General features: G+C 49.6%; 1 protein-coding gene across 2 annotated transcripts; it reads left to right on the top strand.

Annotated features, from left to right (window-relative positions):
* The first annotated feature begins 10,655 nt into the window (after nt 1-10,655).
* SLC6A1 (solute carrier family 6 member 1) lies at nt 10,656-51,759 on the top strand. Of its 2 annotated transcripts, XM_080826553.1 has the most exons (16): nt 10,656-10,810; nt 33,407-33,469; nt 34,893-35,222; nt 35,610-35,741; nt 36,335-36,435; nt 37,314-37,423; nt 39,078-39,210; nt 40,743-40,877; nt 41,101-41,204; nt 41,489-41,613; nt 42,929-43,041; nt 43,435-43,566; nt 44,977-45,079; nt 46,509-46,609; nt 47,427-47,594; nt 49,374-51,759. In XM_080826553.1, the coding sequence occupies exons 3-16, from the start codon at nt 34,985-34,987 to the stop codon at nt 49,476-49,478; spliced, it is 1,800 nt and encodes a 599-aa protein (XP_080682679.1). In that variant the 5' UTR covers nt 10,656-10,810; nt 33,407-33,469; nt 34,893-34,984; the 3' UTR covers nt 49,479-51,759. The 2 variants fall into 2 exon arrangements, with proteins under 2 accessions (XP_080682679.1, XP_080682680.1); XM_080826554.1 differs by lacking the exons at nt 10,656-10,810; nt 33,407-33,469 and having other exon boundaries at nt 34,883-35,222.
* Nucleotides 51,760-70,988: the final 19,229 nt, after the last annotated feature.

Genomic DNA, 70,988 nt, shown 5'->3' with positions numbered 1-70,988 from the left:
GAACCACATGGCTGGCCCCACGCCTGGCCCACTGATTGCAAATTGTTTCTGAAGGCGTGTTTAGCAATGGGTTTTCCCTCTCCCAGGACTATTCTAGGAATGTCAATAGCTTCCGTTTGGAATAAAAATGCTGAATCCATTTTTCTCATAAATACTGATATTGTGATTATCTGCCATTCTGATGGCAGATAATGAAAGTAGAGCATGCATTTGCTGCTTCTGGATCTCCTAAGATAGAGATGTGTGGGTGCCACAAGCCCTGATGGGGCATCGGCTCTGCGCCAGGCTTTGAGTCCATGCACTCCTTCCACCTCCTCTGGGTCGTCGTGGCTGTGTCTGCAGAGAGGAATAAACTATGGCCCAGTGACAACATCCACCCTCAAAGTCCTAGAATGAACTGAGGACTTCTCTCTCCAAGATCAGAATTCACATTGCTACACCCTAGCTGCCCATTACTCTTGGACAGCAGAAATTTCAGAAGATGAGTGAAATGAGTGGACTCAGAGTGGTGCTTCCTGGCTCACCCCAATTAGGCATTAGCCCACCCCGTCCCCAGTGGAGAAGACACAGTGTATTACCATAACCCTAGGCTTGACCTTTCTCAGGGACTCTGACCAACCTCCTACTCCTTCACCTGCATCTCTGCCTGGGGGCTTCCACACAACACCCATGAAAGCTACTCTGCCACATGCAGAGTCCAGAAGTGTCAGGAAATTAACACCGTTAGAACAGTCCTCAAACGATGGTTGTCAGGAGTGGGTGTGTGGATACCCCAGCTCCCTCTCCTTTCAGGTGGGGGTGATTCTGAGGTGCATGTGCTACACTCTTTCCTAGAGCTTCCCCCTGGAATTGAGTACCAGTTGCCCACCAGCCAGTGGGCTGGGTCATGCTCTCCATGCTGGCTGGCTTCCCTTCCCAATCCCACATCCCACTTCCTTACTGTATTCCCAGAGTTTCCCAAATAAACCACTTGCACTCAAGACCTTGTCTAGGGGCTGCCTCTGGGGGGACCCAAACAAAGAGCCCCTTGGAAGCCAAGATCCAGATACATGGTAACAAAAGCTTCAGTCACCCACAGCAGATCTCCTAGCAGGAACTTCCCAAGACTCAGATCTGATCACATCCTTCAAGTCTCTCTAGGTTAAGTTCAAGCTTTTTCGGTTTTGTTTTGTTTTGCTTTGTTTTGTTTTCGATTGAGGTACAATTGACGTATAGCATTATATTAATTTCAGGTACAACATAATGATTTGATATATGTATTTATTGTGAAATGATCACCACAATAGATCTAGTTACTGTTTGTCACTACACATAGTTATAAACGTTTTTCTTGTGATAAGAATGTTTAAGACGTACTTTCTTAGCAACTTTCAGATGTTCATTACAGTATTATTAACTATAGTTGCCATGATCTACATTTCACCCCCATTACTTAGCTACTGGAAGTTTGTACCTTCCCAATCCCTTCATCCATGCCCCACTTCCCCTTTTCTGGCAATTTCAGGTTCAAACTCCTTAAGGTAGTATTTGGACATTTAGAGGTTTTTCCCACTTGGCAACCCTTTTCCCTGGTCTGCTCACAACCTCTCAGTTTGGGGGTGGGGTTGGAGAATTAGTTCTCCAAACTCAGTCCAAAGAGAACATTGGATAGATAACATCCTTGACAAGACCTAATTTAGGAGTATATGGATTCGAATCCTGTCTGGCGACAGAGCGTCTGTTCTTTAAGTATTTTCTTCATATGTTGGGCAATAAGGAGAGGACCTTCCACATAGTCTTGTGTGGATTAGATGAGCTCATGCACACAAAGGGTTGAGTATAGTGCCTGGTCTGTGGTTCAGGTGGGCTGGTTCCGCTAAGACTCCATGAAGCTGGAGTGCACATGAATCAGGTTTAGCCAAAGAGAACATGAAATACCTCTGACCATAGTGACTGGTTTCAGAAATACACCCAAGTTAGTCCAATGAATGTCAACCCTGGGAATTTTCTAGGAATGCTGGGAATGAGATGGCTTTTCCTGATGAGAAAATAAAGATGTTTGTCTGGAGCTCTTGGTAGCCATGTTGTTAACACATGGGGGAGAGGCTGCCCAAGAAAGAAGCCAAACCTAAAGAAAGCAGAACTAGGAAAGGGAAAGGGGAGAGGGAGAGACAGAAAGACAGATATAGGCAGAAGAACAGAGAGACAGAGAGAGAGATGGAATAGATCCATCTATCCTTGACATCTTGATTATGCAAGCCAATGAATTCCATTTGGTTTTCAGGTGGTTTGAGTTCAGATTTCATCTCCTGCCACCAAAGGAATCTGGAGAGGAAACTCGCTCAAGAACTAAATTGAATGAGCCAGACAGTCCTTTAAGATACTAAAGCCAATGACTTCTAACTTTTATCTCTAGCTGCACATAAATTGTATCAAATAAAATCATAAGTAGAAGCCCAGATTATAAAAGTGGAACTGTTCTGGCTGAATCAGAGATGTGGATCCTTGAGTCTGCCTACCTCCACCCCCAACCACCACTCACATGTCACTGCCCCACAGAGGTACCTCCAAGATCTAGGGACCAGTGGGACCTCAAACCACTCTCCTATCCCAGCCCTAGAACTCTCCTGCTGAGGAGTCAGGAAATTCATAGGCACGTAAAAGCTTCCAAAGCACTAGACTGTGGCAGAATCTCCCTTTACCTCCCATGACTTCTCCCTCACCTCCTATGACTTGCCCAAGGTCACACATTCAGAGCAACAACTGGAATCTGGAGTCTCTGACTCCACCCTCAGCCCCCGCGTTTCTTAAGTTTCAGCCATTCACATGTCACCTTTATTTCTGTTTTCAACATTCACACTCTAATTCAGGAATTTTGCCATATCTGGGCAGTACTCAGATTTCTCTTTAAAGCAACTCTCTTTTAAATGACAGTAAATTTATTTAAAAGGAAACATTTCGCCCGCTGCAAATGGAAAGCCAATAATCCCTTGCCAAAATAGAAACCAATTTAAAACAATTACAATAACAATAATAAGCAAAGAGCAATGTTATTAAATTCTACGTTGCAGAAGGGAGGCTGAAGCCAGTTCTTTGTTAAAAAGGGAGATTAGCAAGCATTGGAGAGGTGTTACAGGCATGGTAGCACTAATCTGAGACTTTCTTTTTGATGTGACAGCCAGGAGCCGAGCTGAAGGAAGCCAAGAAGACAAACCCACCTGCCATCTTAGGCAGCTTAAGGCTGGAACCGAAAATTTTTTGTTTTTTAACAAATATAAATAAAAACCGTGATACAGAATGCAGCAGGGACAAGAATCACATCAAATGGGTGATCATTTCGATGGGGCGAGCAGCACAGCTGTCAGATGAGGGAATTAAATAACCCTTGAACCTTCTCAATCAAAGACACTGGTGCAGACCCTCCCTTTGGCACTGGTGGGGTGTGAAACCAGAGCCCTGCACACATCATCTTCAGCCTCCCCACGGCTCGGTGGGGACTTAGATAGGAGTCCATTTCAAGGGCTCCTTCTTCCCTGTCAAAAGAGGAGGGTCTGGGTTCTTACCACCAAGGATCCAGAGCTCTTGAACAGGCTGCTGACATACCCACCAAAGTTAAACACACACCCATGACCAACAATCCCATTCCAGGGTTGGGAAAGGCAAGTCTGCAAGTGACTCTTGGCTTAAAAATATGTGACACTTTATCAGCAAATCTGTAAGTGTGAAAGAAAACCACCAACCAGAAATGCATTCGTATGTGCACCAAAGGGCATATATGAAAATATTCCCAGCAGCACCATCTATAATTGCCCCAAGCAGAAAACAACATAAATGTTGTTAACAGGAAAAAATATATAAAGAAATTATACCACAGCCATATAATGGAATACCATATAGCCCTGATAAAGAATAAACTAATTCCTACACCCAACTGTGTGAGTGAACATCACAGTTGTGATACTGAGTGAAAGAAGCTCACATATAGAGTGTGAGTCTATTTATATGAAGTTCAAGATCACAACTTATTTCTGACACCAGAAGTCAGAAGAGTCATTACCTCTCGGGGTGATGTATAGAGTGGGAATCTCTGGAGAGTTCGAAATGCTCTATATCTTGCACATGGAAGTGTGCATGTGTAAAATTGCACTGAGCTGTGCACACAAGGTAAGTATTTTCTGTGCACTTTATTTGAAACATTTTTAATTACAGTATAGATACCTGTAATATTATACTATTTTCAGGTGTACAATATAGTGATTATCTACATTACAAAATGCTCACCATAAGTGTAGTTACCATCTGTCGCCATGCAAAGCCATATAATATTATTGACACTTTAACACATGTATATTACACCTCAGTTTGAAAACTGTATACCAGCTGCTAGCTGAGCCAGCAGGTAAAGTGAGTTGACTGCTATGGGTGAAGAAGTGAGGTTGGTATGATCTGGTTGCTGGTGGATTTTGTCACCCAGTTGTGGGCTAGGGTATGATCAAGGAGGCACCCAAGAGCATGGCAGGTGGGGAACTACTCTCCCTCCATTTTCTTAGAAGTGCCCATGTCTTCACTGATGCTGATCTCAAAAGCTGCCCCAAGATGCCATCAGTTTTAAAGCCACTGAAAGCTCTCTGTGAGGGGCCACCATTGTACAAACTGCTACCGTGGCTGGGCACAAGGCACTTGGTGGCCATCACCTTACTGAACTCAGACCACCAGCCCAAGGAGCAGAGACACGGCAGAAAGTTTGAACAGCTTGCCTGAGGTCACCCAGCTGGGAAAGGATGATGTGGTTTTTACCCCTTTCTTAATTAGCTCTAGGGAATCACACCTGCATCTGCTTCACGTATGAGAGCTCTATAGATAAAGCTCCCCCAAAATTCCTTACATAGTTGTGATGAGATGAAGTCAAGTGAATGACATAGGCATTGTGACACAATGTTAGGCTACCACTTGGCCATCGGACAATTCTTCAAAAGGAGGATCATCTGCTTCCCAGGTGCAGTTGACCGACCCTAGGTAGCTGAACCAGAGGGAAACAAAAGAAAAACCACTGTACAGAGGATGACTGTATGCAGACTGAATACACCAGGGAACTGGCCCACACCTGGAGGGCAAGAGGTGTCCCACTGGCATCCAAACTGAAACCTGCAGACTGAAGAAGTGTCCATCAGGAGAGAAGGATAAGGGAACACTGTCCCTGGCAGAGGGAACTGCATATGCAAAGGTCCAGAGGTTGGAACCTTTTGAGGGAGCACTAAAAGTAGCCTCATGGCTGGATGCAGGGAATGAATGGGGAAGGAATCCAAATTCTAGGCTCTCTGTACTGAGAGAGGATAGAAGCATCAGTGGATATTGAGCTGCTATTGTGTGCAGGGCTCCAAGGGACAACAGTCCCTGGATCCACCAAAAGGAGAGTGGTAAGTATCTGCAAGGAGGCAGGAACAAGATCTACATGGGGATTTCGGGAAGAAGTAATCACAACCAGTTGGGCAAAATTCCAGCAAGCTTCCCAGAGGTGGTAGCATTTAAGATTGTCTTCAACCCTCAATTAGGATCTTGTTGACTGTGAAGGGAGAAAAAGGAGATTCCTTGTGAATGGCGCCTGAATAATCAAAATATATTGAGCAGGCACCGTGCACCAGCGCACTAGCTTGCTTTCTCCTAGCGACGCTGTCAAGGTGGATGCTATTATGATTCTCATTTTATGGATGAGGACACTGAGGCCCGGGACGGTGAGGTCACTTGGCTAAGATCTGTCCAGCTGCAAAGTCTGCATGTTATCCAAAACGCTGCACGCTGTGGAGAAATGTTTATTGGGCTGTTTCCTCAGGGATAGACTCCGCCTCCACCCATCTTTTGGGGGGTTGCCTCTTTGGAAGTGGCCTTCTGTTGAAGCATGAAAGTATTGATCCCAGCATGGTATGACACACACAAATATTTGAACATTTGGCAGCGAAGCCACAGCCAGGGATCTGCCCCAGTGTGACTCACGGGCCGGGTAACAAAACGATCTTATGTCCTATTATCTCCCGTGAGGTTTATTGTGGTTTTTCAAGTGATTACACACATTAAAGCTGCAGCTCTTTTGCTAATGGGGGAATTTCTGGCATGGAGGGGGGTGTGGTTAAGATAACAGCATCCCTTCAGAAAACAAAACACGAAGCTCTGTTTCCCCACAGGGGAGATTTTCTCAGGTGGAAGGGATGCTTCTCGGTTTTACTATAATTTTGGAGAAATTCGAAGAGGGAATTCTATTGTCCACGGAGACAGTTCACTACAAGCAGCAGATGGGGGTGCAGGGTAGGAGCCTTGGGCATGGCCCTTCCCCCTAAGCCCCTCCCCCAGCAGCCTGGTGACTCGGCATGCCGTCTTTTTAATTTACAGGTGAGTAAACTGGGGCTCAGAGAGGGAAAAGAGTTTGCCCAAGGTGACCCAGAGGGTGGGTGACAGATCTCAGCATCCTGATCCCCAGATCAGGTCTCTTCCCACAGCATCACCTGTGGCCCAATGGGAGGCCACCAGAGATGGCAGAAAACCCCAATGGGGCAAGATTAATGAGCTGAATGGCTCAGTGGCTTTGAAATGGCCCAGGTGGAGCTGGGATTCTCAGCTCTGCTCCTCTCTTGCTGTGTAACTTTGGGCTAGTGACTCTCTGGGCCTCTATTTCCCTACATGTCAGTGATTAGCATGCTGCCAGGGCTCCAAAATGTAGCAGGAAGTCATCGACTTCCAACTCTTCCATCACACTGCAAGAGGCTCTCACTCAAGTCACTCCCTCTCTCTGAGCCTCGATTTACCCATTTCTAAAGCAAAAGGACTCGACTAGGTATTATCTAAGGGCCGGCTCCAGTCGGAAGCCCTGTAAATATGACTTCATGAACTACCTCAAGTCAGGGAAGGAGGAAGACTACAACAATAATAGTACCAGTAAGAATTCCAACCATTTATTGGGTGCCTCCTGTGGGAACTCTGCTAGGTGCTAGCCTACACCATGTCCCACCTACAATGCTACAGCAGCTCCCTGTTCATCTCCTGGCTTCTGGTCTTCCCCCCTTCAATCCACCTTGCACATCTGGCCAGCCTCAGCTCTCTTAGACCTTACTTTACACTTCTGGTTCAGCACAGTCAATGGCTCCCCAGTGCCCCCAAGGTCAAGTCCAATTCTTTAATGTGGTGGTTAAGCTTTCTATGCTCAGGCCATGCCCTCTCTAGTGGAATTTCCTATCAACTGTATTGTTTCTTTGGTCCTCTCCTGTGCCTGGTACTCGGAGGTGCTTAATAGACATTTGTTAAGTGAATGAACACGTGGGTGTAATGTTTCTCTAAATTAGGCTACTCAAACTTTAGTCATTTGCAAACCACTTATAAGAGTTTTGTGAAATCTGTGCATCATGTCTATTTTTATTTACCTAAATATTTTTCGTTTTTAGATTAAATAAATGTATCCCAAAAGGAAACTGTACATCATGCTATAACTAGAAGATCAGTATTGCTTGCCAGAAATAGGTCTCCATTAAAAGAAACGCAAGGACAAATGAGCCAAGCATTCAATTCTAACTAGATATTGTTGTCTACCAAGGCTGGCATCCTAGGGCTTATCTCTCTCTTAAATGGGATTGGTCAGTACTTTGGAGAAGTGTTAATGAAAAACTAGCACCAACCTGAGACTTACCCATGGACAGAAATCACAAGAATGTTACAAGGAGATGAACATAAAAGAGCTTTTCCCTTCCAAATTACTCCACTCCTCTGACAATAACCCTAGCTACCACCCCTGGTTGCCAGGCCACATTCTGGAAACGCTACTTAATGGAACCCACCACTCTAGTCCATGGGGAACACCTGTGAGTTCTCTGGAAGATTTTAACTGGGGATTTTAAGAAGGACATGAAGGTCCTCCATACACCGATGTCAGCTTCCTAGTACAGCGGCTCTTACCCAAACCCCACAGCACAGGAGACAGTTCTCAGAACTCCACTGAGATAAGAGTTTGTTATCTGAAACCATCTGCCTGATGGAATAAAGAGCTCCCATCATTGGAGATGTGCAGACAGATGCTAGACAGTCATGGGGGGAGAGGGGACCGAGAGCAGGGAATATTGTAAGATAATTCAAGCATCAGATGGCAGCCGATGAAACTGACCTGACAGCCAGGATTTGCTTTGGTATGTAGGCAAAACACATGTACTGCAATGAAAATAGCAGAGAATGAACTTCTGATCAGGAATCTAGAAAAAAAAAAGAGAGAGAGAGAGAGAGATAGAGAGAGAGAGAGAGAGACAATTGCAAACAAGGTGGTCCAGGATACCTAAAGCAGGATGGAAGTGCTTATGATTATTTCTTTATATAGGTGATGCTTCATGTTTCTCAATCCAGCCCTGGATTCATCAGGACAATTTTGATTTTAAGCACCGGAAACTGAACTCAAACTTGCATAATTGACGAAAAGGAACTTAATGGGTTTTTTAAAATAACTATACAGCCTTCAGGCATGTCTAGATTCAGAGACTCAAACGTTATTCATCAGAACTCGGTCCACTCTCCAACTCCCAGCTCTTCCATACTCTACGTTTGTTTCATTTTCAGGTAAGGTCTGCTCCAGGTGTGACAAAAATGGCTGCTAGCAGCTCCAGGCTTAAGAACTGTGGTAGAGATCAAGCTTCTGTTTGACAACAGTTTTAACAAAAGTCCCAGGGAGAGTTCTCACCGAGCCAGTCTATGTCATGTGTTCCGTCCCCCCTTCCCCACAGAGGTCAGGGTGACGTACTCTGGCCCTGCTTGGACCACATGTCCAACCCTGGAAGGAGGGAACTTCACCCAGCCACAGGAATGTGAGTGGAGGAGGGCAAGTTCTCCAAATCAAAACTGAGGTGCTATCACCTAAAGAAGTTGAAATGAATGTCAGGCAAGCAAAAACAGCTTCCATTTTAGCTAGCCTCTTATCCTCCCTCAAAGCTGTGCCCCACATCTCCATCCACACATCTCCTAATCATCCTTTGGCCCTCAGTTCAAATAGCATTTCTTTGAGGAAACCTTCCTGAACCACCCCAAGCTGGTCTGAGTTCCCCCCTAAAATGTATGCTCCTGGCAGAGCTAGTCACTCTGGGCTTATCTGGGTTTTGGACAGAAGCCGATCTCCCATTCTGGACCAAGACCATCCGGAGGTTTCTCTTGTCTACCACTGTGTTCCTGGAGCATAGGACGGTGCCTAGGAGGTAGAAGCGCAATATATATTTATTTGAAGTACCAGTGGAGGTTATAAGCATATAGAAGCTGACGACCTGTGAAGGGGGGAGGGATGGATGGAAGACATCAAGAAAGGTATCAGGATTCCGTGCTTGTGGGTGAGTGTGAGGAAAGACCCAGGAGAAGCCAGGGTAGCCTTGGGGAGCACTGTGTGTCATGGGATCTCAGGATGGATGACCGAAGCGAAGGGCAAGGTGGCGTAGAGGATAGCAAGTCAATCAGGAAATGCCAGCCCTAGGGGAAACGAGAGGAGGCAAAGAGTAGGTCAGGGCTGGAGAGAAGGAATCCTTTCTATGAGTCCTTGGGGAACGGAGAGGGAGGGCCGTCGTGGCCCCATTCCCAGGGGGCTTTGTGAAAATGGAGGTGGATGGAGGCGATGTCAGGACTTGGCAAAGGGGAGGGAAGGAGTCCTCAGGCACTGGATTGGGACCCACTAGAAGAGCGGCTTCTCTGGGACAATCCCTCAAACCTCAGAAACTGGAAGTAGGAAGATGTCTTGGGGGTTCTGAGTCCATCCCTTGGGTGTTGTTCCAGCCTCTTTTCCCTTTTTAGAAATCTGTTTATCCATCTGTCCATCCACGCACATAGCGACTTGTGTTTCTAAGACCAAGCCTTGGTAGCAAACTGCCCCTTCCTGCCACAGGCACACCCCTAGCCTGGCACCAAGAGCCAGTTAGTTAGCTTCAGTTCAGAAGTTGTGTTCCCCTCCTAACACGCAGCAGGAGGCTGACCTGCCAGGAGAGGAGAGGGGGCCAGGAGCCCACTGCCACCCCCACCTCCACTGAGGGGACCTTGTGACCTACAGAGAGAAAAGGGTGCCAGAAAGAGAAACAAAAAGGACAGACCAACAGAAGTGGTCTGCGAGGATGGAAAGAAAAAAGCCAAGAGGTAAATCCGTGTTGAAAGGGAATGGGAAGCAGAGACCAAGACAGGCGGGCTGAGGACCCTAGGCCAAGGCAGGGAAGAGGCCAATTGACAGAAGAAGGAATAGGGGAATGGGAGGAGGAGGGGGAGAGGGGAGCAGGCGAAACGGATGGGGGTGCGCTGGCAGAGGGGAGAGAGAGGAGGGAGAGGGGAGGGAAAGAAGAAAAGAAAATAGGAGGAGGGGAAGAGGGGAGAACTGGAGGGCGGGATGGAGAGAGAAGGGGGCGGAGGAGGGGAACGCAGAGAGAGCAGCGGCGACCGCAAGGAGAAGGAAGGGGGAAAGCTGCCGGCGAGGAGGCTGCGGGGTGGGGAGAGTGCGGCGCGGGCCCGGGGGGAGCGCGGGCGGGGGGCGGGCGGCCCGCGACGCCCCTCCCCGGGCTGGGCGGGCTCCCGGAGCAGTGCCCCGCCCCCCGCCCGCGCGCGCTCCCGCCCTCCGTCCCTGGCTCCCCCGCCCGGCCCCTTCCCGGTGTCCCTCTGCCCGCCCTCGGAAGACCGAGCGAGCGGCGAGGTTGCGGGCGAGCCGTGCCGCGCGGAGCCGAGGAGCCGAGGAGCCGACAGCTCAGCGCGGCCAGGGCCCGGAGCGGCCCCGCGCCCGGAGCGCACCGGTGCGGCCGAGCTGCCCGCGCAGCGCCCGCTGCGGGCAGCGCAGCCAGGGCCGCAGGTAGGAAGGGGCGGCCGGCGTCGGGGCGCGGGGCGCAGGGCGCAGAGCCCCGGGCAGCTCGGGCAGATTGGTCCGGGCGGGGTGGGGGCAGGCACCCGGATTCCAACCCCCGCGCCTCGCCTCGCCTCGGCTAGTCTCAGGGCCGCACGAAGGAGCCCGGGACGCGGCTCCCACTGCCGACGTGAGCCCGGGCCGTTCCCCCGGGGTGCGCGGGGGGCATGGGGACTCGCGCGAGGGTCGCGAGAGTCCTCCTGCCCCTTCCCTGGCGCGGAGCCCCCTTGCACCTCCTAGCTGGCGCTGGATTTTCCTAGTTGGAGCCGTCGAAGCGCCGCGTTCATTTATTTCTCAGGGGATGGCGGGGACCCCGGGAGTGAATAATTCGAAGAGCGTTTGCGGGGGACGGGCCACTGTTCCGTCTCGGGGTCAGATGCGCCGAGGTAGAGCCCGTGCGCCTCATTTATTCTCTAAGGGCTCTGGGGCGAGCGACTTGGGAGTGGGTCACCCGCTTCCCATCCTGGGGCAGCTCAAGCTCTCAGGAGACGTTGGCTAAAAAGCATTTACCTCAGCCTGGGCTGAGCGCACACTAGCTTGCGCCGCGCTCTCCACTCCTTTCCCTGAGGAATGTGGGGTGAGGGGAATCCCTCCGAGGGTTTGAGGATAGTGTCCCCTTGTCGCCGCAGAAACTGTTTTCACCTTCTTGTGTCCCGCATTTTCTCACTGGGGATGGGGAAAGGGAAACTGCCTGCCAGGGTTACTTGCCTCAGGGCAATGACCCTTAGGTCTCCGTGTCTGGTCCCTTTGTGCCCACCATCCCTATGGGGGGCACCCAGAGATGCCCTGTTCCAGCTTGACTTAGTCTTCAGACAAGGAACTTAGACCGGGCAGTCCCCCACTGAGGCTCTTAGCTAATCTCTTCCCAAAATAGACATGGACCCCAAGGAGAAAATTGGATTTTAAAAAGTCAAATGATAAAGCCCTGTTTCTTCCTGATATGGGGCTGGAGCACTCTCTGCGTCTCCTAGAAACCCCAGCCCATGATGAGCTGGGGTGGAGGGGGAAACACTGAGTAAAATGGCTCCTGAGCTTTGGTGACACCCTCAAATCAGAGGCTGTCAGGTTATGTGAGTGGCCTTTGGGGTCGACCTTCATTTTTCTGTGACACACAAAGTGGGTGTTTGGTGAGAGGGGGTGTTGGGTGTTGGGTATTGCTTAGATTTTTCTCTTTCTTTGGGAACTTTGGGAAAAATGTATTCATAAGGGAGTCTGAAAAGACTGCCCCAACTCTCAAATTCCAGAACAAAGGAGATCAGTGGGAACTACAGGCAACTTGTACCCTCTGTCTCTCTCTCTCTCTCTTTCTCTCTCTCTCTCTCTCTCTCTCTCTGTTTGGAGCACTCTCTCTGGGAAGGGTTGACCCAGCCTCTGCTCTGGTCAGGGTCTGAGCAGTCACAGGCCCTCCCCCAGGCAGAGGAGGAAGAGGAGACTTATTAGCCCTTAGAGGTACAAGTCCCAGGAGGAGTGGGAGGGACTTTTCCCCAGAGCATCCAGGGCAAAATGGCTGAGCCTCTCTTGAGTCTCGGAAATAAATTGTCAGGCAACCAGCAAACAAAGAAAATGCTCTCTCTCTTTCCAGCCAAGCGCTGGCTCGGTGGCCAGGGCTTGGAGGACAAACAGTGAGTCCCAGGCCGGGGCACACAGCCGGGCTTGTCTGGCAGAGCCTCTGGAGAGTGGGGCGATTCCTGAGAACCACACGGGAGAGAGGCAGCTGCTGTGGGAGAGGAAGCAGGGACCATCTCTCTTGTGTGCATCCCTTCATTCTGGGGCTGGAGGTGTGGAAGGTGGGGCCCCAGAAGCTTGGGATGGAGCTGAGAGGGGCATCAAGAGGCCCAGAAGGAAGCAACTCAGGGCAAAGAGGAAAGAGCAAGTCCATCAAAGCCAAAAGAAGCACAATGGCTCTGTCTCTGAGGGATTTCTCATGCCTGGCCATCAGGAACTCCAAATGCCATTTGTTTATGCATGGCCCAGCCCAGAGCAGGCACTTACAAAGTGTCTTACAATAAAGCCTGCATGGATGGAAGGTGCTGGCATGGACTGACCTGCAATATCTTTCTATGTCACTGAGCCAGGGAGGCTCTGAAAAGTAGGCACTGAGACAGGAACCGGCCCTGGCTGGGTTGGCTTTGAGCTGGGGTGCTGCCATTTTCTGGCCCGGTGGTGACCTTGGATAAGTTCTCATCCCCACTGGAAGGAAAGACTGGAGTGCTGAAAGCTTCCAGTGTGGCCAGCTCATTATTCCTATCATAACCTAATCCCCACTTCAGAAGGGAGGAAACTGCAGTATAGAGAGGGGAAGTGATTTGCCCAAGGTCACCCAGCTAGGAAGAGGCAGGGCAGGGATTTTAATCCCGCACTTCTGATTTTTTGGCCAACACTCAGCCCCACTGTTGGGTCTCTAGGCCTCGGTTTTCACCTTGACAGAATGAGGTAGAAGGACTGAACGGTTGACAGTGAGGCCTTGGGGTCTGCTGTCTGACCAGTGGCTATTTCTCTACCTCCTGGCATATGCTAAGAGCTTGAATAAAGCACCAATGTCAGATGGCTTCTTGCCATCATGTAAAGACATTGTTCCTAGGCTTGGCTGTGAGCTCAGCAGCTGAGACAGAGCTGTTTCAAGACACTTGGAATTCAGAGATGGCTTTCTCCTTCCTCTCTTAGCGCATATGTGCATCACAGGCCAGGTGCCAGCCATTAAGCTTTGTCCACCACCTCTAGCCCCTGCATCTGAAGTCCATCCCCAAGTCTGCCGCCTTCGTCCTTGGGAGCCCCTCTCTGTCACCTGGCCTCAGGCGTGCCCAGCTTCCTTGCCTTTGATCACTGAAGCCACACCACCCTAGCAGCCCTGTCTCTCCGTCCCTCCGCTGTAACTACAGGACAAAACCCAGTTAGAGCCCCTTAATCGCCTTATTCCCCGGAAGGAAATGGAGATGTGAGTGTCAGCAGGCCTGATTTTGCCCGTGTCAGACTGCCCCTTCAATTTCCCAGTTGCGCAGTCGCCTGAGCTTCTCTTCCTGAGCTTCTCTGTGCCCAGAGAACAGTGGACAGAGCCCAGCCCCTGCTGGGATGAAAACAACCTCGAATTGACTCCAATTGCAAAGAGCAGCGGGGCCCCTCTCAGTGAGGAGATTGGCTTCTCCGTGGCATTCCTCTGCACTCCCTCCTCAAAGGGACCGGGTGCGTGTGTTTCTTTGTGTCACCTTTTTGCCCCTTTCCCTGAAGGTGGCTGGGAGATGGAGGGAAAGAGTGTGTGGTATCTAAGAGTGGGAAATGGCTGGGAGGCCAGATATGGACCCCGAAATAGGGCTTCCCAGGAAATGTGCCTCCAGGAGCTTTGTGAACATCTAACATCTTCACTTGGAGCTCATCTGCAGACCTCAGAGCCAGGGGGAAGGTCGGCGTAAGGGCTGCCTGGCATAGATGGTAGGTGTGAATACAAGCTGTGATATTTCAGCACAGACTTGGATTCAGTCACAAACAGCAAAAAGAAAAAAAAACCACTAAATATTACTCCAGTGATAATATCATCAATAATAATAATAATAGCTAACAGTTATTGCACATTGATGATCTGCCAGGGAATGTGCTGTGTGCTTTACTTACATCATTGCATTTAATTTGCACAAAACCCCGTGGGGTACATAGGATTGTCCCTGTGCAGGTAAGGAAACCAAGAGGAAAAGAGGTGAGGGTGCTTGCTGCAGGATTGCTAGGCTAGTAAGTGGCCCCTGGAGCCCCAGCTCAGTGGCCCTGTGTTGACATCCCAGCCCCGGAAGAGCTCCCCCCCCCCACCCCCAGTGCTGCTCACTTGGCAAGGACCACACGCCCCATTTATGGAGCTGCACGGTTGGAAAGTACTCCCCCCCCCCCTTTTCCAACAATTGAGCTTTGCCACAGCTCTGGGAGGCCGGTGGTGTTCCGTAGGGGAAGCGGAGGCAGGGAGAGATGAGTTTGTGCCCGAGGTCCCTCAGCTGCTAGGGTGTGAACTGGGATCTGCACTCAAGTGCCCTGTATCTTACAGAATATTTGTGAGCTAGACTTCCAAGTTCATTGAAAGCTGGTTTCAATATTGTGCACCCAGCCACCTTTCCCTAACTCTTAGGTGTCCCCCAGTTTGTCTCCTACCCTCTCACTGCTCTGGAAGCCATTGAGAGCGGCCGACTAAGTCATCAGCTCCGTTTACCGTGATCTGACATGACACGAAAAGCGGCATCCAATTTGATGCGAGCCGCCTGCATCGAATGGCCTTCTATTTTTACATTTGTCACAAATTGGAAATTACAAGGAGGCCAGGTCTTGCTGAGTGATTGGCCGTGGCTCTTTGAAAGCAGGGGGTATGCAGCTAGGTGGAACGGGCCACATTAGGGTGCTGGGGGCCCTCTTGGCTCCAAGAGAGGCCCCCAGCTTCCAGGACTAGAAGGAATCCTGGCATACAGACCCGGCTGGAGGATGCAGGAGTTGGTGGCTGTCTCAGATGGTGACCTGCAGCTCTACCCACCTGTCAGTGCATGGAGTCGGCAGGATCAATGTTGCATGCCAGCTCCTGACACAACTGAGCCCTGACCGGAGGGATATTCAAGGTCAAAGACACCCTGAAAAACGTTGACAGCAGGCTGTTTTGGTACCTTATTGTTTGGTAAGGAGGTTCTGTCCAGGGAGAGGGCAGCAGCCACGGGAGGTGAGCAACAACATTTGGTATCAGAACTGCAGTTTGCCGGAGCTTGGTGCTGAGAAAACTCCGGATCAGCAGAAAAGTACTTTGTAGTTTGCGGAAAAATTTTCCTGAAGCTGGTCTGTCTTTTGATCCTATAAGTATTCCAGGGGAAGAAAATAGGGTCCTTGATATCCTGGAGAAGAATCCTCTATCAAACAAAAAGAGGCATTTTTTTAAAGCTAGTTTTCTCGTAAAGCCCAGGTCAGAATGACCTTGATTCAGATGAGGTCTCTGTGTACACACATGAGTTCATGCACACTTAACACTTAGGTAGAATTTTATAGTTGAAATTTGCAATAGCCCCGGGGGTTCCAAGTGAAACTGTTATTATTATTATTATTATTGCCATTATTATCTCCATCCTTTGGATGGGGAAACTGAGGCTCAACAAGCCCTGAACACACTTATTCCTGACCTCTGGATTCCCCAGCTGATGGGATTCACTTTGATGAAACCCAAGTCCGAATTCAGCAGGTTGCCCCTTGAGAAGGAGCCCGATGAGCCTGATCTGTGGCAGGCAGCACCCCAGCCACACAGGGACTGATGGCAGGATCGTGTGGGAAGGCACAGCCATGCAGTGTGGGAGAGAAGGCCCCCGGCATCGTTTTAGTCTTCCCTGTCGTTTGAGCTCCGGCCAGAGGCTAACATCTTAGTTATGCCCAGAGTTTGTGGAGTCTGACGTGTGCTCATTTGGCCAGGGGGCCCCCAGCGGTAGCCAGATTTGGGAGGAAAGGAAGGGATGATTGCTCTCAGACGGTGCTTGAACATCTAGGTGGTTTGGGATGAAAACAAATATACCAGGGGCCCTGTGAGGTTGTCTAGAAGGATCTCAGGGCCCTGGCAACCAGGAAGCGTGTGGGGCAGTATTCCTAGGTGAGCCTTGGGTTGTTTGGGACCTGTTGGAGGAGCAGGCTGATTAGTTCTGAGTCCTTCTCAGCCAAGAGGGTAGGAAAGGGGAGGGGGTCAGTCAGTTCTTCTGGCCATTACCCCCAGTTCTCCTCTGCCCTTGCTGGAGATAATGAAAAATCGTTAAGTCCTGGGAGCTTCCTACTGGGGTGCTGGGGGGCAGGGATCCCTGAGAGTTTGACTCTTCCCCTCCCTACCCAGCCAGCTTGTCCCCCGCCACTGATTTGGTGCACCCCCTGGGCACCAGTCCTGGGCCTCCTGAGGCAGGTGAGAAGGATGCTAGGGGTAGGGGGTCTAGGTGCTACAGTCCCCTTGGCCAGAGGAAGATCTGGAGGCTGAGGGAGATGGAGTCACTTACCCTGGCTTGCACAGCAGAGTTTGAAAGTTTGAACCCAAGCCTTGCTGATGCCAGCCCCCACATGCCTTTTCATGCTTCCCACTGCCTCTGGAAAGCACCTGAGTAGAGGTTACAGTGGAGGAGACAGGGGCTTTGACTCACTGAGGCAGAATGTCAGCTATGCAAAATAAAAGTGACCAAAGCCAAAGGCTCCCAAGCCCTTGATCCTGGGTCCAGCTCCCCTGCTGCCCGAGTCCCTTTGCCCCTTTGCTCTCATGTCAGATGTTCTAAGAACTTGAGATCACCTAGGATTTAAAAAAAAAAAAAAAGTGAGCTTGGGAACAGGGAAGAAGTTGTCATACCGAGAGTATCATGTGAAGATGGAATTTAACTGCATGCATTTTTAACAGGTTGGTAGCAAATGATCAGATAGCTACAAGCCCTTTCTGGCCTTTGAGCTCTGGCTGTGATCCATGATCCAGGCACTGAGCTGAGGACTTGACAAGCACTGTTCTAGGATCCTCCATAAGGAAACTGAGGCCCGGAGCTCACATGGTTGCCCAGGGGTGCCCCACTGATGTGCCGCAGAATTGCAACTCAGATCTAGGTCTGCGGGACCCTGAGGCCTGTGTTTGCACTCCGGGCAGGCCTTGAACTTGCAGGGAATAAAGGGCAGGGTCCTTCCCCCTCTCTGGACTTTGCTTTCTCAGTCCATAAAACCAAGGGATTTGGACTGGACTGGACGATGGGGCTGCTCCCTAGCCAGGCGCCGGCTCTCCAGGCAGGGGAAGGGTGGCTGCACGCCCCGTTTCCTCCTCCATTTCCCCCATAATAGCCTCCCAAGACTAATGACTGGGGAAGATAAGAGCCCTTTCTCCAAATGGCAGTGAATGCCACTAATGACAGAGCAGATGCAGCACTGTTAATTATGCCGCGGGTATTAAATGAAAATGCCAACCCGGGATGAGTTTAATAGCGCCGCTGGGCTGGCCGTGGCCATGCTGAAAAGTGGTGCTGTGGACCCAGGCTGAGGCAGAACCACCCCCTCCCCAACTGCGGGACCAAGACAGGAGCCACAAAGCCTGTCCACACTGGTCCCCTGCCTGGCATGGGGTCCACAGTGGCTCTTTGTGGCTAGGGATGTTGGTGGCCACTCTGGAACATTTTCATAGAGGCCTCTGGGGGCCTAGACAGGTTACCTTCAGGGGCAGCAGCGGACAAAAACTGGGCCCGGTAAAATTTTGAGCACCTTCTGTATGCCACGTCCGACCGTAGGTTGTGGAGACAAAGCAGGCATTGTTTCCGGCCTTTGATGAGCTGCTCACAGTCAAAACTGTACATAACCCTACCAGCAGGAATGCAGTGTCTTCTGGCGTCTCTGGTGCCCAGCATAGTGGGACACATCGTAGGTACTTACCTCTTGCTTTTTATGATCTGTAAGTCTTTCTCAGCGTGAGCAAGAGGCCACAAGCTGGGGACCAGAGCACATTCAGCCACGGGCTGACGGGGAGGCACGACAGGCAGGTGGACCGGCTCTCTTTCCCTGGCAAACCAACCTGGCCTTCCTGGACAGCTGGACTTTCCACTTGCTGGGTGACCATGGACAACCCTTTTGCCCTCTGAGCCTCAGTTTACACATCTGCAAAATGGGGAGAATAGGGGCTGTGATGGCTGCAGGCAAAACTGTGTCTCTTAACCAACCCCAGCTCCGAACTCAGAGATTGCATAAACACCTGAAAAGTGACATTCTGGTGGGCAATTCAGTAGAAGGAGAGTGTTTGGTCACTAAAGTAGCTTCTGGTTCTTCTCATAGATATAGGATATTACTTAAACCTCCACCCACTCTCTAGTGGCTCCAGTTCCCTGCCTTCTGCTTCCTGGACCTGGAGAACTGTTTCTTAGGTTTTTCTAGGCCAGAGAAAGTCACAAAATCCACTCCTTTCAGACCCCTCTGTGTTATAGATGAGTAAACTGAGGCCCAGAGGGGAGGAGTCCTAGGGCCACAGGCACTAGGACCCAAAGCTTCTAACCCCTAACCCAGTGCTCTTTCCCCTGCCCCAAGCCAGCCCAGCTTCACTGTTGAGAAATTATTAAATAGAGTTGGTGGAAGGACTCTGGTTGCCGTGACAACGGAGCCTGTGTCCTCGGGAGATAATGGCGTTGTACAGGCAGAGTGATGTGTGTTGAATGCTGATTCGGGACCTGCTGGAGGAAGTGAGCAAGAGTGCAGAGGGGACTGGGTCTGGGGTTTGAGCTTCCCCAAGGAGACTCAAGCTGGGTGGGTGGGGACAGCTGTGGGGGACACTCGTCTCGCCTAGTTCCATCCTTCCCACAGCCTTGGCAGAAAGGGATAATTACCAGCTCTTCATGGAGGTATGAAGTAAGGCAAAGAGAGGTGGCCTGACTCTTCTTCACCCAGGTCACACAGCCAGGCGAGAGGTGGAGCTGGGATCTAAACTTCAGACTGGTTTTGGAAGTCTAGGCCCCAGGGAGGTCCTGGAGGGACACCTGGAGCATACGAGCAGTTGGTGGGATAGGGAACCTGAAGGGAGCCGGCTCGGAGCTCTGCACTCAGGGCACCTCAACCCCTCTAAAGACTGCTGAAGAGAGTGCTCATGGGGATTCTGATGGGCCAGGGATGACAGTTCCAGCCCACGAGGAGTAGGGAAATAGTATGGCAACACAGCTAGCTACCCATATCAACTTTGGAGCCAAAGTCCAATCCTGCCCTGCCACTTCCTAGCTGCATGACCCTGGACAAGTCACTTTAGCTATCTGAACCTCCGCGTCCTCATCTGCACAGCGGGGACAATGACAGACTTCCCTCATAGGATTGTTCTAAGATCAAATAAGGTAAGGTAGAGAGCGCGTCAAACCCGGCTCCTAAGCACAGTGCAGTCAACAGTAGCTAGGATTATTAACCAAAGAGGAGAAGCTAGGAGAAGGAGCCACTCCCAGCTGGGTAGCAGCTTGGAATTTGTGGTGTTGGAGGGGTGGAACTGGCTAAGATGGGGATGAGAATGATGAATAGCAGAGCTCTTCATTTCAGACTAGTGAATATCAGTGGAACAAATGAACAGTCCCCATCACCAAAAATATACATCAATATTTTGCATTGGGAAAGCATGATTGATGTACCTCACTGCAATGTGCTCTCCCAAAAAGCCCATGTGCACACCACGCTGGGGAAAATTGCCTTTTCTCTCTGCCAGCTATCTAAATGACCCCATGCTGTGAACCCTTTTGGAAAATAAATACTCGCACCCACGCTCTTTCATTTCTCCATCCTGCGCAGCTGGTGCAAAATATTTACTCCCCTCATCGGGGATTGGAGAACATGGGGTTAACACCCTGAGAAACCCCAAAGTGTATCATTTGCATGCTGGCAAAGATGTGATGGAGCTGGCAGACAAGCCCACTCCTTTTGGGAAGCAGAAAGAGGGTGCGGGACTCCGGCATTGGGCTGCTTTAAAAGCAATGGTGAGAGCTGGGATCCTGAAGCCTCGGAGGCAAGCAACCATTTTGTTTGTTTCCGCAAACCTGTCTGAGCAAATCCACCCCAGAGATAGCAACCTGTTTCTGGATTCCCAGAGAGAGAGGGTCATTTGTTTGCTGCTGATCCTGAGACTGGATGACAGGGTGTGAAGCAAGGAGCTTGAAGACCTCTGATTCCCACACCTCCAACTCAGGCGGCGGGAGAGGGGTCAGGGGGACTCATCCAATGGACACATGAAGATGGCTGACATTTAACTGAGATTTGAACAGATGTGCTAATTGCAGAAAAGGTACACACATCCACTTTGGGAATCGTGTTTAAAAAAGTATTTGCTCTGAGATTTTGATTTGATCAGCGTTTCCCGACGGCTGGCGCCGTTCCCTTCTATTGATTGCCTATAGGTTAAGATAACTGTGGCATTCTGCTCAGGACTTTCTCCCATAACTATCGAAAACAAAACAAATAATATTAGCCCTAATCAAGTGATTTATGATAATACCTGCCAGGTAGCAAGCATTTTTCTCTGTACCAGGTTCTGTGTTAATCACTTCACGTATTATCTCAGTTAATCCTCATAGTAGCTAAACATAGGTATCGTCACCTCTGTCTCAGAGAGGATGGGGAACTAACCTATATTCACACAGCATCTGAGGGTTTTCTTTCCCTCGGGGCCAATGCCCTTAACCACTTCCCTGTTCTGCTTGTCCCTGTCCTCACAGCCAGATCAACCTCCAAATACCCTTTGACATGCCCAGCGGAAGGTGTTCATGAATTTGTTCATAGACCATGGACTTAAAATGTGCTCAGTAAAAAATCCCATTTTCCCAAATGGGTAGGTTTTTTTTTGCTGCATGTGGTTTTTCACTTTACAAAGAAGGAGAGATTCATACTCTAAAGATTCCTTTAGAAAGCTAAGTGAAATGAATCAAGAACAGATGCATTGGCTAAAGTGAGCATTCATTTGAGTCTCTTAAAAATAAAATCAGCTTTCTCTTATGGGAAATATTCGAGACCCTGGAATCTGACCCACAATCAACTCTGAAAATACACACCCTCCTCATTCTTGCAAAATATTCTCAAGCAGTGTCTCTCAACGTTGTTTTAAAATCCAGCTGAGCTTTTATTGAGAACAATAGGATTTGTTGTTTCTCAGATATAAAATTACAATTACAATATGGATTTTTTTTTTTTTATCCCTACCATCCCCAATAGTTTTGCCCATCTCCTAGAGGAGAAAGAGTAACTTTGTCCTTCTACCACTTAGAGGAAGAGCTTTCTGCAGTGACTAGATTGCAAACTAGAGAGCAGAGAGCCAGGCAGTTCAAAGAAATGAATCAAGAGATCAGGGACAAGATATCACAGTGGCAGGACTTACAGTAAATTGGAAAACACATGCCTATTCCCCCCCGTGCCCCCCCCCCACCAAAACCTGCAAATGCAAGTTTTACAATTCTGATACCACTCAACCAGACACATATAGGGGACCCACTCGGCCCCCGCAGGCCATCAGTTTGAGATCCCTGCGGGTTCTTACTGTGAGTTTGTGTGATCTTGATGCACACAGTTTATCTCTGGGGCTTCAGTGTGTTCATCCATAGAATGGAGCCCATAAAGCCCACAGAGTTGGAAATGGAGCCCCAGGTATGGACGCTTGATAGGGAACTAAAGAAATGGCCTGCGCCCCCGCCGCGGAAGTGCTATTCCGTGACGCCAAGTGGGCTCTCCGTGTAGGCGGCGTGTCTGCATGTGACTTATTACAGATCATCATTTCATTCAGCCCGTCTCTGCGGTAATGTGTTTTCCTCCCCCCACCCCCCATCTGAGTTTCTAAAGGCCGTTTATCCTAACGCCCTTCAGAGTCCTTCAAGCACATCTCCCAACAGGAGAGAGCGGTGATTTAACCCCCTGGCTTTCTTACAAGTGTGTCTTAAAAGGCAAAGATGAAGAGTGGTGTACAAGAATGCCAGGTGGTCAGCATGTCACGCTCATTTCCTGACCGCAGTGAATCCTTTCTGACTTGGTGAGCCGGGGCCTTTGCTGAGGCAGCCCCTGGAGCGCAGAGCTGCAAAATTGCACGCAGCCAGCCAAGGAAGGGAGGGGGAAAGGCGTAGCCTGGAACAGGACAGGACGGGCAGGGCCCCGTGCAGGGTACCTCGCAATAGGGGCCTCCAGCCTTCCAAGCTGTTAGGAAGGCACAGAGGGATGGGCTGGCCCCCAGTTACACCAAAGGGAGGAAGGCAGCGGGGCAGACACTGTAGCCTGCGTCCCAGGTCACAGCTCCTCAACCACTTGAGACTGGGCTCTGCCACTATGTTTCTTCCTGCTCAAATGCAGGCCCCCTCCTTCATTGGTTCTCCAGAGGCTACCGTGAAATCACAGAGTAGAGCCTGGCACAGCCCACAGGAAAGGGACAGCACCCTGTCTCCCTTCCCTCCACTGTCATTTTTTTCTTTTTCCTTCTGTCTTCCTCCTGTGCCCCTGTTCTCACCTCTCTGCTACTCCCCTCCCTCCAGTTTTCTTTGCTCTCCTTTCTTCTCCTCCTGCCTGCCCTCCTCACTACGTCCCTTCCCTCTCCTCAGCACCCACAGAGGGCTGGACTGGGGCTCCACGCACCTGCGGGAGCAGTGGTGTCCACTCCAGTGACAGCGGAGGAGGTGAAGTCCGGGCTGTCCCTACAGGAAGCACACAAGAGCCCGCTCCCAGAGTGTGCTCATCTCCTCCCAGTCCTGTGACCTCATGGTGGCCCCCTGAACCCGCTGCAGTGGGAGCATTTACACCCCAGAATCAGCCTTCCGTTTGCTTTCCTGAGGGCCTGCTGGTAAACACAGCACACCGCTGCTTTGGAGACCAATGCCACCTTCTCCAAGGCAGACGTTTCTTTTTTTTTTTTTTTAAGCTTTTATTTATTACGGGAGAGGGTGGTGGGGAAATGGACATTGGGGAGGGTATGTGCTATGATGAGTGCTGTGAAATGTGTAAACCTGGCGATTCACAGACCTGTACCCCTGGGGATAAAAATACATTATATGTTTATCAAAATAAAAAAATTCAAATAAAAAAAGATTTTATTTATTTATTTGACAGACATAGATCACAAGTAGGCAGAGAAGCAGGCAGAGAGAAAGGAAGGGAAGCAGGCTCCCTGCTGAGCAGAGAGCCCGATGTGGGGCTCAATCCCAGGACCCTGGGATCATGACCTGAGCCGAAGTCAGAGGCTTTAACCCACTGAGCCACTCAGGCGCCCCGAGGCAGATGTTTCTTGAGGACTTATAATAACAAGGTCCGCTGTCACAGAGAGGGACAGAGGGACAGATGGGGACAGAAGGTGGAACTCAGGACAGCATGTATGCATCTATCACTGTTTGAGGGGTGTGGGGGAAACAGAACAAGTCTTGGACTTCCGAGTCCCATCTGTGTAGAGGATACAATGTACCTGGGGAGATAAGACCAAATAGCCATTAGTCTGAATAGAAGTCAAGTTGTGAATAGTGACAGGGCCTTCCCCTTCACCCACACCATGATCCCATCTCTGGTGCTGTCCTCCCCCACCCCAGGTGCCAGTCTCCTGCCAAGTCATCGTCAGATCAGATCTCCCCACTTTTAAAGGCTCCAGTGGCCCCCAGTTCTCCCCCAGTACCCAAGGTGTGGAAGGGCAGTTAGAAGTATGGGCTCTGGAATCTAGCCTCCTGGATCTGGGACCTCAGGCAAGGTGTTTTACTGCTTTGAGCCTCAGTTTCCACATCTGTGCAGTGGGGTGTGGTGAGAGGTAAATATGATCATCTATGAAATGCACTAACCGTATTAAGCACTTAATAAACATTCCAGTGTGATCACTACTCTTACTACAGGATACAGTGCCCGCCCTTTTCCTGCATTCAAAGCCCTTTACTGCTGCTTTCTACCTCTCCAGTCATGCTCGTTCAATCAACCCAGCTTCTAGCCAGCCATGCCATGCTCCTCAGTGGTCCTAAATGCATTATGCATGTTCACCCTCTTCTCTCTGCCCGGAATGGACCAGCAGCTAGGCTCGGGGAAAGGCAAGGATCCCAATCCTGCTCTCTCTGGCTGTGGTTATAAAGAGAACCTCCCCACCTCTGTCCCCTTCTGTTAGGGAACACAGTGCCATTCTCTCCCAGGTGCCTGTGAAGAGGGCCATCCCTCCTTCTCTGGGCTGATGAAGAATTTATCACATGGATGCTGGTTACCTGTGTCCCAGCTGTCCTGAGAGCTCCCAGCCATCCTGAGAGCTCAGTGGCAGCAGGCCCAGACTCTGACTGGCATCTTTCTTCCCCTGCACCTAATGTGGGTCCTACTACCGTGGTGTGCACGGTCCATGCGGGCTGGATTAGATTGAAAATTGCCTGGATGAGAGGAGGGGCTCAGTCGGGCTTTGCAGACAATTAGGGGCCAGGACAGATGTTAGCAAACCACTGACTGGGTAAGCTAGACTCGCCGGGTGAGATGAGAATGAGGACGCAGAGTAGAAGGGGCACTAGAAGGCACAGTCTGGCTCCTGTCCTTGCACACGGAGGAGAACCAAGGCACAAAGAGTAGGAGGGGCTGGCTGGAGACCACACAGCTGGTAATGGGTGGAGTGGATTCCCACACTCAGCCTGCAGCTCCAGAGTCTCCAGCTGGCCGTGCTCCCTCTTTGCCCTGCAGACACGGCCCGAAGGCAGGCCTCCTTCCGGCGGCACACAGGACCCATATGTGCAGTTAGGGGAAAGCTGGGGACTCCCAGAGGGGATCACCACCCCTTGAGCCTGGTTTCCCCTGCCCCTCTGGGGGATGCTAATTAGAGCCTCTAGCCCCTGAGGCCTGGGGAGAGCTGCTCAGCCTGGATCCCATGTGGCCTCTTGTTGGCTCCTGGGACACTGGCAGTTCTGCCCAATATGGCCATGGGAACAAGTTAACCCCTCGGGGAGCCAGACCTCAGCAGCCTCCCTTTGGTTTCATAAAAAGAACAGCAGGCCTTGTCCTTGTGGGGATTTGTCCTAGAGGGAGTTGCTTGCTGGAAATGGGCCACTCTTCCACACCTTAAAGATGGGGTTTGGGGGTTCCACTGGCATCCCACTGGAGATAGCGGAATAGAGTGTTTAAGAGAATGGACACCAGGAGCCCAGCTGCCTGGGTTCGTCTTAGGTCCCCTCACTCCTACCTGTGAGACCTTTGGCAAGCCACTTTAAGCTCTCTGTGCCTCAGTTTACCATCAGTAAATGGAGAGGGAGTGAGAATAGTTAACATACATAAATCATTTAGAGTAGACCCTGGCATGTTAGTTAAGAGCCGGGCTCACTTCCTTCCTGTGCTCTGAGCTCTTCTTTTTCTTTCCTTCTTTGTTAATGAAATTTGGAGATTTTTTCCCTCTGTGTGTCACCACGAAAGAGAAGCTTGACTCCTGGAGTTTATTTCACCATTAGATGGGTCTGTTAAGCCTCTAGCAGTTATAAAGCTGATTTTTTTTTTCTCACTCTGCTTTTTGGGGGTGGGCGGGTGCATTCTCTAGCCATCTCCCACATTCTGGTTTTGGGAGCACCCCAGAAAACCGCAATTCCAGGCTCTTGGGGCTGCAAGTGGAGGGGAAGGGCTTGAGCTTGGGTTTTCTTATCTGCATGGGTTTATGAGGCTGGGGAAACTCATCTACGTGTGGTCACATCTCTTCCCTTCAGGACCCAGCAGGAAGGCTCGAATAAGTGGTAAGGCTACATCTAAAGGCTTCAGAGAATTTCATACAGGCCCGTGTCTGGGAGGCACCTGCTGGGTGAGCAGATACCACCAGACTGAGCCAGGGGGCCTGAGTTAAATCCCATGTGACTTTGCACAGGTCATTTGACCTCTCTGAGCCTTGGTACCGTCATCTGCAAAATGGAGCCAGTAATCATTTTAGTTTCAGTGTATTTAGCACTTGCTGGGCTGGGCACAACACTAGAAAATTCAAATCCAGTCCTCATGCCTCATGAAGTAGTTACTGTTGACTCCATTTCCTGATAAGGAGATGAACACTTTAAGGAAATAAGTGACTTACTTGAAAGTCACAGTGGGATATTGTGAAGCATAGGTATTCAGTAGATGCTATTAAGAAATGAACCTCGGTCTGCAAATTACCTCTCAGGTATGTTGAGGCAGGCGAGAAGTTTGTGCCAAGATTGGAGCTGCTTTCCTTCATCTCTTGAGTATGAATGTGTAATGAGCTGAGAATTGGGGTGGTGGGGGTCTCCAAGGATCATACCATTTGTGTTCTGTATGACCTTGGGCCAGCAACCAGCCCTCTCTTGGCCTTGTTCTTAATCTGTAGGCTGCCGGTATAGACCAGGTGTACAAGTGTGGCAGAGAACAAGTCTGGAAGCTGCATACGTCCTGGCTCTGGCTGAGGGTTCAAGGAAAACGAGTTACCATCTAGACCTGTGGCCGGCCAGTTTGCTGCAGCTCACACCCTGGTGAAGAATTGACTCTTCGCCCCTAGACTCGAGTATCTGAGACCTAAGTCCTGAGGGCTCATAGACCCTCTCCAGCTGCCCTCTCTCCATCAGAGCACCTTCTCTAGGGATCCCTCCCTAATCTTCAGGGAAGGTGGTGTCAAAGGCTGCCCACAGCATCTGCATCCACCTGCCCACATCCATCTTCCCTCTAACCGTCTGCACGTGATTATCCGCTATTAATTGGTCCTCATATTTGTGCAATGTTTTTCAATTACAAAGCACTTCCCCAGCCATTCATCTCTTTGAATAGCAATCGAAACTGCTGTTTACTGAGCACTTCCTGTGCACGAGGCCCTCTGCTCTCACCAGCCTCTTGCCATGCATTATTTTGATTCGGAGTTTCACAGCCATCCTGTGGAGCATGGGAGTCCAAAATTACCACTGAGGATACCTGATACTCAAACACACTAAATATCTAGCCCCTGGCCATACAGGGAATGGATGCAAGCTCTGTGAAATTGGGGTTGTCCCTAACCTGCAGCCTCCAGAGCTTCCGTGTGCACCCTTGCAAAGCTTGCGTGGGCACTGGGACTTTGTTAAAATGCGTCTTCTGATCCCATGGGGGCTGGAGTGGGGCTCAAGATTCTGCATTTCTAACAGGCCTCTGGGTGATGCCAGTGCTACCTCTTGGAGAACCACACTTTGGATAGCAAGGGCTTGAAGCACCAAGCCGGCTGAGACTGCTTTACCATAGCCACAGGCTGGCAAGCCTCAGTTTCCCCATCTGTCAGATGGGTGAAATAGCCTTTGGCTTACAGAGGTGGAATGAGTACTGGGTGATATAGCACCTGTTAAATGCTTGGCACACAATAGGTGCTCAGTAAATGCTGGCTCTTCTCCCTTGATAGGAGCTGGCATGGGTCTGGATACACAACAGATGCTCAATGAAGCCTGTCCAATTTATTGAGCCTAGCATTTTTCCCTAAAGCAGAGAATAAACTGCATTATGTTTCCCTTTGGAATGAAGCCAAACCCAATATTAATTTTTTTCTTGAACTGCAGAGTTCCAAAAAGAAATAAAAGCAAGTAGAGTGATTGCAGTATGAAGCAAGCCTCTGTAATTTCTGTAATTACAGAATGGGAGCAAGACAAAGCAGGAGTATGCACAGCGTCATGGGAGGGAGTGGGGGCCCCTACTCCCAAGCCTGCTGCTCCCCCTCTTGCCTTCCTGGCTCTTCATGGTGCCCCACTCCCTCTGAGCCTCCTTCTGCGCCTAGCCCTAGCCTTGGACAATGGCAGCCCTGAGACACTGGCCTTGGCCTTTTGGCCTCTGCCCAAGTCCCCACCCCACGCAGCCACCAGTCCCTCTGATGCAGTGGGACAGAGGGGGGATTGTCCAGGGTGGCTGCCACACACTCCCCTCCCCCCAGCCTGCCATCTGCGCAGACCTAGGCTGCTGATAGCCAGTCTGCTAGCAAGGCCTGCAGGGCACACCTCTAAAATAGATCTCTGGTCCCACTCCTCACCACCTCTTCCCTAGCTGCCACAATTCAAGTCACTGTCTTGTCTCACCTGGACCCTCAGCCTCTTAGTGAGCTTCCCTGCTTCTACCTCTGCCCCTCTCCATCCTCTTCTAGGCAGCCACAATGAGATTCTTAAATATAAGTCAGATTTCTCCCACCACTTACACCCTTTACTCTTCCCCATCCTGTTTAGAAGAAAGTGTGAACTCCTTGTTGTGGTCTCTGAGACCTTGTGTGATCTGGTGGTTGCCCGCTTCTGACTAGTTCTGTTCCCTCCCATATTGGACTCCAGCCAGCCCAGCCTCCATGCTGACTCTCAAACATGCCAAGTTTATTCCTGCCTCAGGGCCTTTGCAGTTGCTGTTCTCTCTGTTTGAAATCATGTATCCTAGAGAGTCATATTTCTGGCTCCTAATTCAAACTGAAAAAATTTTTGTTCAGGCCAAATAAAATAAGCCCAAGGGCCAGTTTTGACCCATTTTGCCACTGCTGGTCTAGAGCTTCCAAACTTCTTCTTCTTCTTCTTCTTCTTCTTTTTTTTTTTTTTTTCTCTTATAAAGCATTTCCTCACTCAGGGATTAGCAGAGGTATTCTTTCTGCTTGGTTTGGCCCCATTTTTATTAATGGCTTTAGGACTTGGTCTCCAACTGCACATTGAGGATGGAACATATTCATGGGAACATTCTCACCACTTTCCTGCCTTGAGTCTCTTTCTTTCACTCCTTCCCAGAGCCTCCCTGAGTGAGTCTTCTTCTATAATACTAATCTGGTCACATCATCACCCCAGTTGCATCCCTGCAACTGGTCCCTAAGTTCCTTAGCCTGGCTTTCAAGGTCTTTCACAAACTGACCTTCCTATCTTCAAACCTTTCTACTTCTATTCCTGCATTCCCTCCACTTAGGATGCCCTTCCCACTTTTTGAGCCTGATGAACACCTATTCAATCTTCAAAACCCAGTTCAAATGTCCCCTCATCTGGGATGCCTTTTTTTTTTTTAAATTAGTTTATTTATTTTAGAGAGAGAGAGTAAGAGCAGGAAAGGGACAGAGGGAGAGAAAGAATCCCGAGCAGTCTCTATGCTCAGCATGGAGCCTGATGCGGGGCTCGATCCCATGACCCCGAGATCATGACCTGAGTCAAAACCAAGAATTGGAGGCTTAGCCAACTGAGCCAACACCCCTAGGATGTCTTCTCTGGTTGAATTCCATCATTCCTTCAAGACCTGCACAAAGGCCTCGTCTAGTTCATATACTCTAGCTGCACATATCACAGGGTACTATGATTGGCTACAGGCAGATATTTCTCCTTATAGGCTGTGACCTTGTGAAGGTCATGGACCTTATCTTATTAATGCTTGCGACCCACGTGTCCATCCCAGCTCCATGAACACATTAAGCCCTGGGTAAATATTTACAAAATGGAATCTTTCTGCTGGCTCCTGTTAGTTCACTGATTCAGACTCTGCTGTAGAATACAAAGGGCTCGAAATGATTGTTCCATCCCCATTTCAGCACACAGCGTGTGCTGAGCAAATAGTTGCTGAATGAAGGAAGGAGTGAATGAGTAGGCGAGTGAGTACAGAGGACGTGTCACTGGGGTCTCACATTAACTGTTGAACGTTGCTTCGGAGGAATTCAGTTAATATGGGGAAATGTTAAGGACTTGGAGGAACGTGTATCCAGATTCTTCATCTGCAGAATTCTGTCATCTGAAGAGGAAGAACCAGAAGACTCTGGAAGAAAGCCTTGGAAAAATGCCCCACATCATGAAGGGGTGAAAGACATTCCTTTTGCCCATTCCGCCAGCGCGTAGAGGGGACCCACGCTGCTGAAGGGGTGAAGAGCTGCATGGTCCTTCTGCTATGGACCCGCGGAGCTGTCCTCCGACACGGGGCAGCCCCTGCCTGGCAGAGCAAGGGAGTCTGTTTCAAGGAGAGGGGAAGTAACTCCTGGCTGACAGGTGGCTCCTGCTTCTGAGATCATTCTTTTTCTAGAAAGAGAGCCAGCTTCCTTTGTTGGGCACTTGTACATGCCTGTGCTTTCCATGTGCCGTGTTTCATGAGACAGGGAAGCAACAGGTTAACCAGCTGGTGTCAGGAATGAAAATTCACCAGCAGCTATACTCCTGGGGTGTCTGAGTGAGGCTGCTTCTAGAAGTGCTGTCTGTAAGCTCCGGGTCCCAGGCTTTTTAACTAATGGGGATCCCTTACTCATTTTCCTCCCATCTACTAGATTTTTGTTCTTGCCAGACTTATTAAGGAATAACCCCTTATTTTATTGACCAGACACACAAATGTACCACTCCCGTCTTCTGCCTGGCCCAGGGTGATAGGCTAGACCACTCATCAGTTGGTATACAGAGAGCCCAAAGCAGGGAGATGTGAAATCTTTATTAGCTAGTTTTCCCCCATGGAGGCTAAAAGGACAATTTTCATCAGTCTTCTGAAAGTGCTGCCAGTCTCTGGAGGGCATGGATAATAAGCGCACAATAAATGTTAGCGGCTGTTAGTCGTAATAGTGTCATCATTGCTGTGCCTCCCAGGTTAGGAACCATGATCCGCACACAGCTGGTAATCATCACGATGATGAGAACGGCGGAGATGGCCTGAGCCCTCGCTCTGAGCCCTGTAGTTGCAATGCTTTATGTGTGCAATCTCATTTATCCTTCACTGCAACTGTACGAATAAAAGATTATTATTTCCCCATTTTACAGATGAGGATCAAAAAGGGGAGGAACACGCCCAACACTAGTAAACCTCAAGGGGAGCCAAGGTCTCTGATGTAGCACCATCTCACTGTCTTGTGACCCAGGGGACCTCCTCCCTAGGAATCCCCGAGGAAGCACAAGATATATCTGTTCTCGGCCTTCTACTGTTCTCTTCACATTTTGTCTTCTAAAAGGAAAGCTCCATCTGCCTATGTGGCTCTTCAGAGGGCAGTCACAGGCGCCTGCCCAAATCTTTTCCCATATTCCGAAGATAACGCGTATGCCTTCCTCATGCTGAGCTCTTCAAGCAGCCGTGGTCTCTGATCTCTCTGGCCTTTGCATGAGGGGATGCTTACTGTGCTCAGGGAGGGGACGGTGGAATAAACCTCTTGGTGAACCGGAGCTCTCCTTCCTCCCAACGTTCCACCTCTCTTCTGTGTTGGTGTTGAATGATTTCTTCAAAGGACATAAACACCACATTTCACCCTGTTAAATGCACCTTGCCATTTCTCCTGCTTGCTGGGAGTGAGCCGGACCTGCACCTGTCTGTCTGTCTGTCTCCCCCTGAGTGGTGTGGGGCAATCTAAGGTCTAGTGCACAGTAGGTTTTGGAGTTGGTTTGAGTCTCCGTGGATAGTCAACAAGGATATCCAGGGTGGAGGCCAGAAGTTGTTGTTCCCATAGGACTACAGGCCTTCCTCAGAACTTAAGTCGAGTGGTAAGAGAACAGAGATTCAAGACATTAGCAGGAATCCCCTGTGCCAATGTGAGCAAAAGGAGGGAATTTTATTTTGGCATGGTGGGGATGCTTTCTTTGTGAACTCTGAGCATTGGAATGTAGCCAGGCTTAAGAAAGCCTGGAATGGCAAAGACAAATGCTTTCAAGACTCTCCATCTTTATTTATTTATTTATTTATTTGAGAGAGAGAGAGAGAGAGAGAGAGAGATCACAAGCAGGCAGAGAGGCAGGCAGAGGGAGAGAGGAAAGCAGGCTCCCCGCTGAGCAGAGAGCCCCGATGCGGGGCTCAATCCCAGAACCCCGAGATCATGACCTGAGCTGAAGGCAGAGGTCTAACCCACTGAGCCACCCAGGCGCCCAAGACTCTCCATCTTTGACCTCTCATTTCCTTCCTCCTCAGCAGACCAACTCTCCCTGATACTCTGAGTGCAGGTGGGCAGAAGACAGCTGCCTAAGAGTTCCCAGTTCCCCAGACAGGCTGGCCTTCTTTCTCAGCCATGTGCCAAATTTCCAGGGAAGGAGCTTTGATAGACTAGCCAGAGTTAGGTGATCAGCCCTGGTCCAAGGTAATTGGATCCTTCTGAAAAAACATGGCGGCTAGAGCCTACAAGGATAGGTCATAGGGACAATTAAGGGTCATCATTGATTTGACAGTTAATGGCTAACATCCCCCCAACACACACCCTTTCCTAAGGGTTCTCTCTCCCCTGCATATGCCAAGACTTTCTGGTAGACCACAAGATGGGCTACCATCCCTGACAATGGGAGGTCACCCTACCTGAGTCAGGAGTCTGATGGTGCCAGACCAAAGTCAGGAAGCAGGTAGTAGGCATCTGAGACAAGCCTGTGGGTCCTCTTGAAGAGTGAGAAACAGGGTTGAAAACTGTCCAGAGGTAGTCTGGTTTTCTGTGAACTCTAGGCAGAGACATTGGTGTCTGGGGATGAGGGCTGGGTGTGAGGGGTCTGGAAGGAGAGAGCAGGGCAATCATGATCCCCCAGTGGGGCAGAGCTGAGAGAGGAGACCTTCTGGGGCCACGTGCTGCTTTTGCTCTGCTCCTACATCTCAGCGGCCCCAGATCATTGTTTCACACAGTCCTGTTTGCTCTAAGCATTCTATAAGTTTATTCTGTGTTATTTGATTAATGTAAAAATTTTATAGAAATTTAGAAATTATAAAAATCCAGAAAAGTGCAAAAAAGGAAACAGAAGTCACAGATAAACTAATCACTGTGTATGTATATCCTTAGGGTTTTGGAGGGTTTTTTTTTTAATGACTAGATTGCAGGGGGATGGGCAAAAAAGGATCATACTAAATAAACTATTTTGAGGTCTGCTTACATGGCCTTTTACAGCATTTCTGCACTTTTGGTTAGGGGATGGAGAAAAATTTCAGCTGCGTTTGTTGGCTCCCAGTTGGACCCTGAAGAGCCCTGCCCCTCTGTTGACTTCTCTTTTCCTTCTGATAAAATGATGGAAGGCCGTCCTCGCATTGCCCTCATGCCCGCCCCCACAGCTATCCCGAGAGGGCCGCAGGCCCCTTCCAGCATGTTCTAGCGCCACATGGCTGGCATGGAGACTCGTGTGGTCACCTGTCTAGGGGGGTCCCATGGGCTTCCTGCAGCCCTGCTACTCTCTCCCTAGGGCTGCCCATTAGCCACCACCTGCCAGCTCACTGGGCTCTCTCCCCATCTCTGCTTTGCAGGCGTGCACCTGGGGGTGGCAGAGGTAGCTACTCTGGAGCTGACCCACCAGCAAGTATCATCAGGTAATATCCACAACCAAAATAATCACAACCATATGCAGAATTCTCTTTCTAAACCAGTCCAGTGAAAAATACCGGTACAACCACGAAAGCTTATTTTTGCCGCAATTCTACAAGCCAGATAAGATTACTGCCGTTTTATAGGTGGAGAAACTGAGACTAGAACAATCAAGAAACATGAGGCTAGAGCAGGACGTAGGGTCACTCAGTTTGTAAAAGGCAGACTGGAGATTTGAACCCAGGTCTGGGCTGAGTCCGATGACATACATCGTTTTCTACTCCGTGCTGCCTCTGGAACTAAAGAAGCAAGTGAGTAAAGAGCATAGATGGACTATCTTGGGTCAGGGAGGTCAGGAAAACCAGTGGTCCTTCTTCAGCTGAGCGCTGCAACTGGCTCCCAGCATAAGAATCTACTTTTGCAGAATTTGTTAAATGTATAGATTCAGGACTCATCTCCAGATTCAGGACTCATCTCCTTGAGATTCTCATGTGTGACATCTGGGATGGGACCTGGGACTCTATCATTACAGAGCTTCACAAACAACTTGGAAGCACAGCCAGGTTTGGGGACTGCTGACAAAATAGTAACACCACTTGCCAGGCACAAGAGACTTGCTGAGTAACAACCTGGCGTACTATTTTTTTTTTTTTAAAGATTTTATTTATTTATTTGACAGAGATCGCAAGTAGGCAGAGAGGCAGGCAGAGAGAGAGAGAGGAGGAAGCAGGCTCCCCGCGGAGCAGAGAGCCGGATGCAGGACTCGATCCCAGGACCCTGGGATCATGACCTGAGCCGAAGGCAGAGGCTTTAACCCACCGAGCCACCCAGGCACCCCTACCTGGCATACTATTATCATACTCAGTTTAAAAGGTGGGGAAAGCGGGGCTCAGAGAGGTTAAGAAGTTTTCTCAAAGTCACACAGCTCAAATGTGAAAGAGGACTTCGATCGTGATTAGAGTCTGTGCTCATCTACCACCTTCAACCACTACCTGTAGCTGGGTCACCTCCCTATTTGGCCCCATGGTAAGCCCCTCCATGGCTTACAGTGACCATGGTTACTGTGGCCTCAGGGTATGAAAAATCTAATTGTATCCTGAGAGGCAAAGATGAGGAACACTTGATATTCCTGTCTGGAAATTTGGTCTCCTCAGCTTTCTTTGCTGAGCAAGACACATAAGAGAGGGCACATGACATAGATTTGCAGGTGTGAAGCTAGTCCAGGAGCCGTAAAACCACCACATTCTCCCCACACATGCCTACGAACAGAAGGCACTATGCTTCCTCCAGGAGAAAGAGGGCTGATGAGAGAGCCTTCTCTGACCCGTGGTTGGTTTGTGGGCCATTTTATTTTTGTTTTTTTTTTTGGACAACTTCAGGATTTGGCCACTCTTTTGTGCCTGTCACCCCACCCCTCTGTTCTCCTAGGGTGACCCTGAGCCGCAAAACTGCTGTCTGCGTGGACTGGGGCCGACGTCGCACGTCCATCTGCCAGGACCTCTGTGTCCAAACTCCGAGACATGGCAACCAATGGCAGCAAGGTGGCCGACGGGCAGATCTCCACGGAGGTCAGCGAGGCCCCCATGGCCAATGACAAGCCCAAAACTCTGGTGGTCAAGGTGCAGAAGAAGGCGGCGGACCTTCCAGACCGGGACACATGGAAGGGCCGCTTTGACTTCCTCATGTCGTGTGTGGGCTATGCCATCGGCCTGGGCAACGTCTGGAGATTCCCCTATCTCTGCGGCAAAAACGGTGGTGGTAGGTGCTGTCCTGGCCACCTCCGAGCTGGGTCTGGACCCCTTGAAGAGTGTCACACTTGGGCGTTTTCTGAGGGAACCTTAGGGGAAGGGCGCCCTAAAGACCAGGCCCCATTTCCTGTTTTTGTCCCTTTACCAAAAGTTTCCCAAAAGACGATTGTCCTTTGTTAACGATGCCAAACAGTTCACCTCTTCGTTTTGCAAAGAACAAGGGATGTAGTTTGAGCAAGGACATCCCGGACTGGATTTTGGCTGTGGGTGCTACTCTGAAGGCAGAGGGTAGGGAGATAGTGGCTGGGATCCTAGAACGCACCGCCATTATGCTCTCTCTGAATGGGGCTTCTCCAAAGCGTTGGGACAATGATCATCTCTCTTCTCACCCCCACAGGGGCCTTCCTGATCCCCTACTTCCTGACACTCATCTTTGCGGGGGTCCCACTCTTCCTGCTGGAGTGCTCCCTGGGCCAGTACACCTCCATTGGGGGCCTGGGGGTGTGGAAACTGGCCCCCATGTTCAAGGGTAAGTCTGCAGAATGAGGCCATGTGGCAGTGCTCCTGCCCAGAGAACTGTGGTGAAACCAGGGCCATCCCGACACTCCCAGCCCTCCTGGAGAGAGGGACCTTGTTCACTTCTGAACAGAGTGGAGCCCTCAAAGGGGCCAGGTGGCAGATGACAGCCCCAACTAGGATCTAGGTGGACAGGAGGCCCCAATCCAGAGACGACCGCCCCCCTGCCCCCTGTACACACACATCAGCCTGCCCTGTCCTGTAAGCTCATTTCCCCAGCCAGGGCTGGGTACGACCTTCTTTGCTTCCTTGCTCAGTTGCTTGACAGACCCTCAGATGGATACATGGAGGGCCTGGCAAGCCAAGACCCCCACCCCACCTGCAACCTGCCAGTGCTAGGCCCCAGACCCAAGTCCTCCTTTGCCAGATGTGTGTGACCTTAGCTAAGTCCCTCCCTCTCTCTTAGCCTCAGTGCCTCTATAACACCTGTTTCCAAGGTCCAGTGACCTGGTGGACATCATGGAAAATGATAAGAATGACACTTCCTAGGAGAGTTACTGTTATTGCTCTGTTAGACCAATGTCATGACGCCATGTCCGCCCACAGGTGTGGGCCTTGCCGCTGCTGTGCTGTCATTCTGGTTGAACATCTACTACATCGTTATCATCTCCTGGGCCATCTACTACCTGTACAATTCCTTCACCACAGTGAGTGGCCCCTTGGACCGCTCCTTCCAGAAGGAGCCAGACCCAGAGCCCACCCTCCGTCCGCTGGACTACCATTCTGCTGATAGGGCTGTTTCTTGGGTTGGGGGAGAGGGGTGGGATGGTGTGTCTTCAGCAGCCTCTGTGTCCCCACAAGTTGTAGCACTGTGAACCAAGTACCTGCTCCAGGCCAGACCCTGAGCCAGGGGCTTTGTGTGGACTAACTTCTAATCCTCCTGACTCCCCCTCTTAAGGTGGCTGTTGTTAGCTCATTTCGTGTGGACTCAGACTGCCTGGGTTTGAATCCTGACCCCAGTATATACCAGCTGTGCAACTCTGGAAAAGAGACTTAACCTCTCTGAGCCACAGTGCCCTTATTTATAAAATGATGGTGAAAATGAAACCTGCTGCATAGAGTTGTTGTGAGGAGTAAGGAGTAAATATGTGTAAAGGGCTTAGCACTGTACCTCGCAAAGAACAAGCACTGTTCAGTGGTCACTGTTAATCGGTGTGCAGAGTGTCAAACAGGTGGGATCTCTTACCCGAGGTCACAGAGCTGGGAAGTGTCCCCAGGACGAACACACAAGACCTTACGGCACAGCTTGGAAAGCTGATTTTCAGAGTGAAATGATCAAGGTTCAAATTTCAGCTCTGACACTTAGGAGCTGTGTGATCTCAAGCAAGTGGCTGCCCATCTCTGATCCCCACAATGGGGATCTCAGTATGACCTGCATCTGGGAGCTGTTGGGAAGGGGAGGTGAGATCATGGATGGCTTGGAAGAGGCTCAGGGTACAGTGAGGATGGACAAAGTGTGCTGAGACCACTGTTGCCATCCCCTGGGGACTCAGCAGACCTTGTCTGTGCCACTGTGCCTTTGCAGACGCTGCCATGGAAACAGTGCGACAACCCCTGGAACACGGACCGCTGCTTCTCCAACTACACTGTTGTCAACACCACCAACATGACCAGCGCTGTGGTTGAGTTCTGGGAGTAAGTGTGGGGCTGTCAGAGGTAGGGGGTGCCTGTCAGCCAGGGCCAGCAGGAGACAGAGGCACCCTCAAAAAGGTAATGGGAGCTGGTGAGGTGTTCCAGCCTCAGGGAGAAACAAGAGAGAGTGAAGCCTTCTCTTCCCCTGTAGAGAGCTGGGTTGTGGAAAGGGCCATTAGACACAAGCTAGAGAGAATGAATTCTTGCCTTCTCGCTCCTCTGCCCAGTGACTCCTGCCATCGGTCAAACCTTAGAAGCCAAAGGGCCAGGGAGCCAATGAGGTAGCCCCAGCAGCCAGCCTCTTGGGACACGGAGCAGGGTGGAGAGGGTGGAGGGTGTACCGCAATAGCACAGGCCTGTGCAATAGCACAGGCCAAGAAGGATCGCTAGGACAGGCCAATGAAATCCCAGTTCATCCTGAAAACCAGTCCACTCTACTTAGAAATGCAGAGATGTTTGGAATAAAGGCGTGTGTGCACGCGCACACATACACATCCACACGTACGCACACATGGTTCAGAGTGAAAGCTGTGTTGATTGTACCTTCAGAAGAACGCATTGTAGATGTGTGTGGAGGTATTGATTTTACAAAAGGAGGTCTTGGGATCCAAGTCTCTTTGGCATGAAGGAAGCATCTGTGCTGGGCAGCTTGCAAGGGTCTGGGAGCACCCTGTAAGGTTCCACAGCACCTTGCATGAGCTACCAGGAGGAGCCGTGCTCAGGAGCTGTCAGAACACATGATGCAAGTCTCTTTGTGCAGAAATGTCCTTGATGAGGCTGTCTCCTTACAAATAAAAATCAAATTCTTCTCCGGCTGCTTCTTCTTTCCAGCATGTGCCACATACAATTCTCTAACACACCTTCAGCACTGCATTGAACCATGTAGTCAATAAACATTTCTTGAACATCTACTATGTGCAGTCTGGTTAGAGACATGGCAAACAAAAGCAAACAAGCAGAGTGGCAACATCAGATGACCAGTACTAACAGGAGGGGATGCACAGGGGGCTATAGGGACCCTAAGATGGTATCTGGACTAGCCCAGGTGAGGAGCGATGTCTAAGGTGAAAACCACATAGGTGAGACCGGTGTTGGCAGGAGGAAGAGAATGCATGAAGGCTTGGAGGCAGGTGACAGCAAGCCAAGCATGGGTGAGGGGATGGGAGTCATCCAGTCTGATGAGCGTTGGAGGGGCTTCAGGGAGAGCTGAGACTGGAGAGACAAGCAGGGCAAGCTCAGAGAGCCTTGCAAGGTTGGCCTGGGAGGTTGGGCTTCATTCTGAGGACAGTAGGGTGCTGTTCACTTCAGGGTTTTGAGCAGGAGGGGACACAGTCAGACATATGATTTAGAAGGGTCCCTGGGGCTGGAGTGGGGATAGAGCAAAAGTGAAGGTGAGGGTCTTGCTAGGAGGGTACGAGCAGCCAAAGAGGTGAGCAATAATCGTGGCCAAAATAAGGAATCAGCAGGTCCCTTTAGCAAATAACACTTTATACCGGTTAGTATAATGGACCCCACAGTCTCCTGCCAGCTCCTGGGTCTCACTGAAGACAGATGTCAGCATGGTCACAGCGGAGGATATCACTACCTGGGCACTCCGAGGCCATTTCAGCTCCCACCAGCCCCATGTGACTTTCTGCTCCTTCCACTATTCCACCAGGCGGAACATGCACCAGATGACAGATGGGCTGGATAAGCCAGGACAGATCCGCTGGCCTCTGGCCATTACCCTGGCCATCGCCTGGATCCTAGTGTATTTCTGTATCTGGAAGGGTGTTGGCTGGACTGGAAAGGTAAGGCATGTGCACAGTGGGGACCAGAAGGGGATGGGACTACAAGGGGATTCCATCCTGCACAAGGAGTCTGCACTTCCAGGAACCCCACTGAACCTGCAATGCAGCAGGTCCCTACGTCTTGCCCTGCCTTGGTTTTCTTTCCTGTAAAATGGGAATAATAACATTGCCTACCTTCTGGGCAGTGTGAGGATGAAATGCAGTAACGTAAGTCAGTTACACAGAGCCGTCACAAAATAGATGGTAAACTTTGCTCAAGGACCATTGAGCAAACTGTCCCTGGGCATTGCCGCTGTTGGCTCCGTTATCAAAGGAACGAGACTGAGACAAAGTGAAAGTTATGTAAAGCTTTATTCTATGCCAAGCATTAGAAGTCAGACTGACCGGCCTGGGCCGCCTCCAAAGAGAGCAACCCCCTCCTTGGTCTTACAGGTTAGTTTTATAGGGCGCAACCGCAGACTAACAAGGGTTATTAAACTTGAAAATGGCTCTTTCACAATGGCAAGCAAAGAAATGTCATTTCAGACAATGACATTAGTCTTTTGATTATCAATTTGGCAAAAAAAATGTTTTTAATGATTATACTCAGTGCTGGCAACTTTGTGGGGAAGGTGTGCTCTGAAATGCTAGACAAATTTCCCTTTCTGGAAGGTAATTGGGCAATATGAATCATAAGCCGTGAAGAGGTTTATCCCTTTTAGTCAGTAATTCTACTTCTAGAAAATTTTCCCAAGAATGGTATAATAATTTTGTAGACAAAGTTTTATACGCAGGGGTTTCCAATGTAGTATTAGTGAGATTCACATGAATGGATAACAGTAGGAGAGATTTTAAAGAGGATGGTAGAACCTCCTGGAGGACTATTTTGCATAATTAAAAACCACATTGTTATGAGACAATAAAACAATGTTTAGTAAACAAGAAATTAAGTATGCACTGTGTTTTTTTTTAATTTTAAACACGTTAAATGAGAAAGCAAGCACATAATTGGAGCATCATCTTTTAAGAAAATGTGATCATACATGCATAACAAAGTCTCAAAAGAGGAACATTAAAATGTTAACATCCATGCATTTATGTATTAGGCATTTATTAAGTGTCTCTATAAACTGTGGATTGTTCTAGGCACTGGGAAAACAGAGGTGAACAAGACAAGCCCTCTCCTTCACATAACTTAAATTCTAGGGGCTGCTGAAGGGAACTTTAAGTGTGTGTGTGTGTGTGTGTGTATGTGTGTGTAACTTGAAAATTTTCCTGACACCATGTTTTACTTGAACAATTTAGACAAAAGTCAAAAAATAAAGGAGGGGTGGGGGAAAAGGAAAATCAGGTGCTGAGCTGGTTGGTTGAGACTCTAAGGAGAGGCCTCAGAAAAGTGGACAACACAGTCAGTTAGGAACCCAGGAAGGCTTCCTGGAGGAAGACGAACTGGGAGTAAGCCCAGGGCCACAACAGATGTGGATGTCAGTGAAGTGGGGGGAGGAAAAGAATGGGCACGCTGGAGGGGGCATCGTTGTCAACTTTACCTCCAGGTGGTTTACTTCTCCGCCACCTACCCGTACATCATGCTCATCATCCTGTTCTTCCGTGGAGTTACGCTGCCTGGGGCCAAGGAGGGCATCCTCTTCTACATCACACCCAACTTCCGCAAGCTGTCCGACTCAGAGGTGAGTGGCCTTCGCAGGTTCCCGGCCCCCAGCGGCTGAGTTAAGGGCATGCCTGAGTCCTGAGACACTATTTACCAGGTTTAGGATAAGTCATTGTACCTCTCTAACCTCATATGTAAACAGAGATGGTTGCCAGGTATAGCTGGTTACCACATGTAAAGGGCCATGGGGCCCTGTGGCTAGGATCATAATTTTGACTGTTTTTTGTTCATTCTACCTATAGGTGTGGCTGGATGCGGCAACCCAGATTTTCTTCTCCTACGGACTGGGCCTGGGATCCCTGATCGCTCTTGGGAGCTATAATTCTTTCCACAACAATGTCTACAGGTGAGAGAGCCCAGGGGCTTCTTTCTTCCTGGCCACGCCCCTCCAGCGCCACGCCCTCTGAAGCCACGCCCCGTATAGGCCCCACCCCGGGGAATTCTTGTGGCCACTCCTTCCGGTTCCACACCCTCCCTGGGATGGGGTGGGGGTGCCCACCCTGCGGCCATGAGGCTCTGCTCCCAGACACCCTCTTCTGCCCCTGCCGCTTGTCCCTCGCTAGCCACTGCTCCTAGCTCACCTCCTTTGCCAGCCCCACCGTCACTGAGTCCACCCTTTCTTCTCTGCAGGGACTCCATCATTGTCTGCTGTATCAATTCATGCACCAGCATGTTCGCGGGATTTGTCATCTTCTCCATCGTGGGCTTCATGGCCCATGTCACCAAGAGGTCCATTGCTGACGTGGCGGCCTCAGGTCAGCGGTACACATGGGAGGGCCGGGGCTCCTGGGGTGGGAGGGACTAACACGTGGGCTTCTGTGGTCATTACCACCCTCACCAGTGGGAGCCAGAGGATGAGCATGCTGACAGAGGGAAAAGGCCGTAGAAGGACGGTGAGACAGGACGAGTGTGGTGTGTTGGCTCTAGGGCACTGAGCATCACTAGGTACCAGGCAGAGCAGGGAGCATTTTATGTGAAACTATCCAACACCGTGGAGTCCACGTTTTTTTATTCCATTTACTAGATGAGGAAATGAGGCCCATGGACCATGTTCACCAAGCTAGAGACGTGATGGAACTGGAGTTGAGCACACACCTGGCTGATCAAAAAGCTTGGGCTTGTAATCACCTGACCATACTGGCACTTCCAGCACAATCCTGCCTTTTGCAGGGAGAGGACTGACTCTTGCCCCCTGGGATATAAACCTTCCAACTCAGACATGCTTAAATCTTTGCTTTAGTCCCACTTCCAGATATGTTCTCACCAAATAGTCAGCAATGCTGTAGGGTCCGAGGAGAGCCCCAGGCACCCCCTGCTCAGGTGGGAAAGCAGTGAGCCCTGTATACAGCAGAGGCCCTGAGACTTGGGGAGGCAATGGGACTAGCCCCTTCCCCATCATGGAGAACTGGGCTGCTCATGTGGAAAGGAACTTTCTCCACTGATGTCCTCATCTTCTCTACAAGGGCTAGCTTGTTTCTCTGGCATTCCCCAGCCACCACCCCCCTTTCCTGAGCCAGACCCAGGGAGCTTACAATTTCTTTCCTTCTCCTTCCAATGGTTCCCCTCCTCTCTTGACTAACCCCCACCCAGACACTCAAACATAGTATGTCCCACACTGACCTCCTTAAACTTACTTCTTCCCTGTGCTCCCCACTGCATCAAAGAGTGCCACCGTCCTGTACCCAGGACAGGCCCAGCATCATCCTGGACCTTTCCTTCACCTTCACTCTACAAACCAACCAATACCAGGACCTGCCCATTCCACCTCCTGAGTATTTCTCCATCTGGCCCCCTCTCTACACCATCACCATCCCTGCCACAGTCCATCCTTTCATCTCACCGGCGCCCTGGCCTCTGGACCCAGCACTACCACCTCCCCACCCATGCACACTCTATATCCTCCTCTAGGAAAGGGGGTGCTGACAACACTCACCCAAAAATTTAATCTGAAGATGAAATGCAATAAAGTTTAGAAAGTGTGGGGTGTGCTGGTATGCTATAGGTGCTCAGTACTTTTCTTCCTTTTTTTTTTTTTTTCTTTTGGCTTCTTTTTGATCCTTTCCTCCACAGGCCCTGGATTGGCGTTCCTGGCATACCCAGAGGCGGTGACCCAGCTGCCCATCTCTCCCCTCTGGGCCATCCTCTTCTTCTCAATGCTGCTGATGCTGGGCATTGACAGCCAGGTGAGGACACCTTCCCTGGCACCTGGTGGAGCCTCCACCCAGCCTTGCTGGTCTGGGAACAAGCAGGGAGAGGAGGCCATTGGCCATTGTCTTAGGCCCACAGGAAGATGACCAAGAGTTTCAGACCCCTAGACTGTTCCACATGAGACTTCAGAGTAGAGCAGCTCAACCACCTTCCACATTTTCCAGATCGGGAAACTGATGTCCAGAGGGAAGGGACTCTCCTGAGGTCACAAAGAAAGGCAGAGGCAGAATCAGGCCTGGATCCTGGGGCTTCTCTGGCTCTACCGTCCCGAGAATGCCGACCACTTTGGTCTTGCCCCAGAGAGTCAAGCCCTGGGTGGGTGGGGGCTGGGGTCTGCCGCACTTGGCTGACCTTCGTCCCCCTTGAAGTTCTGCACTGTGGAGGGCTTCATCACGGCCTTGGTGGATGAGTACCCCAGGCTCCTCCGCAACCGCAGGGAGCTCTTCATTGCGGCTGTCTGCATCGTCTCCTACCTGATCGGCCTCTCCAACATCACCCAGGTGAGCTCACCAGGCCCTGACCACACCTCTGGTGCACTGCCCCCAGGCCCACTCCCAGGTCCTCTCCACCCCAGCCTCATGCCATCCCACCCTTCTTCTGTTCCTTGAGCACCATCTCTGTCCCAAGCCCTGTACAAACAGCAGTGAGGCAGATGGGGACCCTGTCCTCAAGGTGAGAGGGTGGGAGACACAGATACTGAGCTAGAAAAGATAAGACACAGCTGGAGAATACAGCCCCTAACTCAGCCTGGGGCACTTGGGACTGCTTCCAGGAGGAGGGGATACAAGAACTGAGTTTTTTAAAAACACACAAAAATTAGACAGTCCATTTGGAGTTGGGCCTTTGACCTTGACACTGCCCCCTTCTTGCTCCCACTTTTCTTTTACTATTGCTATTGATGATCAGTCCTCTCTGCATTCAAGGCCCTCCTGGTCTAGCCAGAAGGCATACACATAACCGATGAATTGTACAGTAAGAATAAATGACCTGAAAGCCATGAACTCAACCCTGTGGGTCTGCTTTATGATCCACAGAACTACCCCTGGATTCAAATACAGTTCATCCCCAGAATATTATTCATTTGTCCTTTTATTCCTCCATGGTTGTTAAACACTCACCATGGGCCTGTCATGACTTTGGAGATTCAGCAGTTAACGGGACAGACACAATATCTGCTCTCTTAGAGCTTATGCTTTGGTGGACAAGACTGACAAATTAAATCATCTCAGAGTGTGTTCAGTGCCATGAAGAAAAGGTGATAGTGAGACAGGGAATGACCAGTGAGGGTGGGAGGGATGCTACCTCAGACAAAGTCATCAGGAGAGGGCCTTCTGAGGAAGTGGCAGTTGAGCTAATACTGAAATGATGATGAAGAGACAGCCAGGGGAAGATGAGCATAGCAGGTGCAAAGGCCCTGAGGTAGGCATGGGCTTGTTAAGTTTGAGGGGCAAAGGGAGTGATCAGATAAGTAAAGGGAACAGAAACAGATCATGCAGGAACTTAGAGGACAAAGCCATTTGTATTTTGTATTTTATTTTATTCTCTCAACTTTTTGATGTGTTAAATGTATGTCCTTTTTAACCATGGAAGGTTTTAAGCAGGGAAAAGACATAACTGGTTTAACTTTGTGGAGAGATGGCCTTGATGTCTAGCTCCTCTATTAGTCCAGCATTCCCAGAAATGGGGCATTTCTCTTCCCCAGACATCTTCCCAATTCCCAGGGAGTCAATGAGCACACCCTCTCCTAGTTACTAGGCTCTCGATGCTCCTTTTAGTCTTCCCTTAAGCCTCCTCGCTGCAGTGTTATCTCACATATACCTCGCCAGACTGCAGAGCCCCTGTTGATTGTGAACTGAGTGTCTTGGGCCCCAGTGGGAAGTGGACCCCCCTCACTGCTTTTCCTCTTCTAGGGGGGCATCTATGTCTTCAAACTGTTTGATTACTACTCTGCCAGTGGCATGAGCCTGCTATTCCTCGTGTTCTTCGAATGTGTCTCCATTTCCTGGTTTTATGGTGAGTGTCAACCCTCCTTCTTCCTTCCCTCCCTCCCTCATCCATCCACTCATTCTTTCATTTCTTCAATCATCATTCAACAGATAGAGCTTGAACACCAAGCCCTTTCTATACATTAGCTGACAACTGACCCTTGAACAACCCGAGTTGCAACAGCACAGCCTTCTTGTTCTGTGTGTAAATACAATACAGTATTTTTTCGTACTCATTTTGATACAAAATAGTACTCTACAGGTAATTTCTCTTCCTTAGGATTTTCTTAATAACATTTCTTTTTCTCTAGCTGACTTTATTGCAAGAACACAGTATGTAACGCATAGAACATATGAAGTATGTATTAATCAATTGTTTGGTATTGGTAAGTCTTCTAGTCAACAGTAGGCTATTGGTGGCTGTTTTGGGGGAGTCAGAAGTTACATGTGGATTTCGACTGCATTTGTGGGGGGGCAGTCAGTGGCCCTAGCTGCCACTTCATTCAGGGGTCAACTGTTTTCAGTCCTCACAGCAATCTAATGAAGTTAGCAGGGAGGTCTTGTGTTTAGGAGACACCATAAGACGGGTTAAATAAATTCATTTAAAGTGGGAGCCAAAATGTCTTCATAAATTTTGGGATAAGAGGGTTTGAGATTTTATCTAGAAAAGTTGACAAACTACAAAAGAAAAAAGTTCCAAAGTGAAATATTTAACAAAAGTGGGGCTATGGTGAAAGGCACACACTCCCTTAGAACAAAAAATGGAAGAAACAATGATTTTATTTATTTTGTGGCCTGAGGTTCCAGATCCCCCCTGCACGATAGTCAAAGGCTGTCCTTCCCTGCGCTTTTATTATCCCAGCAAGACAATGTGTTTGAAATGTTTTCCTTGGTCCTTGATATTCACTGTACTTTTTTTTTTTTTTTTTTGCTACCTGTCCCTCCTTGTCATCCCCTCTCCCCCCAATCAGTTTCCTTGCTGGGTTAGGGGCTTTGCACAGAATCTGAGGGATGCCCAGTGACAGTCTTGGGAACTTCATGACACTGGTGGTGTTTTGCAAGATTTGTGGTTCTTCTTTGCAGCCTATCTCCGGTTGCTTATAGCATCAGAGCACCAGGGAAACCCGCTCTGTCCAGCAGAGCTTTGAAGGAATGGCTGGGCTAGCTGTTGGGTGGGAAGGTCACTGAGAGAGGTGAGGACACGCTTTATAAGCATAATCTTTTGCTGGTGGATATTTTCATGTGAGGTGCCTGGCTTTCTCACACAGCCCACTTGCTGGGTGTTATTGAACGCTTAGCTAACAAGGACCCCCTCAGAGCTCTGGTCGCTGTTACAAAGAGGCTGAAGCTCCTAGAGGTCGGGCTGCAGTATACTGCCAGAAAGTGGCAGATTGAGACTTTGAGCCTGCAGTGCCCACAGCTCATTCATCTCTCTCTCTCTCACTCTGCTCTCACAGGTGTTAACCGATTCTATGACAACATTCAAGAGATGGTTGGCTCCAGGCCCTGCATCTGGTGGAAACTCTGCTGGTCCTTCTTCACCCCAATCATTGTGGCGGTAAGGACAATTCCTGGCCAGCCCTGTTGGGATCAGGCCAGGCCCTGCAGTGACTCTGGCCCAGAGAGAAACTTCTGGAGGCAAAAACGCCCATTCCCTAATAATACTACTCCATCCCATTTGCTGAGCATCTGCTCTGTGCCCTGCGTGACACCAGAAACATTACATCATCCTCGTAACTTCAACAAAATAGACCTTCTTGCCCCCACTTGACTGCTGAGGGCCCCAGGCTCCCTGCTGCTAGCATCACCCAGCTAGCTGGTGCTGCATTCAGATCAGGTGGGCCTGATTCTGAAACCCAAGGCCATGGGCTCCAGGAGACCTCTCATCAGCTTCCTTGATTCCTTCAGGCAGGAGGAAGCTGAGGCGTGAGCAGGCCTGGGACGGCTACCCCAGGTCCCTAGGGTGGGTTGGGCCACGGGGTAAGTTGTGTCCTGCACAAGTGCACTCGGCAGATGGCAGACTAGAGCCTGAAGTCCAGTACTTGCTCTGTTTGCTAAGCTGGTTAACTTGGAAGAAGGGGAGCCTTTTTTATTGTCCTCCCAGAAAGGATCCCTTTTTCTGGTGGGCAGAGGGCACTAACTTCAAATTGTTTCTCCCAGAAGGGGTGCCTTTTTCTATTCCATACAAAAATGTCTTATGTAGTAGCAGTGGCCTTCGGTGCCGGATTCCCACAATGCTGGATGCTTGTGAGGGTCAGCCTCATGGCAAGGGAGGTAGTCAGTGGACCTATCAACTTCAGAGTCTAGGAAGAGGCCTTGGTTGTCCAATCGGGGGGACTGACTGTGTTCCATCCCCTCTCCTCTCCCCTCCCTAGGGTGTGTTCATTTTCAGTGCTGTGCAGATGACTCCTCTCACCATGGGAAACTACGTTTTCCCCAAGTGGGGCCAGGGCGTGGGCTGGCTCATGGCTCTGTCTTCCATGGTCCTCATCCCTGGGTACATGGCCTACATGTTCCTCACCTTAAAGGGCTCCCTGAAGCAGGTAAGTCCCTTCTTTACCCTTCAGGTTGCTAGTCCCCTTCCCCTACTGTGCTGGGCAGGACCCCTACCCTTGTGGAGCTCACAGTCTAGTTAGGAAACAGACAACTCAATATCCATTGACAACAGAATGTTGGAAGTGCCATGATTTGAATAAACCAGGGAGATGGGTTAGCCCTGTCTGGGTTGAGGAGGGTTAAGGAAGGCTTCTTAAAAGAGGGGATAGCTAAGAAGAAGCCTAAAGATGAGCCAGAGATAAAAGTAGAAGCAGAAAGAATGTTCCTAGAAGGGGATGGGAAATATGTGCAAAGGCCCAGGGGTATAAACAGCTTTCGGTAAACTGAAGGGAAATCAATGTGGCTGGAGGGTAGAGTGGAGAGGGCTGCAGAGGGGGTGATAAGAGAGGAGGTTGGGGATGTAAGAAAGTCAGGCCAGCTCATGAAGGGCTTTGAAAATTAGGACAAAAACTCTTGATTTTATCTTGAAGTTAATGAGGAGCCTCAAGGGTTTGAAACAGATGAAGGGTGGGGTCTCTTGTATCGTGGGCTTACTCTAGACCCCTTTTGTGTGTTTGATAAAGACACAATGTGGTCTTGCCCTCAAGGTAATATAATGTAAGGCATGCTGTCCTTAGTAGGGGCCCGCTAGCACATTCTAGGTCCATACCAGCTATTTGTTAAATTATGTAGAATTCTCAAGTGACACAAGGCGATGCTGGAGGTACTCAAGAGACATCACTAGATTAAGAGTAAGCTGAGAAGATTTCACTGGGGAGAAGTGGATGATCAGAATATGGAGGGCCACAGCTGGGAGGCCTTGGATCTGTGGCTCTCAACCTTATTTCTACTAAGATGGGCCTTCCAGACCAATCAGAGCCAGAAGAGGGAGCTCTATGGTCTGTGGCCTAAGGAAGGCCTGGTGGGGGTCCATGTGCAGCCCCTGGACCAGCCTCCTCCTTTCACAGATGCAGAAACTGAGGTCAAGTGAGAAGCCACTTTCCCACCCCTTGCCATAGAGAGCAGAGGCTTGTAGCCCCTTCTTCCAGCTCCAGGCGCAATGCTTTCATTTTCCACAGTCCTCTGCTGAGTGGCAAAAGGCAGTGAAGTCTGGGAGGGGCAGAGAGGCAGAGGAGGCTCATTTGAGGAGGGGAACACAGCCTGTTCAAAGGCCCAGGAGTGGGCACATCTGATGACAGCACATGCTCTGGGAAGACAGGATTTCAGGGAATATGTGGAGAGAAGGTAGGGGGAAATTAATCCATTCAGGAAATATGTATTCAATACCTACTATGTGCCAGACAGTATTCTCAGGGCTACAGACACAGTCAAGAGAAAAACAGGCAAAATTCCCAACCTCCTGGGGCTTATATTCTAGTAGAGAAAGACCAACAATTAACAAAATAAAAACATGTTAGATGGCGATGAGTACTGTGGAGAAAAATAGAGTTGAAAGGGGGTTCAAGGAGTGCTGAGTGAGGTCTTGCTGAGACCATAACACTGATCCAAGACCTGAGGAGGTCTTGAGCGAGACCAAGCTGTGTAATTATCTGAAAAGCAGGATGTCTCAGTTGAGGGCACAGCAAGTGTAAAGGCCTTGAGGCAAGTGCATGTTTGGCATGTGTGAGGAGAAGTGAGGGGGCCAGAGAGTATGGAGGATGTGGGGACAAGGCCAGAGTCTGGGTGCATTTTGAAAGCAGAACAGGCAGGATAGACTTAGAAAGAGGTGGGGCGACGGAGCCTCCAGTCTTCCTCCTCCCCACCCAAATTCTCCCTGGTGCCTACAGCGCATCCAGGTCATGATCCAGCCCAGCGAAGACATCGTTCGCCCGGAGAATGGTCCGGAGCAGCCCCAGGCCAGCGGCTCAGCCAGCAAAGAGGCCTACATCTAGGGGTGTCTGGCGGCTTGCCAACCCGCCACTCTCACCCCCCAACCTGGCTGAACGTGACCACCACTTGATGTCTGAAGATACCGTCTATCTCAACCTACCTCGAGTGGCGAGTCCAGACACCATCACCATGCAAAGAGAGGGGAGGTGGGGGACAGTCACACCCCTGATGGGCCCCGCCCTGGGCAAAGTTACCCGATGGCTCCAGCACCTGCAGGCTGGTAACCTTTTGAATCTGGGCCCCATAAGCATCAAGCAATCAGCCTTCGTGACTGCGCCGTAGATCATTTTTATCCTGCCAGCGAGTGCCATGCGGCGAGGCCACACACTCCTGGCTTTTAGTCCTGTTCCTGACTGTTCTCTTACTGCCGAAACCCATGACTCTTATCTCGGACTTTGCCGGAGTTCGGTTCCGTTGGAACGCCGCTCTGTACACATGAAAAGGGCATTTTTATAATGGGGATTTCCAGGGAGAGCTCCCTCTTAAGTGCAGGGAGCCCGCGGAGCTCTGACTTTCATTTTTTTGGTTGATCCTTCCCGAGGCAGCTTGACAAAACAACCCCCCAGGACCTCCATCAGTATTCCCCTGGAGCTGCCCCTGTGTCCCCAGCAATTTGCTGAGTGTCCTTCCTTGCCCCCTCCTAGCCAGGACAGGCAGATTGCGCCTGGCCCAACGGCGATCATTCCAGATCATTCCAGGCAGCCCAGCTCCCTCACTCCCTCCTTGGGAAACTGCCACAAGCACAACTGATTTTTGTTTTATTATTATTGCCATTCTGGGGGCCTAAGATCCCGCTGGGGAAATTCCCTAATCAGGAGCCCCATTTTCTCTTAGACTGCCCCGTTTTATGGAGCACAAATCAGGTGCAGAGGAAATCAAGGTGAAGGTGTGTCTGTCCTTGAGTCCAAATGGATGTGGTTATCTTTCCAGCTTTCCCTTCAGCTGTGTGCTCACTGCCGTCCCCGTCAAAAATGCCACCTTCTTCCTTCATATTCCTCAGCGGGAATCCCCTCACTACGACTAAAATCTCCCCAGCCCACTAACTGAGGAGCTAGGGTTCATCCAGACCACCCCCACGCCCCCTCCCCGCAAAGTGCTTCCAAGATTAAACTGCTTCATCAAGAAGTAGTATTTGTTTCTGGAACTGGGCTCCGTGGTGATGGCGGCGGTGGCAGGTGGCAGATCAGGCAAAGACAGTCTCTGGCAAGCTCCAGTGACTCAGCATTTCTCCTTTGCCAGGAAGATGGGTTCCCATGTAGCAAATCGTATGTTGTGCCCCATAGCTCCTTAGCTAGTTAGCTCACAAACTGTGTTTTACAACTAATCCTTAATAATTATGGTAAATAACTGTGACTGTGGGTTTTTTAATCTCTTGTCATTCTCATCCGACAGTGACCAGCATACCCGTTCTTGCAATAAGGTATTACCCTCAGAATAGTAAGCACATTCTTGTAGAGAAACATACAGTACGTGTACACATATAAAGGCACACACATAAACGTTCATCCTCACGTGTGGTATATAGGGTCTTATTTGATATCGTGTAGGAAATCTCAACCCTTTTCCTGAGGTCATCTGTAAAATAGTCTCATTGCTAAGGCATCCCAAATGCCAACTGGTGAATCCATGATCAAAATGCATATGTGTTGTTAAATTATAGGGTTTAGAATGAAAGGAACCCTTCACTGTGTCTCATGGTCCCCCCCCACCCCCCCATCCTGTGTGAACTCCTTTAGATTAAGGGCAGGAAGACTTCTGACTTTCTCTTTGTTCTTTCCATGTGAAACTAAGACCAAGTCTTTCTAAGACAAATGCAGTGTACTTAATGTTTGTATGCAAATCTAACTGAGATGTTTGGCAAGAAATCCCCTAACTGATTTCCATCCAAACCTACTTAATATAGCACAATGTTACGTGTCGTACAATTCCAGTGAGAACTGTGAATATGTGTACCTTTTTTTAGTATTTGCCCTGGGGGAAAAGATATTGTATTATCATATATGCTTTTTTTGCAATAAGGATTTATTCTCAGAACACCAAGTAAATCTATCTCTATATAAAAAATATATGTAATATATACATATTCAAACTATATACAGAGCCTGTTTTAAAAAAATTACAGTATTATTTAGAAAAATTATCTGTTCTATGGACCAAATGTAAAATATTTATAAATGAAGATGCATTTTAAATGTCTATAAATGGTGTCATAACTAGAGCACGGGCGTTATGTACGTTTCTAAGAATTTAGAGGAAAAATAATAAAGGTTCTATGATATATGATGTCAGACCTTCAGTTCTTTGGGTTGGGGGCAAAATAGCTTCTTTCATTGGAACGACGACATATACACACAACACTATTTCTTCCCCAACAGAGAGAGAGAGATTGGGGCTCAAAAATCCAGCAAGATACAGCTGGGTTTCCCCAAAGTCCTGGAATGAGTGATTACAAAATGACTCTGAGCTCCCTAAGGGAGGTGTTTTCACTGGGAAGCAGGGACCTGAGAGGTCACACCCTGCTCCAACCAGTACCTGCCTCCAATGCAGAAAAAAGGCAGTGGTACACTAAGAGACGCTCAGCACCCAAGGACCCCATCACGTGCTTTCTTACTCCAGTTACTTCCCCATTCAAGCCAACCACTCACACTGAAAATGATGGCCAAGAAGGGAAGGGAAAGATACGGGACCCCATACTCTCCCCAAGCATCAGGAAATAGAAGAAGTGAGTATGGGTGGAATGTGCACATCTAAAGAAGGGAAATCAAAACAACCTAGTTTTGTGGGGGTTCTCCCGTTCTGGAAAGAACGGAATGCACATGCACGTGTAAGTTTTGAAATACATATTGTGTAATTCACACATGAACTAAATGCTCTTCTAGTGGCATTTGCGCAGTATAAAGATGAACAATAAAATGCGTGCAGGGTGATCACGACAGGTTTTTGTGCCCCCACAAGAGTGCCAGTGGGGTAGTCCTCTTTATGTCCTCACAAACCATTCCTTTTGTGAGTGATCTTCGAAAAAGCTTCCCGGGGTCACACCTCAAGCTGGCTGAGCTGTTGCATGACCTCTTCAGACGCCGCCCTCTGGTGGGTAAAGGACAGTGGTAATGAATGCTTATGAGGTCCTGCGCCCACAACCTTTGGAGCACTTTCTCATTGAACCTCAGGACACCCCATGAAGTGTAGGAGATCCTCATATTGGTGCCCCCACCTCACTCCCTTGGGTCCCTTTCCCATTTTCATGTTGTACACATGTGCTTTCACTCCCATATCCGGCACCTCCTGTCTGTGCCACAGACACAGGCATTACTTTTTAAAACGGGAACCACATAATAAACTGTATTTTTTTTTTTTTTAAATCACCAAGCCACATGGGCTTGCCAATCTGGAGGAGGACAGTTTACTGACAAGCCCATCTCATTATGATGCACATATAATTAAAGACTGTGCATATTTTACTCTTGGAGGAAAGTCTTCTTGTATTAAAAAAAGGCTAATGGGGACATGGGTGAGCAGCCCAGGCACGACGGGGAATTCTAATAATATCTAATAATATCAGAACACCATCTAAGAAGAAATCAGGGACTCCAGTGACGTGATCACTGGAGATTTCTTTCACCTGATGTTTTCAAGAGGATTTGCTGGTGTTTTCCTTGAGGTTTGGGTCTGTTCAGGTCCAAAAAGAAGCAGACAACAAGACAGAGTCAGAAGTACAAGAGATTTGGGGCGCCTGGGTGGCTCAGTGGGTTAAAGCCTCTGCCTTCGGCTCAGGTCATGATTCCAGGGTCCTGAGATCGAGCCCCGCATCGGGCTCTCTGCTCAGCAGGGAGCTTTCTTCCTCCTCCTCTCTCTCTCTCTGCCTACTTGTGATCTCTGTCTGTCAAATAAATAAATAAAATCTTTAAAAAAAAAAAAAGAAGTACAAGAGATTTACTGGGGTAAATGTCTTTGAAGGACATGGCAGACAGGGCAGGAGCAGTCAGGGGGACACTCAGGCCACCGTGGTGGTTGAGCACCTGTGCAAGGAGGGAGAGAAATGGAGGGTGGGGAGAGCCTCAGGCCACGGGGCTACGAGACAGTTCGGGCCAGGCCCAGGAAGAACCCCAGGCCAGCGGCTGTCATTAGAGGAATCCCACGCTAAAGAATTATCCCTGCCCCTGCACATCCACCAGGCTTGGTCCCTGACTGGCTTGCCAGGGGGAGTGCAGACTTGATCAAAGGTGCTGCAGCTGGAGGCCATGATAACTGTGCTCTCCACTGCGGTTCCGCAAAATACAAAAGTATAGGGACAAGAACAGGGTAGCCACATTTCCTGAAAATGTTCTATCTGCCCAACACTCTCTCAAGAGATGCTGTTGCCTCCCCATGGCCATCTTGCAAAAAATCACAGGTTATTCTTTCCTTTAAGAGATGAGTATCCTGAGGCTCAGACAGGGACAGCAACTTCCCCAAGGCCATACAGCTACAAATCATGGGACCTGACAGCATAGTGGCCTCCTTGGGCAGAGAGACATCCACACAGGACACCGGGCAAAGGTCTAAGAGCAGGCAGAGTTAAGGCCAGAGGGTAGTCAGGAAAAATCCATGGCATGAACATCAGGGGCTCTTGACTCTTTTCTGATGGAGCCTCCGGGATTAGCCCCACCCCTTGTGCCTGCCCCGTGGGTGGAAGGGCCTGCGCTGGCCCCGTGCATGCAGGGAGCTCCACTGTACAGATGCCCAGTGGAGTCGACAAGGACTGTGCCACATTGCACCCGCCCGGAGGCCCCAAGCACAGAGGGTGCTAACTGCACCTTCAGAAGAAGAAAGCTGTAAGCCAGCCGTGTACAGGGGAATCAGGAAGGCCGCCAGATCAAAAGCTGATACCCAGGCCCATTTCAAACATTTTGATGCAGGAAGCCTGGGCTGGGGCCCAGAAATCGCATTCTAAAAAGCAGCCCCAGTTTTCTGAGAAAACTGACTGCCAATCGCACCAAGAAACACTATTCAGAACAATCCAGGAACCCAGATTGAGGGTCGTTTTACAAAACAACTGACCTCTGCTTTTTTTTTTTTTCTTTAAGATTTTATTTATTTATTTGACAGACAGAGATCACAAGTAGCAGAGAGGCAGGCAGAGAGAGAGAGGAGGAAGCAGGCTCCCTGCTGAGCAGAGAGCCCGATGCGGGCTCAATCCCAGGACCCTGGGAACATGACCTGAGCCAAAGGCAGAGGCTTAACCCACTGAGCCACCCAGTCGCCCCTGGCCTCTGCTTTTGAAAAATGTCAAGGTCTTCAATAACATAGATGGAAAGATTTTTCAGATTAAGAAATGACAACTGATGGGGCACCTGGGTGGCTCAGTGGGTTAAGCCTCTGCCTTCGGCTCAGGTCGTGATCTCAGGGTCCTGGGGTCAAGCCCCACGTCAGGCTCTCTGCTCAGCGGGGAGCCTGCTTCCCCCTCTCTCTCTCTGCCTGCCTCTCTGTCTACTTGTGATCTCTCTTTCTGTGTCAAATAAATAAATAGAACCTTAAAAAAAAAAAAAAAGAAATGACAACTGAATGCAACACATGGTTCTGAGTTAGATCCTGGGCCAGAAAAAAATTTTTTTTCTTTTGCTATAAAGGGCATTGGTGGGACAATAGGTAAAATTTGAATAAGCTATGTAGATGAGATAATTGTGTTGTATCAGTGTTAATTTCCTGATTTTGAGCAACCCACTGTGGTTATGTAAGAGAATGACCTTGTTTTAAGGAAACGCACGCTGCGGTATTCTGGGCTAGGTGGATCAGGTCTACAATTAATTCTCAAATGATTGAGATAATCATAATGATAGACACACGTGTGCATGTGTGTGTGTGTATGTGTGCTAGGGTGAGAAAATTTGAGTGATGAAGCAGGACAACATGGAGAAATAACCCTTGAGGGATCTGGGTGAAGGGGATACAGAAATCCTTCACACTAGTCTTGCAACTTCTAAGTCTGAAATTAAACACATGACCGAGAAGGAGGCTGGGTGTCACCTGCCATCCAGGGGTCCCTGCAGGGCTTCAGGGGGCCCAGCCGTGGACACCCAGACTTCGGTTTAGAAGAGGATCACTCTTCACCTGCACACGCCCATCCTGTAACTGCCCCCTCCTCCTGGAAAGCAACTCCTTCGGGTCTCAAGTGAGAAGTCCCTCCTGCAACCTCTCAGGCGCAACAGTGCCCAGGCTGTGCTGGGTGCCCCCGCCATGCTCCCTGGCAGGTGCTCCTCTCCCTGCTTGCTCACTTGTCTCCCCCACTGGCCCAAGGGTAATAGACTGTGTTTCATTTGCCTTTGTGTCCCCGGTCCTGGTACAATGTTTGCCACAGACCCATGCTCAAAAGACTGCTTTTGGTTTCCTATGGCTGAAATCCAACATTTGCAATGCACACTCACTAACTAAGCTTTGCCTTCCCTGTCTCGTTAGCACCCAAAAAACTTGTTAAGGTAGGTCTGATTACTTCCATTTGATGGATGAAAAAATGTTTAGGAAAATAAAGTGACTTCCTTGGAAAAAAAAGTCTATTAGATGAAAAAATGAATAAGTAAATAAGGCAGAAGGTGCAGAGTGTTCTTTGACCCCAGAGACGCCAAAGGTGTGTGTATTAGAGGTGAGAGGGGGTCCACAGGAGATATACTCCAGTTCAACCGGAAGAAGCACATTCTCATGTTCAGGACTATCCTATAACACAATCAGCTGCCTTGGTAGGGAGTGAGCTCCCCATCCCTGGGCTCATACAAGCAGCAGGTCCTACCTTGACAGAGATGAAAGGAACATGAGAGGAGGCTGACAGCCAGCAGGAGGCCCATTCTGTGATTCTTCTAGCAGCAGATGGTTTCTGAGCTGATCTGGTGGAAGAAGGGCCGTGAGACTGGGACACGGTGGGATACATGAAGCTATGCCTTTGTTCCCCTTCCTCTCCCTCACCTCAAGAGTAGCATTTCCCTGAGGACATGCGGCCAAGTCCTGGCCCATCAAAACATGAATTTAAAAAATTTGCCCTTGCCCTTAGAACATTTTTAGGCTGAGGCTTTGCAACAAAACAATGGCCTCCTTTGACTTCATCTGAAACGAGGATGCTGACCCTCAAGCAGACTCCTGTTGGTTACGTGGAACCTGCAGCTGGTCCCATCTGGGGCTTGAGGGCCAACTGGGGCGTTCACAATGGTGTCCTCTCAGCCTTGGCCAGAACCCTGCTCCCAGCACCCATCCCTAGCCAGCTCTCTGCTCCAGGTCCCCACAAGCCCTCGATGTGGGACATTTACCTGGGGGTACCCCCCCAATATATCTCAACTCAGGTCTCTCCTGCCCGCACCCAGTGCAGACCACCCATGGCCTGCTGGCTGGTCTCCATCTTCTGCTCTTCTCCCTCCAACCCATTCTCCACCCACAGTCAGAGAGCTCTTTCTAAAGCTTAAGTCAGGAGGTGATACTCCTGCGGAAAACCCTCCAGCGTCCTCCCACAGCCCTGAACATCACATTCGAACTGCTCGCCATACTCTGCAAGGCCCTGTCTGACCTGGTCTCCTCCCTACCACAACCAGCGGCCCCTTGTTCTCTGCACACTCACCTGGCTGTTGGTGTGTCTGGTTTGGCTGTCACCTGTCCCCACTCCCCTTGTAAACTCCTACTCATATGTCAAAAGCCTTCTGGAGCACCCTCTCCCTACGGAGCCCATCCCTGAGCCAGGGCCCTCCCTGTGCTCTGGAGGTGTCTGGACCCACGGGCTGTGTAGAGACTCCAGTATGGCCATCAGCTCACTCCTTCTACAGCTAGATTGTCGGTCTCATGAGGACAGGACTGTCTTACACACCACCATTCCCCCCACACCAAGTGCGTGCCTGTCACATTACAGAGGCCCACTAACTGTGTGCACAAATCAGTGAGAATACCAGAGGACAGATTAAACTGTACTCCCTACAGGAACAAACTAACAAATATCACATAAACACAAATGAAGCCTCACATGGATGAATGCTTACATGTAAGTAAACAAGTAAGTGACAGAACATTTATGGCAACGGTTCCCAACACTGGCTTCATGCTGGAACCTCATGGGAGCTTTTTTGTTTTTTTAAAGATTTTATATATTTATTTAAGAGAGCCAGAGAGAGCATGAGAGCGGGGAGGGCCAGAGGGAGAAGCAGACTCCCTAATGAGCAGAGAGTCCAATGTGGGACTCGCTCCTCAGACTCCAGGATCAGGATCTGAGCTGAAGACAGTCGCTTAACCGACTGAGCCACCGGGAGCCCTCACATGGGAGCTTTTAAAATATCCTGGCCCAGGCTCATCTGCATCAATTAGTTCAGAATCTTCGGGCGGGGCGGTGGGGCAGGGCGGGGCGGGGTGGGGATGGGGGCGGTTCAGGTTTTTCAAAGAGAGTGATTGTAACACACAGTCAGGGTTACATGGTTCTCGTGGTTCTAGACGTGGTCCGTGAATCAGCAGCATCGGCTTCAGCTGGGAGCATCCGTGTTTCTCAAATTTAGCCTGGCAATCTTCTGATTCCTGGGCTCTGTGGCGGGCCCTGGTCATCTGCTTATCTGACAAGTTCCCAGATGCTGTTGGTGGGGGTGACACTCGAAAGCCCAGAGCTCTAGAGGCATTCTTTCTCTCCAGTACTGAACAGAAGGAGAAGGACGGAAGGGGTGACAGATGATGTTTGCCGTTCTGGGGTCAGGAACCCATGGAAGGAGGGTGCGCAGATATTATTATATCAATTTTTTCCCTTTTTGTTTACATTTTCATTTTTGTAGATGAGGAATCTGAAGCCTGGGGGGAGCAGCAATTTGCCCAAAGGCTGGGATCAAACCTTTTAAAAAATAATGTAACGGGGTGCCTGGGTGGCTCAGTAGTTTAAAGCCTCTGCCTTCGGCTCAGGTCATGATCCCAGGGTCCTGGGATCGAGCCCCACATTGGGCTCTCTACTCCACGGGGAGTGTGCTTCCCCCTCTCTGCATGCCTCTCCACCTACTTGTAATCTCTGTCTGTCAAATAAATAAATGACATCTTTAAAAAAAATAATGTAACGATATTTATTGAGCCCTTGCTAAGTACCAGACATGGTTCTGAACTCAGGGATCAGGCCTCTTAACTCAGTCCTGCTTCTTTGGAGTTGACACCAGCATCCCAAGGGCAGAGCCTAGGGGTGGGAGGTCTCTGGTGCGGCCCCAGCTCCATGTTAGCTGGGCCAGGTGTCCTGCTCTTCCCACACCCTGGTACAAAAAGTAGATTTATCCTCCGCTTCTTGAGCCCCCAGTGTCTGCCAAGACCCAAGGGGAAAATGATGAGGAGCCAATGAGGCAAGGCAGCCAACTGGAGGCTCCCTCCCTGGGGGAAGCTCCGCGCCTGCACAGTCCATTTTCCTGTCTGCCAAGGTGGTCTCTGGAGACAGTGTGAAAGACACAGCTGACTGGGGAAAGCAACAGCCGCTCCCCCACTTCTCCCACAGGAAGAAACCCTGATCTTGTTCAGGTATCAGGCACCCTAGGTCTACAGGAGACGTGGGGCTCTGCCCAGCTCCAGAAGGTAAATCTTGATTGGTCTGAGTCAATTAGGTGATTCCATTCTCCAGGGCAGTGATTGCTGGAGTCCTAGGCAGGGGAGCAATTATGGCAAATGGAGGGTTTTTGTTTTGTTGTTTTTTTGGTTTGTTGTTGTTTGTTTTGTTTTGTTCTGCTCTTGAAAGTAGATGCTGAGAAAGGTGAGTGGGGACAATTTGCCTAAAACACAGTTGGGAGGTTCAGGGCTAGAGCACTGGGCCCCTTATCATGCTTCCCAGGGCCATGCCCCCAAGGCTAAAAGCTGGCCTCTCCTGTCTGCAGTTACTTCTCCGTCTGCATTCAGAACCCACGTTGTTCTCTGCTGTTGACCAGCTCACCTCCTCCTGTCCAGGCTGGGATCTCCTGAGGGCAGAGTGGGGCAGAGTAGGTACTCAGGGGATCTTGGTTAAGCAGAGGAAGTGTGGGGCTCATGGTAAGGACTGCCCAGCTCTAATCATTCTTCCCTCCTTCCATGCCGACGGGACCCAACGTATTTGGGTAGCAATGGACTCCGTCGCTGAGGACAGATCATTCCTGGCCTAGTCTGGTGGTTCTCAACTCTGGCTGTACATCAGAATCATCTGAGGGTGATTTTAAAAATACCCAGTCCATGCCTCGTGCCCAAAGATTCAGGTTGGTTTAGTTGGGGATTTAGGCATCAGGATTTTCTGAAAGCTCTTCAGATTACACTGAAGGGCAACCACAGCTGAGGACCCCTGGTGTAAACCAATCATGGTAAACCCACCCCCCTTTGCCAGAAGCTCGCTTCCCAGTCTCTCCTAGCTACAGGGTTGCTTGTGACACAGCTGTGTTCAGTGGGAAGTGAGAAAGTATCTGGGAAAAGGAGTTTCTGGGAGAGATGTTTCTCCCTAAGGAAAAGATGACAGAGCACTCTTCTCCTTCCTGCTTTGAATACAGGTGCAAGCAGTGTGATGTTTGGAGATGTGGCAGCCATCTTGTGATCATGAGGTAGGAAGACAAAAAGCAAAGGACACTTGTGTTTGATGACATCATAAGCTATTGAATCAAATCTGCCTCTTGAGTTCTAGTTATGCAAGATAATTAATTATGCTGTTCGAGCCTCTATTATTTAGGTTTTCTGTAACCTGTAGTTGTATATATACAACCAATACCAAAAAATAAGAGAATGGATGAACAAGTGAGTGCTTTTTCCTACTGGCCCCCTACTAGGACCTTTTACCTAGCCAGAAACATCTCTCCTCTCAGATCCCCCTTCTATACCCATATATTTGCCCCAAAGTCCCTCCTTTCATTCTTGGAGCTCTTCTGGGTAGCACTGTGCCAGACCCTCCTGGGTTCAAATCCTGGCTATGCCACCCACTGCTTTGTGACTTGAAAATAGGTCTCTCCCTCTCTGAGTCTCCATGCTTCATTTGGACCACCTTGTAGAGAAGCTGTGAGCAAGAGACAAGGTGCTTTCTCTGAAGGTCAGCATTCAACACACAGCGCGTGCCCAAGAATGAGCTACTACTAAATGTTATTATTTGTTAAGCCACATTCCCCAGAGATCACTCCCATATACCACTTCCTTTCCCAGGTCCCTCCCTCGAAGTCTCTAACCACCCTTCACACAATATTCTTGTAACAGTAATAACTACAACTCATTGCACACCTACTCTGTGGCCAGCAGTGTTATGAGCCCCTAACACATGAGAGGTCACTGAATCCTCACCACCAGCATAGGGAGTAGGTGGTAGGAGTAGATGCTATCATCATTCCTGCTTTATCTCCCCAGGATCCAGAGGCCTACAGAAAAAGCTTAGAAAGTCCCCATGCCACTGTGCAGTTTACATTCTAGTTTTCTTAGGGCAAGGGTGGAGTAGCGGTGCCAAACAGAAATTCAACAGAAAAGATGTTACATGCAAGGCAGAGCAGGGAGAGCTCCATGGGGGTGGGCTGGGTAGACCCCTATGGGCTGAGGTGTCCAAGAAGCCTTTCCTCACAAGTCACATCTAAGAGGCTCCTGCTCTTCTCTCCCCATTCACTGTCCCCCCACTCACTGGGGACACTGAGGTCCCCAACCCCTGAGGCTCTTCTACCTTTGGCTTTTGCACATGTTGTTTGCCCTACCTGGAGCTTCCTCATCCTCTTGTTCAGCTGGCTAACTCCATCTCTTCCTTCAGGTCTTGGCCTAGGTGCCCTTCCTCCAGGAAGACCTCCTGGGCTGCCCACAAATCTCTTGGGAATCTGAAACCCATGAAGCAAGAAGAGAGGCAGTAAACTTGTATATGCCCAGCTCTCTGAGAGGCAAGTCCATATTTGGTTCTTCCAGTGACTTCCCAGACCAGGCAAGACAGGCTTTCTCAGCCCCACCTGACAGATTAAGGACCAGAGAGGACAGGAGACCTACACAAAATCACACAGCATTCTTGTTGTCAGAATACAGGCCCTGGACCAGGCCTGTGGAATTTGGCAACAATAGCAACAAAGATAATAGTACACGCTGAGGGCTATTAGGCATTTGCAAGAAGGGATCTAAAAGCTTTATATGGGGGCACCTGGGTGGCTCAGTGGGTTAAAGCCTCTGCCTTCGGCTCAGGTCATGATCCCAGGGTCCTGGGATCGAGCCCCGCATCGGGCTCCCTGCTCCGTGGAGAGCCTGCTTTCTCCTTTCTCTCTGCCTGCCTCTCTGCCTACTTGTGATCTCTCTCTGTCAAATAAATAAATAAAATCTTAAAAAAAAATAAAAGCTTTATATGTATTCGTTCCCTTAGTCTTCACAACAACCTATGAAATAGATACTATTATCCTCAGTTTATAAGTAAAGAACCAAACATGCAAAGAGATGAGAGACTTGTTTTCCCAACTACCAAATTCTCATCAAGTTCCAAAATACTCCTCTTTTCACCCAGTAATTAAAGCAACTAGAGCGATCTTCCTCATCCATTAAATCCATAAAACTTTTAAAAATCATAGCGGTATCAGCAAGGAAAAGAAACAATTCATGCATGTTGGACCGATAACTAAACTGATTTTTAAAAATCTTTCTGGATACATTTTGGCAATAATATACAGTAGGATACATAGTGAGAGTATCTGTTCCCTTTGACACAGCACTACCACTTCTAGAAATCTCTTAGGAGATACTCAGAAATGTGGGGCAGAATTGCAGTGAAAAGAAAGGAATTCACCTAGAAGTTTAAGAGTAACATTAGTGGGATAAACCATGGCACCCCCAGCCCACAAAACACAACTCAGCCATCGAAGGTGATGTTAGGAAAGAGAAACAGATGCCATTTAAAAAAAAAAAAAAAGTCCAAAATTCAGCTATGATTAAAAATAAATGGGATGCAAAATTATGTGTATATAATATCATAATATCATTCACATTGTGCTATGCTGTATTGTCATCTATTTGGAAGGAAACATCCCCAAAGGTTGGCACCTGTGCAGCAGAAAGGCTGAATTTATTGAACAGTCTGGACTGGGTACATAATGACCTCATTCCTCCTCCTATCAGCCCCTAACACAACCACTGTTGTATTGTATTCCCATCCCACAGATGGGACCAGTGAGGCATAGGAAATTAAGCTCCTTAACAAGGCAAGAACTGTCCAGCTCCAGAGCCTACACCCAGACCCACACCTTCTATCCCCTATTTCTCTATTCATAGTCTCTCAGTATGACACTATAGGTAGACAGCTAAAACTTCTTCTGGGCTTTTAAAACTTTTTCCTAAGCTATTTATAATAAACATCCATCATTTATATAATGATCAAGGGTGGGAGGCAATAAAATCATTCATGTATTCAAAGTGTTAGAAAGTTCCAGAAGGCTATACGCACTCAGGTGTTAGCCGTGATTATCTCCAGCTGCCAGGAGGACAAGAGCACACTGGGCTCTTCATTTTGCTCTGTTTTGTCATTTTTCCGGAGAAAGTAAGCACATGAGTTGTTTAGAAGTTGGATGTCTTTAGCGTCTGGAGTTTGCTTATGATCAGCAGTGGCTTTGGGGTGGGAAGGGGCTGCTCTGATGGAAGAGGGGGCACCCCAGACCCCTGCCTGCCTCCTGCCTACCACCCTGGGCCATGGCTGCTCCTTCCCAGGGGAAATGTGGAAAGCCAGCACCAGCTTGTGTCTCTCTTCCTTCCCTCCCAAGAGGGCCATGTCCTTGCTCATCTGTAACTTTCAATTAACCAGACACCAGGCTCCGGCTCAGAGGCTGAGCAAATGTTCCAAGGAAGAAAAGGAAAAACAGCCCAACAACTCCAGGAGGACATTTCCTTTTAATTAAAGTGAGGATCCAGGCGGCCCTCAAAATCCCTTTCTGATGAAAGTACAGTCAACGCCAGGAAGGCAGAGTAGGCAGGGGTAGGTGCCAGAGGGAACAGGAGTGTGTGGGGAGGGAGCCCCCCTCCTGTCCCAGCAGTTCTCTCCTGATCCCCTTTGCAGCACTGGGATCTTCTCACCGCAGTGAGGCAAGGTGGCTGATCTCAGAAGCCAGGACTCCCTGAGAGAGAGCCCATCCCCAGAGATGGGACTATTGGCGACTTTCTGACTGGTGGTGGGGGAAGTGGGGACCAGACAGGTGCAAGCCATGCTGGAACAGGGCTTTGAACTTGGCCCATGAAGGGCTCTGGGTCTCCAGGCTTGCTTACTCCTCTGGCTTGGTGAGCCAACCTGGTTTCTCAGCGTCTGTTCCGACATAATGAAGGGGAGGAAGGAGACAGTTTGGGGTTGTGACTTCTCTTGAGCCAACTTCCCAAAGGCCTGTCAGCCGAGCTGGAGGCCCACCAGGTAGTGGGTGGGGTTGGCTATAATCATTGCGGTAACTTCTATTGACTGTAACTACTGCCCCTGGGGGTGCATCAGGAAGAGCACAGACTTTGGGGCTCAGCCTGTGTGAATGTGAATCCTACCTCTGCCACTCCTGAGCTGTGCGGCTAAGGGCAAACTTAATTCACCTCTCTGGACCTCAGTTTCCCCAGCTGTAAGGATAATTAGTGAGTCCTGTCTCACAGAGAATGAAATTAGTAAACATGTATCCAGTGTAAGAACAGTGCCTGGCACGTGCCTCACACTTAGTAAATGTTAGCTGTTACTAAAGCATTACCTTTAAACCAGTTAACTCATTGATCCATCCCAATATCCCATGTGGGTTCATTTTCATGAGGTCTCTTGGTGGACGCAAACACAGAGGCACAGAGGTTAGTAACTTGCCCAAGTTTACACAGCTCCCCTAGTAAGGAGAGGGGCAGGGTTCAGACGCAGGCCCCCTGGGCCTCATCTTGTTCTGCTTCCCAGTGCGGATATGTAAATGTGGGAACATAGATATAAATACCGTTTAGCTGCAATTTTTAAAAAAGATGATGAATATTAGGGGAGTGGCTATCAAAGTTGAAGGTCAGGGGTCAGGAGTCCGGCAGACTTGTGTTCAGGCCTCAGTGGGGCTGCTTTCTAGGTGCGTGCCTTTGGGCAAGTCCCTTGGGCCTCTCTGGGCCTCCATTTCCTCATCTGCAAAATGGGAACCCTGTCCCTTCCCAGGGCTGAAGTAGAGTAAGAAGCAGTGCAAGAACAGTTCCTGGGAAAGTTTCCTGGATGAGATGGGACGTGAGAGGCACCAGGAGAAGGGCCTATCCCCTGTGGGTCCTGGACTCCTGCCCAGAAGGGATTCCTCCCTCTTCTACTCTCTGCCTCTTACAGCAGCCCAGAGCCCACAGAGGAGCCAAGGCAGAGCCCCAAACCCCGAAGGACAGCCTAACATAAAATGATGAAACATGATGCCCCCTCGTTGCACCAGATCCCAGCAGGGGCACAGCAGGCTGAGCCTAAAGGAGCTAGAAGGGGGGCCCTGCTGAGGGCAGTGGGGGCAGAGGCGGGGGGGATGGGAGGAGGCCAGTGAGAAGCCCCTCCTTGCTGGACCCTCTCGTTCCTGTCACTTCCACAGATATGCTAACGGTCCAAGACTCCATCATCTAGATTGCCACCATGTTTTTTCCTCCACACCCTCCTCCAGGCCTGCTTCCTCCAATCCAGCCTCCATGCTACAGCGGAGGGGTGTGTCAAATGGTGGGTCTGATCTGATCTTGTCACTCTGTTGTTAAAGCTCTCCAAGGGTCCCCACTGCTCTCTGCATCATGTTCCATATCTTTACCATGACTCTAAATGAAGCCTTTTTCCCTCTGGTCTGGTCCTTCCATCCTGACTGGCCTCTGCCCTTCCCACTTCATCTGCTAAGTTCAGACAACACTGAACATTGCTTGGTGCCATGCTCTCTCACCTCTGCCTTTGACCGTACAGCTCCCTCTTCGAGAAGCTCCCCTCCTGCCCACTCCCCCACCCACCACCGCCCACCACACTGAGACTGCTACACCGCTTCCTTGAAGAAACTCTTCCCAGAGCTTCCCAAAGTCTGCTGCCAAAGGTTTCCACAACCTTCTAGGCTTCCCTCATTGAGCATTTACCACACTCTGTTGTAAGTATTTGAAAAGTGTGTCTCCACTGGACTTAGAGGACTTCGAGGATGGGAAGCAAGTTGGAGTTGCTTATTGCTGAAATGGTGGTGCCTGGGACAGAGAAGACGCTAATGGGTCTGCTGGATGGATGGATAGAAGGATGGATGGATGGATATATGGTTGGATGGATGGATATATGGTTGGATGGATGGATGGATGGATGGATGAATAGATGGGTAGGTGAATAGATAAGTAGGGGAATGGAAAAAAGGAATGATATATTGGGAAAAGAATAATGGAAGGATAGATTAATAAATCAATAGTGGATGAGTGGGTGAATGGTTGGACAGAGGAACAATTAGTTGACAGATGAACAATTAGTCCATCATTAGTGGACACATGTACAGTTGGACGCTGGTCCTTCCTCTATCATTAGAGGGGAAAAGCTCCAGTCTTGGATATCAAGGTTTGGAAGGCTCTGTGCCTGCCCCTAGCTCTTGTTTTCAGTGGTCACAACAGCAGTATTAACATATTCTTAAACCAGCCTTCTTTTTTATTAATTGAGGTAAAATTCATATAACACGAAATTTACCATTTTAAAGTGAGCAATTCAGTGGCATTTTTAATACATTCACAATGTTGTACAACTGTCACATCTAGCTGCTTCTAAAATATCTCATCACCCCAAACTAAAACCCCATGAAGCTGCTTCTCACCACCGTCCCCTCCCCCAGCCCCTGGCGATCACTAACCTACTTTCTGTAAAGGGCATTTCATAGAAATAGAATCATACAATATGTGACTTCTCCTGTCTGGCTTCTCAAATCAGACCCCTTGTGGTCAACAAAAACTAGTATCTGAGGTTGGGGAGGAATCCGCAAAAGGGGAATATGACAGCCCTGTCCCTGGCGCTCCCGCTGGGAAGACAAAAGGACTGGTGGAAGCAGTGGGGGCTGAGAAGCTTGCAGAAGGACCCCAAGGCTACAGGCTATGAAGTGGGCATGGAGAACATGCTGACCTCACAGGGTTTGCCAAGCACCTGGCTTAGGGTCTGGCAGGCAGTAAGGGCTTGGGAAGTAGGAATTGGAGTTGAATAAAGGGCGTGAGGAGGAATAAAGATTCCCCTCACCTTCTGGTTCTGTAATGGTCCCAGAGGGGAACTTTCTCTTTCTACGTCGATAAACACCAATAAATGCCAAAAAAAATGGGTTACTTGCTGCGTGCCAGAAGCTCCACCAGGCCTTTTCACTTACTCTTCCCTGCAACCCCACAGAAGGTCTATTAGAAGTTCCCTTTTACAGATTTGGAAGGGCAAGCTCAGAGAGGTGAAGACACTGACCCAGTGCCTCAGAGCAGAAAAGCACCTGAGCTGGGCTGGAGCCCATGCTTATCTGACACCAACCCACAGGATTCAAACCCTGTAGGATGTAGCCCCCTGTATCCCACCTCCTGAAACCCTCTTAATCACTTCCTGCCGCTGGTGGAATCCCAGACAGGCTCCCCCCTCCCCCCCCCCCGCCCCCGCCCCCCGCAGTACGCTGCTCCCCTCCAGGCGCAAAGTCCTCTTCACGGCCCGAGGCTGCCACCTGGTGTCTACGTCGGGTACAGCAGCCACAGAGGGAACCCGGGCAGCAGGCAGCATTCCCTGCCCAGGGTGGGAGCACTGGTTCCACCTCGCAGCGCGGGGCCGGGGTGGGGGTGGGGGTGGGTTGTGGGTTAGGCCAACTCTATGTGGGCTCTTCCTCTGTGACTGGCCCTGTGCGTGGTAGGTGCTTCCCCTGCACCGATCTCATTCAATACACAGTTTAGCCCTGTAAGAACTACTTCCCAAGTATGTAGCAGGGGCCCGCGAAATAGATACAGCAGAAAGATCAATGCCGTATGATTCCATTTATATGAGGTCCCTAGAGCAATCACATTCTAAGAGACAGAAAGTAGGATAGTGGCTGTCAGGGGCTGGGGGGAGGGGATTGGGGGGTTCATGTTTCACAGGGACAGAGTTTCCGTTTGGGAAGATGAAAAAGTTCTGGAGATGGACGGTGGGGATAGCTGTACAACAGTGTGAATGGAGTAATGCGTCAGAACTGCACACTTCAAAATGGTGAAAGTGGGGAGTTTTAGGTCATGTGCATTTTGCCGCAGTAAAAAAGAAATATACATGAATGAATAAACTAAGAGTGGAGCAAATGAATAAAGGAATGCATAATCACAGGAACAGGACTTGGCACATGTCAGTCATCCTTGTACCACGTTCTTTGATTCCGAGGGAATTCTGTCAGGGTGTGTCTCAGTGCTGGAGGCTCTTGGGGGTACAGCAGTGAACAAAGTCCCTACCCTGACAGAGCTGGCATTTTGTGGGGAAGATAGCAAACAAGGAATATGTAAGTGTCCAAAGCTGCCATGAGCTGATGACATGAGTTTGTGTATCAGGAGCCTCGATATGGTGGCTGCCCCAGTAGCTGGGTCCACGCAGCAAATGTGACCCTAACCTGGCCTGTGCTTACAGGACACACACTGCCAAGAAAGCCTGACGTGTACCCATCCAATCCTCCAATTCAACTTTAGCCAGCTCGCCTTTCTGTGGAAAGTAGGACCTGCTAGGCTCCTAAGGAAATGCCCCATCTCATTGCCTCTTCCAAAGTTCTATAAAACTCACAGTTGGCCAAAATCCTCCCAAAACCATGCTCTACTGCTTGCGAGGCACTGTCCTCCCCCAATCCATGGATTGTTTCCTTTACGTAAAGGACACCAAACCCGTTACTAAATTGTTTTTGTTTTGTCAATTGACAGTGCTATAAAGAAAAAATAAGGGGTACCTGGGTGCCTCAGTGGGTTGAGTCTCTGCCTTCGGTTCAGGTCGTGATCTCAGGGTCCTGGGATCGAGCCCCATATCGGGTTCTCTGCTCAGTGGGGAACCTGCTTCCCACCCCTCACCCCCGCCTGCCTCTCTGCCTACTTGTGATCTCTCTCTCTGTCAAAAAAAAAAGAAAAGAAAAAAAAGAAAAAAATAAGGCAATGTAAAAGAATGAAGGAAGAAAAAAAAAAGGATGAAGAACATCTTGGATGGAGATGGGGGAGCTTTCAGGTGGATGTGACTTGGGAAGACCTCTCTGAGGAAGTGGTATTTGGGCATCCTGGCTTGATCCTCACCATGCCTATGAGGTAGGGACTATGGTTATACCCATTTTACAGATGAGGCACAGGGCGGAGGTGCTCAGGGTTGCCCTACCAGGAAGTGGTCCAGCCAGGAATTGAATCCAGGTCTGTTGGAGCCTAGCCCTGAAGGTCTTAACCACACTGTGGGTAAGTGAGGACATGATAAAGCTTCTTGACCTGCAGGCAAATACTTCAAATCTTTTTTAAAATTTATATATATATATATATATATATATATATATATATATATATATATATATATATATTCTTTTTTAGGGGGGGGAGAGAGAGAGAGAGAGAACAGAGAGCTTGACCTCACAATCCTGAGATCATGACTGAGCAGAATTGGACGTTTAACCGACTGAGCCACCCAGGCGCCCCAAATACTTCAATCCTTGAGGGCCTCAAGGTTCTGTTCCAGAGCCTGAGCCTGGTGCTTCCCTCCCCACCATCAGGTGGCAACAGGGAGTGCAGACGGTTGCTGGTGTCCAGCAGGTGGCGCTGCTGCCCGACCCAGATGCGCCCGCCTGCGGAAGAGCCCGCCACGGACCCCGGACAGGCCGCAGGTCTACCCAGGCTGCACGGGAGGGGTTGGGGTGGGGGATCCAGGGGGAATGGGATCCGCCTGAAGTGAGACTAGGCGGGTGCTTCAGATGAAGATGGAAGGCCTCCTACAGTATTGCCCTGGTGCTGTGAGTGAGAGAGACAGGCCCAGGGTCAGAATATCAGCCTTGTGTCACTGAAGCAGAATTCTGGCAGATGCTGGTTCTCTGCTTCCTTCTGGGAAGACGGGCTAACAATCCTTCATAGATCGTTGGGAGGATTCAGAGAGCTCATGCATTCATTCATTTGAATGAATTGCCTCCTCTATGCCCAGCGCTTGGGATTCAGCAGGGATCAAAGCTGACAAAAATCCCTGCTCTAGGGGAGACCCTATTCCAGTGGGGAGACAGCAAAGGAGAGAAATAAGGCAAACATTAACTCAGGGGATTGTGATAAGGAAAAACAATAATAAAGCAGAGAAGACAGGTGGGAAATGTATAATCGGGGAGGGGAGGTCAAATGCTTCCTGTGGGGAGCTGAGGAACAGTTTGCTGAAAAAGTGACATTTGAGCAAAGGAGGTGAGGTGGCAAACCCTAAGGGAACACAGGGCCATACCACTCCAGGCATTCCAGAAGGAATAGCAGGGTAAAGACCCCGAGCAGAGAGCATGCTTGGTGTGTTGGGGATAGCAAGGAGGCCGGCAGGACGAGTGGAGTAAGTAGGGGAGTCAGAGGAGAGGGGCTCTGAGCAGGGCACCAGAAAATGAAGGGCTTTCCCTATCATAGTGGAAGGAATTGGGTTTCCACTATGAATGAGATGGGAAGGTAAGAAAGTTTGCAACAGTGGAGTGCCGTGACTCTTACGGAGCTCCAGGGTCCTTCCAGCTACTCTATAAGGAAAGAGCCTGATGCATAGTAGGTGCTCAATAAATGATGTGGGGTGGGGGGTTAATACCAGTCAGAACAAATAATAACTGTAGTGCTAGGCCAGCTGTAACCCCATGTCCCCACTGCTTGAAGCAACAGAGGTGTATTTCTTACTCGTATTACATGTCCAACAAAGAGTTGGCCCTAGTGAACTGGGGTTCTCTTCACAGGGTCCAGTGGATTTCAGTGCCACCAATCTATGGTGCTGATGCTTTGACAGTAGCCTTCAGGGTCCTTCAAGCCAGGGGAAGAGAATGGTGAAAAGCTGAACAGCAACTAGAGGCTTCTGACTAGAAATGGTCTATATCTCTGCCTCTTGCATTTCGGGGGTCAGAATTAGTCAGGGACCCATGCCCAGGGCTTTATTAGTTAGGATTCTTCAAAGAAACAGAACCAACAGGAGGCATATAGATATCTCTGTCTATCTATGTTCCCATTTATATATCTCTCTATCTGTGTCTATATACATGGAGATTTATTACAGGAATTGGCTCGTGCCATTAGGGAGGCTGAGAAGACCCATGGCCTGCCATCTGCATACTGGAGACCCGGGAGAGCTGGCGGTAGGGGTCTCGTCTGAGTCTGAATGTCTGCTGACCAAAGAGCTGATGGTCCCTGGGTGAGGACAGAAGGATATCGTCCCAGCTCAACAGTCAGGCAGAGGGAGAGTTCTCTCTTCTTTTGCCTTTTTGTTCTATTCAAGCCTTTAACGGATTGGGTGATGTCCCCCTCCAATGGTGAGTGAGATCTTCTTTACTCTCTCAGTTCAAATGTAAATGTCTTCTGGAAACACCCTCACAGACACACCCAGAAATAATATTTAGCCAGATACCTGGGTACCCCATGGCCTAGTCAAGTTGACACATTAAATTAGCCATCACAGAGTGGGAGGGCAAGTGTCACCCTCAAAATATTCAGCATGG

Source organism: Martes martes, assembly GCF_963455335.1.
Source record: "Martes martes genome assembly, chromosome: 1".
Lineage (NCBI taxonomy): Eukaryota > Metazoa > Chordata > Mammalia > Carnivora > Mustelidae > Martes > Martes martes.
Note: the sequence above shows the minus strand (reverse complement) of the source record. Positions and strands in the feature narration are given on the sequence as shown.

Bases quoted from the DNA above. Each gene is read 5' to 3' on its own strand.
- SLC6A1 (XM_080826553.1), top strand. From the start codon at position 34,985: ATGGCAACCAATGGCAGCAAGGTGGCCGACGGGCAGATCTCCACGGAG. The intron at 35,742-36,334 runs GTAAGTCTGCAG...GTCCGCCCACAG, and splicing joins ACTGGCCCCCATGTTCAAGG to GTGTGGGCCTTGCCGCTGCT. The intron at 45,080-46,508 runs GTGAGTGTCAAC...CTGCTCTCACAG, and splicing joins CTCCATTTCCTGGTTTTATG to GTGTTAACCGATTCTATGAC.